General features: G+C 40.1%; 1 protein-coding gene across 2 annotated transcripts; it reads left to right on the top strand.

Annotated features, from left to right (window-relative positions):
• Positions 1-39,082: 39,082 nt before the first annotated feature.
• Positions 39,083-56,158, top strand: LOC121879226 (sodium-coupled monocarboxylate transporter 1-like). 2 transcript variants are annotated; one of them, XM_042385822.1, is made up of 12 exons: positions 39,083-39,130; positions 44,376-44,616; positions 47,076-47,209; positions 47,405-47,593; positions 47,956-48,110; positions 48,658-48,798; positions 50,296-50,514; positions 53,081-53,199; positions 53,696-53,850; positions 54,681-54,940; positions 55,358-55,458; positions 55,605-56,158. In XM_042385822.1, the coding sequence occupies exons 1-12, from the start codon at positions 39,098-39,100 to the stop codon at positions 55,784-55,786; spliced, it is 1,929 nt and encodes a 642-aa protein (XP_042241756.1). In that variant the 5' UTR covers positions 39,083-39,097; the 3' UTR covers positions 55,787-56,158. The 2 variants fall into 2 exon arrangements, with proteins under 2 accessions (XP_042241756.1, XP_042241757.1); XM_042385823.1 differs by lacking the exon at positions 39,083-39,130 and adding an exon at positions 41,176-41,236.
• Positions 56,159-72,089: the final 15,931 nt, after the last annotated feature.

The raw sequence follows: 72,089 nt of genomic DNA, 5'->3' as shown, positions 1-72,089 counted from the left end.
CACTTCCCTTTCATAAGGAAATAAACATTAATATAGTACTTCCCCGACATACTACCCGACCATGGGAAGCTAAACAGCGAATACAACACTTCCCAGCCGCCCACACTGTTCGGCAGTGATAAATAAACTAGAACTTGGCTCTCGTGGAAAAACACACATCCATCAACTCTGTAGTTTCTAGGAGTAAATAGTTTCGAGGTAAGAGAGTTTACATCAGTCCTGGTACTTATTGCTGACACTCCTCACTCGACACCACCTTGTTTATGCTGTTAGTTATGAGAGACAATGTATGAATTTAGACACATCTAGATCACTCTATGCCACATAAGGGTCATATTCTGCAGTCAGAGAGGATTAAGTGTATTTCCTGACACTATATATATGTAAGACTGTCCAATGTCCATGTGTACTGAGAATGTGAACTAATTTCATACCTGGGCACTTCCCTGCTCCAGTGTTTGAACGCCAGGAATTACACATATGCAGTGGCACGTTTCAGGTGCACTGTCCAACACTAAAGTACACATTAATACTGACACTTTCCAAGTACACAGCCCCACACTTAGGAAGTACACATTAACACTGACACTTCCAAGTATATTAACGTCAACACTTAAGGAGTACACTGTAGCACTGACATTTTCCACGTACACTGTCGAACATTCCGGCAGTGCACAATAACGCTGACACTTCCAAGGACACTGTCGAAGACTCAAGAGCAGCACATGAATATTGACACTTCCCAGCAACACTTTTCAAGAGTCAGGAAGAACACGTTAACAATGGCACTTCCCGACGACAGTCTAGCTGGGTGAGAGTTAAAGAGGAAGCCATGCAGCTTTAGTCATATATTCTGTATGCATGTGGAATACCTCGCATGCATGAGAGAGTTTCGGCGAGTATAATGCAGCTGGCAGGAAATATGCTGGTGGCAGGGCAGTTAATTTGGTCGTCCTGGCCAACAAGCGCTTCTTCCAATTCAGAAACAAGTTCAGAATTTTCTGTCCCGTTTTTTACACTCTGTGGGTCACCTTCATCCAGTTTTTATGTGGGGTTTCTTTAAAGATATTTTGTTGACGTTCAAAACGATTTAATAATTTAAATTGAGACAATAATTTGTAATCGCATTATACGTTCAGTATCACAGTCGAGCGGTGACTGAGTGGATATAGCGTTCGCCTTGTCCTAAGGGTAATTAGTTCGATCCAAGCTCACCCACCTGTGGCTGGATATGTAATTTTACAATTTGGGAAAGTGAGGGCGGTCAAGTGCAGTGCCAGCCACACTACTTCCTTTTATACTGAAGCTTATTAAAAAAAATAGGTTGTATCCGCACTGCCCTAACGGGCAGTCCTATCAAGAGGACCCACTTTCACTTTTTCATCATGGAACACTACTCGAAACAAATGATCACAAAAGGCAATTTTGTGGGTATATTGGTAGAGCATTCATCGTACTGGGAGGACAATATACTAGTACCGGGTTCGATTTCTCCATTGAGGAGGCGATGTGAGATTGAATTCCAGTGTACGTCAGTACTTGTACTACAACTATATCACCACCGACCTAATGTAAAAAATAGTTTTACATTACTAAACAATATTTACTATTTATAAGCTGTTGAATGTTAACGTTCTCTCGAGGTAAATGCAAAACTTTGATGTCAACAACACAACAAAGTTAATATAAGTATTTATTTACTATTGACTGTCGAGTCACCAGTCATCTGAGATCCTCATCCGCGTGTTGCTCTTCGACTCCACTTTAGTCCCAAGGCTGCAAAACCTCTTCATTATCTTTCCCACCACTATAAGCAATTATCAGTAACACAGTTAACTTGTATATTCACCCTGAGTTTTTTCTCTCTTACACTGAGAGTTTATGTAATTTATATTATCTCTGCACATTGCATATTTTCAGTCTTTGGCTTTTGCTATATTACAATAAACCGGCAATTATTATAATTATTATTATTATAACACACACACACACACACACACACACACACACACACACACACACACACACACACACACACACACACACACACACACACACACACACACACACACGAGGCAGGAAGCAGGCCACCAGCATGAGTGCACGCACAAAGCTGAAAATAGAACAACCAGAGGATAAACAAAGCCCACACATACAACACAAACACTCACAGACAGTGGAGAGGTGGACGAGGAAAAGTGAGAGCAAACAAGCTATATAGTCAAAAATAAAAGGCTTTTACGTTGTTTTTTAATTTTTTGGCTCATTGTGTATGGATGTGTTGTGGCGCGACTGAGCTTCTAACATGAAACAACTTGTACTTATAAATTGTGATATTAGTTGGTGATAGTCATGCCTTGGACGCTTTTTACACGCATAATATTGTACAGTGTAGAATACTAAACATCTACTAATTTTGTTAACGTCATGCTCAGTTAAGTGGTGAAATGTAAGAGTATTAAATTCCGCGGCAAAACAGTGTACACCGCCCCCTCACACACACACACCCTGCAGAAGAAAATCTGTTTAGTATTTTTATTTATAAAATAGTTTGACGATCAATGTAAAGGCACTTAAATGTTTGAAGATATTTATCGTATTTTAGAGGAAGATACTGTATTTATCGAGTCAAAGATCTTTTCAAATTAGTGAATCTTAACCTGTAAATTTTCTTCTTTAAGAAAATATTTTTAGTGAATAATTTCTTGAGGGTGTAAGCTCACTAGGTAGATCAATCATTTAGTTCACCAACATCAAGTTTCCGAGTAAATACGTCCCCAAAGTCCAGTGTCGTAGTGTTGGTGGCACATTTACTCCTAATTGTCTTGTAATACCGCTTTGTTTTTTGTTGTAAAGTTAATTAAAACACCATTAAACTTACTCCTTCATTTGAATATTTCGATGGATTAACTGTATGTTAGCTAGATCGTGATAGTGTTAAATTATTGTTCAGTATCATACATTCGAAACATTAAGTCTCCCATATTCCTCTTCTATTTCGTTATACCCATTTATTTCGTCTAACGTTACTTTAACTTGGTAATGCTCGAGTTTATCCTGTTGTCTTCTAACTATTGTTATATTGGGGGATATCCAATGACAGGCAAGAACAGGGTCTGGAGATTGATATCACCCTTTGTTCACCTTACCTTTGTGTTGCCCTGGAACATGACTTCCTCCGGGGGATGGAACTCTGTTTTTCGTAACTTCATAATTATTAGGTGCGGACACTGGTCTTGAGCGCATGTGCCAGTACTCTTTACTCTTTGGACCGAATTTTCGATTTATACAGTGTACCAAGAAACAAATTCACAACTGCTTTTATTTCCTCGGGTTCTTGAAGGAATTATTCCAGCAAAAGTCAAATCATGAGAACAAGGCAGATTTACCTAAGTTGGGTGAGAAGAGTTCACGAAACAGCATTAAGAAAGCACAAAGTTTTTTAGTTTACGAGAGTTACATTTTCTACTTTCCTTTTTATCTTGTATAGGCATAATGTATACTGTATAATGTACGGAGTAGTCTCATATATGTTGGGGAATTATTAAGAACGAGGCGAATTTTTTTTTAGGCTTTGTTTTTTTATTTTTTAGGTTAAGGTGAGGAAAGGATGGAAGGTGTGCTGGGGCTCAAGGCACAGCCAGACAAGAAGGATAGAGAAGTCACAACTTATAGTCGTGGGGGGAAAGGTTGGAAAAGAAGTTTAACGTTAAACAGAGGGGGACGACACCCCTCGTTTTACATGTTACAGAGTTGTTGGCAAACTAAGCTAACCTAGGATTTAGGACGAGGTTGCACAAAGGTTACTTTGGTTGACAATGACTAGATTGATTTTACATTTATATGTTTATTAAAATCTTATACTGTATTACGTTATGGACTCACTGGATTGTGACTTGTTAAATGTGAACTTATATCATCTAAGTTTTAATCTAAGGTGGATCACTGTGGCAGACATAGATGGGTCGCGGGTTGGGTTGTTGTAGTGTGGGCAGACTCCGGGGCCACCAGGCGTGGGGTCTCCCTCCGTTGATGTCTTCCCCGCGTTGGTGGTCTGGGCTGTGAGGGTCGTCCAGGAGCTTGTCCCAAACCTTCTTCCCTAGGCGATGGAACCTGACGTTGAGGGCCTCTGTTTTATTTCCCAGGTGGATGGTTTCCACTGTCCCCTGGTAGGGTGGCGCTTGACCACTGGCTGACCTCAAACACTTGTTTTGGAAGCTCTGTAGTTGTTGTAGTCTAGTCTTCCCGAGTGTGACGAGTGGTATATGTGGGTACTCCAACACAGGCCTCACCAGCGCCTTGTACAGGTGAACTTGTATCTTCTCAGGCATCAGTTTAAAATGTTTTAATTTGGCGGCGGCGATTTTGGCTTTCTTTAGTCTGTCCTTCACGTGGGGAATGATGCCCGTCCGAGAGATGATGAGGCCGAACAACCTGCCTTGTTTAGAGTACTCAATCTCTTCGTCGTCGATCATCAATGGCGCCGGCTTGAATTTGGCTATGGGTATGACCTCGAATTTCGTTTTGGTTGTTTTTATTTTCCATTTATTTTCATACTTCGAGATCTCCTCTATTGCCCGAGCAGTGAGTCGCGCCATCCTTGCTGTGGACCTTCCTGGGCAGGTGACGATCTGTGTTACATCGTCGGCATACATGACGTACTCGCTGCCGACGATTGACGGTGGCAGGTCAGCCGTGTAGAGTGTGTAAAGGGTTGGTGAGAGACAAGAGCCTTAAGGCACGCCGCTCTAGAGTGAGGATTCTTCTCCACAATGTTCTTGCATCTTGATTTTGGCTCTGCGGTTCGTAATGAAGTTGCACAGCAGGCACGTCAGGTTTTCGGGTAGTCCCAGTTGTATGACCTTATACTGCAGCCCCGCCTGCCAAACTTTGTCAAACGCCTTGCTGACGTCCCTTAGTACTACGTTGCACTGAAGGCGGCCAATCATGGCGTTGGCGATCTGCTCGTAGGCCTGGGCTATGGCGGTGGATGTGCCTCGGTACTGGCGGAAGCCAGTACGTTCTCTAGATACATCCGCAACCCCTTGTTTACTATTTTTTCGAGGATTTTGGCAGGTACCTCTAGCAGCGATATTAGTGGATAAACTTTGCACAATGTTGAAGTTTATTGAAGACTCTATGCTCAAGATAGTCTGCCACTCCACCTCCTGCCGCCGTCTTCCCTCACCTGCACCCAGTCCCTCGAATTCAGGTTTATGGATGAAACATTAAGATGTTGCCTGAGTAGTTGCCACCAAGAGGGTTATAATTATATTCCACGCGGTAACATTGGCGACTAAAATTATTTCTTCATTAGTTGTATGAGATATTACTGACATTTTAAAATCGGGTGTTATTATGTACTGATAGTGAGGGATCATTACCCTCTGGCAGCTCGTCCAACATGACACTGTTGGAATGGATTTATAAGGCCAGTGATTGACTAATTTACTTCGCTCAGCTGCAGGTAACAGGTAAATCCTTGACGCCGGATGTTATGACAAAAAAAAAGCAGAAACTAAAATTACAAATATATTGAATTCATGATGTAAAATACGTTTCAAAATCATATGAAAACAAATGTGGAACGTTAAAAAAGTCTTGAATAAACATTGTTAATGCAAGTGAGTCATTATCAAGTACGAATATTAAAGAACAAAATACAATTATGTAATGCATAATCCTCCAGTGTTTACAGCTAAAAGATCGGACAAATATTCAGCCGTTTCATTTAACAATATTACTTTACCATTTAATCAGCGAATTGGAATCACAAAAGTACTGAACGAAAGTACATAAAGAGTCTCATATAACTTGTTAATAATCATCGAATGTTTCTTAATATTCGATTGATCTATTTTATTGAATTAATATCTATCATAAGCCTCAAACATACCTGAATTTCTATCTATAGATTCTTTAATATTTGTTGTTTTATCAAAGTCAGTTTTGATTCATTACGTCATTTTCAGCCAGTCAGAGACATGTTTCCTTCGTAATTTTTAAAGGTCATTGATTAGTGTTACTATTAAACTAAAGTACGTGCTTACAAACCTGAAATGTTAAAGCACAGCAAAACATCATAACATCAAAACATCATAACATCAACATCAAAACATCATAACATCAACATCAAAACATCATAACATCAACATCAAAACATCATAACATCAACATCAAAACATCATAACATCAAAACATCATAACATCAACATTACAGAGAGAGATGAATAATTCTTTTGCATAGTCCAACAGTATGTGCTAAAGGTCCTTAATTATCTGAAGCGCAGTACTACATTGAGACATCAACATGAGTTTAGACCTTGAAATGTTCACTATGTCAAGGTCAACTAATGCCTGAGCTTATCCACGACTTCTGCTAAATAGTTGAGGGCTACAACTAATGGCCGGAATATGGATGTTGAAGGAGACCAACTCAACGACTCGAAGCATGTGTTTGTTAATTTACTGATACCCATTTATAAGCTCACATCAGAGCTGCTGGTCCTAGCAAGGTGCCAAGCGTTGGTGCAACTATTCAACGCATCTCTCAGGAAGATTGATCGACTTTCTGGAGTCAAAAGCTTTTCGTCGGTCACTTGGTCATTCACAAACAAGGTTAACGTCTCGGAACCCGGTCACTTGCCTATGGCGGTACAGCTCTTATAAATGTCCCAGGATTCACCAAACCTTTCATAATATTCTCCACACGTTAATTTCATAAATATAATGTAGTTTCCTCTAGTCTACTTATAACGTTAAAGTTTTACTGGTAAAGGCTAAGAGAGGCTGAGTGTACTGGGGATACGTCTACTGAGCGCTCACACACACACACACTCACACAGGCTGTATCACACAATCCTGGAGAGTGTGTCCAGAGGCAGTAAACCAGACCCAGGCGTTTATTACTCCCGTGTTGAGCATAACGCTACTATGTGTCTTGCTGCCATACTGATCATAATATATCACCTTTACTCAACATTCCTGTAAAAAAATAATTCTAATCTGACTCATTCTAAGAAAGGTTCGCATCCAGCTTATTTCACCTGAATATTAACTAACTTAACGCTATCCCCCCCGGTAGCATTAGGGCGATTCAAGTTAACGTACAATAAAGCTTAGGGATGAATCTTCAGGTTATTCCAAGAAATTTACTGGATAAGCTTGAGTGGTATAATAGTCCAGATATTTTGTAGATGAACTGCGCCGGACTTTTTCTCGACGTCGACATTCATTACAACTGTGTGTAGAAATACTGTATGATGGCATTATCACTATGACGCTGCTATCCCTAAAACGAACATCACGAGCACAAAGAAAAAACCTTAGAAAAGTGGTTAATGACAAGTTTTTTTAGGCAGAAAGACATAACCACCTGCAACACAGCATTGTTACCAACATTGTAGGTAATTCTGTGGTAATGTACAAAATTATGTCAGTAATTTACCACAGATTTCACAGTCAATGTGTGTAAGCATCGTAACCAAATGAATCCCCAATATGGTAAGCATCAGTACAAACAAACTTCTTCGCTTCACAGGCGTCATTTTTCTGGTTTGTGTTCCCTAACATGATACGGACTCAAGCAAACCCGTGACCACCGAAATGTGGGGTTGGTATCCCTGAGCGTTCTATTTTGGCTGCCCTGACTAGACAGAATGTACACAAAAACAAGAGGAAAAGGGAGAAACATGAACTCACCTCGCGAAAAATTTGCCCTGCTCTCATTTGAACAAAAGACTACATTAATAGCTATAATTACACTCTAATTGTTGCATATCTTAGGTACCGAATTCTTCCAGTATAAAATGAATACTGGTGAAAGAAGATCAGAAGAATAACTACATAAATGTCTGTAGTGGACGAGCATCTATCCCCCAGCCACGGAGCTCACCAAAGTTTCCTTACCAAACGTTCCAATACAGTAATATGAATTTGTATGGTTGCGATGCTTATTAACAGCGCCAAGAAAGGAGACTGTGAAATCGGAAAAAGAGAAGTGAAGGCGACTGTAAAATTAATCCTTAGTGTCTGTAATTGGGCTGTGTCTGTTTGATACCATCTATCTACATTACAATCTGAACGAAACTTTTAGAAGATCTGAATTAATAAAAGGAAGAAAAATTACAAATACTAAAATTTAATGAAAAGTTATTACTTACTATATCGATAAAATTGTAATGATGCTGTACGATATTTAGATTCATTTAGTGTTTACAGTATGAGAAAAAAAATGATACGTGATATATATAATAAGTTAGTTGTTAGTTGTGGTAAATTATTTCTTAAACCTCATACGTGGCTGATGTTTGCGACTATGAAGAGGCTTTTACTATCAGTTCTTTTAATTTGACGTCAATAAAGATTTGAGTAGAGAAACCAATTAGCCATTAGTGTGAGGCAGACCTGAGACGCCTGGCATGTTGTTTTGCTGTTAAAGCTCCCGTCTCCTCTGTCCACCTGTTGGCCTTTGTGCCGCTCATCTTAAAGTGGATGGCACTGCTTCTGCTCGCTTAGTTGATTTCCCTCACCTACCGTTCGCCCGCTCAGATTTCCTCTTAGAGTTTGGGATGATTCCCCTCCAAGTCGTAGAACAGGTGTAGCGCCAGACAAGATTGATGTAAGTCCTCACATGGTAAAAAAATAATGTTTCTTCCTTAAAGTAAAGATAATAAATTAGTAAATATGTTTAAGACACGGGAGGCAGCACGCACGGTGACAGCTGGAGGAGGGAACCTGTCATCACAATGTCTGGTACTTGGTTATACTGAAGCTTATTATAATCCTATTCACGACCAACAATGATGCTCAGAAGCTTTACGTCCTTTTAGTTTTCAGATTGCTAATAATATCGTAATGAAGGTCCTATATTTAGGTAAGCTTCCACTATCGTTAAATAATCTGCCAGGTTAAGTTCTGTCTGATTACGCTCAAGTTTAACTTATATCATAATACAAGTATTTTTAAATTAATCATCAGCGCTTTGAAATCAAATCACTCTAGTGTTTGTTTTATTTATTTTTGTTATTAAGGAAATACTGCATCACCTCTCTCTCTCTCTCTCTCTCTCTCTCTCTCTCTCTCTCTCTCTCTCTCTAGGGTTGGACCAATATCCTGGGACGACGATATATTTGTTCTCATTTGAATAAATAACTGTTTTAATCATAGTCATTGAGCAATTATCGAAGCGTACGTAAAAGCTTTTTTTTTATTCAAAGTTAATTATATTAGAATAGTAATTATAACATAAAGCTTTCATATCTCAGCTGTTTTTATATTATGTAACCAATCACTCACAGCTCCCTCATATATCAATACTTTTAATTAATCAATTAATTCTAAAAATATTTATCGTTCTCAATCATAATATATAATATACCCAATGTACTGAACATGGCATTATAAAGGGCCTTTATCGAAGGCTTCTTGAACTGCACAATATTAACATTAAGTTTCACTCATATAGAACCGACCTGGATTATTTCATATATTAGCTGGAGACAAAGAAGAGTATGCTAATCTACACCTCTTAGATGCCGAAAAAAAACCCGCTTTTTGAAGCGAATCCGATTGTAAAAGGAAGGAAACACAGAAGGCAAAGTATTCTACAGTTTGGCTGTGTGAGGAAAGAACTACTATAAAGGGTTATTCTAGTGTGACCGACATCCACTAAGAAATGGTGGGCACCGCGGGCAAGACGAATGTTATAGGCCCACTGTGGCGAAGAGAAAGGGAAGACATGATTAACTAAAGTAGGGGAGCTAATAAGATCCTATCTAACATTTAGATAGAAGAAAAAACACCCCAGATATGAGAGCAATACTCCAGGTTAGGACGAATGAAACCCCCAGGAAGTCAGGGAGTGAAGTAACTACGGCAGCTGTACAACGTCCCCAGATTTCGTGAGGCAGTTTTAGCTATGTAGTAGATGTGTGGCTTCCATGATATATTAGAGGAAATGGTGAGGCCTAGCGTATCTTTTTTTAGACTTCGGCAAACTAGTTACATCCTGAAATGTAATTGGTGGGAGATTTACTATTTTGTTATGTATAACTGGCAAATACTGTGTTTTTTTAGTATTTAATTTGAACAAAATTTTACCTCCCCATTCGGAGATGCTATATAGATACGCATTGATGGAAGAAACGATAACAGGTCTAGAAACATATCTAGTTTGAGAGTTACGGGGAAGAGAAAATGAGAAGAGTGAAGAGTATAGTCATCAGCATTAAAATGGGTAGAATTAGTAGTAGTGTGAAACAAATCATTGATAAAACTAAGGAAGAGTAGATGAAAGAGTAGAACCCTGTGGGACACCATTATTGGTAGAGAAAGACCGAGAGATCGATTCGTCGACTACAAATGCCATGGGTCGTTTCTCAAGGAAGCAAGAAATGATAGAGCAGGGTGGAAGAGAGAAACCATAAAAAGGAAGTTTTGAAGTAAAGACTTGTGCCACACCCTGTCAAATGCTTTGGAGATGTCAAAGGCCACGACAAAGGTTTCCCCGTAATCCCTAAGAGAGGATGACCAAAGATGGGTGCAGTAGGAGAACAGATCATCAGTAGATCTCGCCTGGCGAAAACCATACTAGTGATCCGACAAAAGAGAAACGCGTTAAAGGCGATGGAGAAAATGAGAGTTTAAGATTGTTTCGAAAATCTTAGAGAAGGATGAAGTTAGGGCAATGGGGCGATAGTTAGAGGGATTAGAATGGTCACCCTTCTTTGGGATGGGCTGAACCAAGGCATGCTTCCAAGAAGAAGAAAAAGTTTGGGTTTTGAGGCAAAGGCGAAAGAGGCGAGCAAGCACAGGGATCAGAACCTTAGCACAGTTCTTCAAAACACGAGGGGGTATTCCGTCTGGTCCACGCGCCCTACTCATATAGAGTTTTGATAGCACACCAGCAACCCTACGATTGCTGAAGAAGTATAATTATTAAATTTTTAATTATTAGAAACGAGAATTTATACGAAATTAAATTATGTATTATTGGAGACCGTCTCTGTGGTAGCGGGCCGAAAAGTGAGGTGATGAAGCAACAACAATTACAACAACAATTCACATAAGACACTTTCAGAACACCGCGATTAGTTCAGTAATAACGTTATCTTTGCAAACCTCTGATAGCTGGAATAATTGTACATACCCTTCACACACACACACACACACACACACTGTAAACATGTACACCCCAAAATTGAAGCATGTGTAAATTTCAGGATATAATACAGGAGTACGATCGTAAGATACCATACCGTCGTCTCATTTCTATTGTAAAACAAACACGAAACGGACGCAGGTAAACGAATACATAAAGTAATCTTACCTGAGGCAGTTGTTATCAAAAGACATCTCCTTTCCTATTTTAGTGTACTCACTTTACTCATCGACAACGAAGGCTCACAAGTTTCCGTCTTGCCATTACGCGACTCTTTGAAGTTGCTCACAGGAGAATATTGGCTCCTCTGACCGGTTATTGCCAATTAGTTTGCAAGTTAAAAGCTCGTGACTGCACTTCCCCATGGGCAACCTTAACAAGTTTTTACATTAGCTTATAGACCAAGTCTATCAGTTTCACCTCGTTAATAAACCGTAGTTAAGGTACTAGAGAGCGTGTAGTGGGGTGGGAAATGTATATAAAGTGTAATGGTTATTTCTGAATTATGTTTTGGAGTACAAGAAGCATTACATAGCTTGTAATTTAGGTACGAAAAGAATGTTGTGTACTTATAAAGGTGTACAAAGTATGATGGCTATTTTCTGGGTACCATAAAAAAGTCTCTTTAGGTTCCAGGAAAACCAATATAAGTTGTGAGTTTCCTTTCTGGTACTTGGTACAAAAACGCCTTTACTCCAACGCTCAAAACACAAAATAGATAGATTTACATTTTCGTCGTTTTGACCATTTTACAGAGGTCAAATGTGACTAACAGCCGACAAGGGACTTTGTTATTGAGACACATTTTATTTACCTGCAAATGTTGGCCTCTTGTGTTACATGTAACACCTCCCCATACAAGGATGGGTTCCTGGTAGGCTAGTGTAACGCCTTCCCATACAAGGAAGGCTTCCTGGTAGGCTAATGTAGCACCACCCATGCATGGAAGGCCTCCTGGTAGACTAGTGCAACACCTCCCCATACAAGGCAGGCCTCCTGGTAGACTAGTGCAACACCTCCCCATACAAGGCAGGCCTCCTGGTAGACTAGTGCAACACCTCCCCATACAAGGCAGGCCTCCTGGTAGACTAGTGCAACACCTCCCCATACAAGGCAGGCCTCCTGGTAGACTAGTGCAACACCTCCCCATACAAGGCAGGCCTCCTGGTAGACTAGTGCAACACCTCCCCATACAAGGCAGGCCTCCTGGTAGACTTGTTTTTATCAGTTCAACCAGTCAACGTGGTTGATGTACACAACCATACGCTCTCATTATCCACACCTGAATGCCGAACATATCTATATGTTTATGTTTCTCTATATACACTCTACTAGAACCTTGTTAGATGATAAATAATCCAGTTATATTTGCTCTAGTTACACAGCATGTATAAAAAGAGTAACTTTATTATCTTTTCCCCCCCAAAAAAATCTCAAGCGGTTATTATACTGCCATAGGCACTTTTCTTCACCTAACGCTTCAGAGGCAACACTGATTCCTGGAACGCCTCAGTAAATTAACTTTACCTGCCCTCACCCCCTCCTCGGTGTCGCCTGCCACCTGACTTGCACAATAATGAAGGCCCCAGCGGATCCGGTGTGGACACTTAGTGAAAGCTGCTCCTGGCAGACCTGTGTAGTGCCTTGATAGCTGACGTGTTCGTTGTAACTCTACTAAAAGTCTTTTAGTATTGTTGTATTGTGTTGGATAATTATATAGACTTGATAATTTGGTCCATTTTTTTCATGAGGAACTAAAAAATACTCCTCACAGACAAACAGACAGACAGACAGACAGACAGAACTGTTTAGTACTAAGTAGATTATGTAAACAAAAACATTGAATAACTCAGTGATGTTAAGACTATATATCGATCCAGCTTGACATAATCACATTTCCTCCACTAGACTGTACACCAGCTGTCACATACTTCCACCTCCTCGTACCAGAAACACGATTCCCTCCACAGAAGAGTCTTGGAGTCTCACCCAGTAAACAAAGACTAAGTCTGCCACTGAGACTCATAGTGAGAGTTCAGGGAGGCAAATGATAGCAGGGAGAGCTTGTGTGAGAGCGGTCCAGAGGGAGAACACCTGTGGGAGCGGTCCAGAGGGAGAACACCTGTGGGAGCGGTCCAGAGGGAGAACACCTGTGGGAGCGGTCCAGAGGGAGAACACCTATGGGAGCGGTCCAGAGGGACAACACCTATGGGAGAGGGAGGTCCACAGCGGTCCAGAGGAGAACACCTAGAGCGGTCCAGAGGGAGAACACCTGTGGGAGCGGTCCAGAGGAGACCAGTGTGAGCGGTCCAGAGGAGAACACCTGTGTCCAGAGGAGAACACCTGCGGTCCAGAGGAGAACACCTGTGGAGCGGTCCAGAGGGTGGGGCGGTCCAGAGGGAGAACACCTGGGAGCGGTCCAGAGGAGCACCTGTGGGAGCGGTCCAGAGGAGAGACACCTAGCAGAGGAGAACACACAGCGGTCCAGAGGAGAACACCTGTGGGAGCGGTCAGAGGAGAACACCTGTGGGAGCGGTCCAGAGGGAACACCTATGGTCCAGAGGAGAACACCTGTGTAAAATAGCTAATGGAAGAACACCTGTGTAAGGAGCCAGATGGAGAACACCTGTGTACGTAGATCAGAGGAAAGCGCCGAGGAATTGAAAGTTAAAGAGAAACACCTGATATATTTAAAGGGTAGAAAGAATCACCTGGAATATAAAGGTCAAAGGGAGACATTCAATAATTAACGAAGGGAAGGAAGCAACTGGTAAATGAAGGAGAGAGACTTAGTAAATGATGGTGAGGAAAATTGTAAAGGTTCTGACGTCTAGTTCCAAATGAATCTCTGAACCTCTTGTGAAGTGAACCCCTGACCAATTTTCAACTCCTCGAATGTTTTTTGTTTTTATTACCCGTTTACACCTTCCTCATCCCAGGGAAAGTTGAAATTACTTATCGCATCACAAGAACAGGATATCTTTTCTTTCTTCTAGCTCCAGTTCTATGACACTTACCTATGAAAACTATATACTTCATCCCTAAAATAAATGACATAAAATTAACACGATGTAAATCCCTAACGCAATTAAGAATAACTTGAATGTCTGCTTTGCCTGATAAGAGGTAAAATTATGCATTAGATTAAGAAAAGAAGTCAAGTGTTGATTAGGAAAATGACGTATTAAATTGTTTGATAATGATAATTGAAACACTACATCACTACACTACACAGAAGCAGTATTGAGAATATTCGTCACTGCTAGTATGTCCACGTATGAAATATACCACAATAGGAGATGTCAAGTGAATACCTGAATTGATTCCACATAGAAGATACTAATAGGGTAACTGAGAACGTGATTGAGGGATATCATAGGAATTATTTCGCCCAGGGATGGACTGGAGTTGAGTAATGAGGGAATAGTAAAGGTTAGTGTAGGTTTCTCTCAAGAGCTCTTAACCAACGAGCTGGCATAATATGATCAGTCATTTGGTGAGATGAGAAAAAGAGATGGAAGACGTGGTTTATTGGGAACAAATAGCAGAGGTGTGGTTTATAGGGAATAGAGAAGGTAAAAAGTGTTTTGTACCTGAACTAGAGTAAACGCCATGTCACACAAGGAGAAGAGAGAAGAAACTAACAGAGTATCCACAGAAATCGTTTGAGGAATATAGGGCCTCTCATAGTGTACTGTACTCTAAGTGATAACAAAAGCATCCCCAAGACTATAGGGCCCGAATTGAAAACAGTGATTTGAAACCGCATGCAGGTGTCATTAGTGTCACATATTGTCAGTTGTCAGTAATTTCACATATTGTCAGTTGTCAGTTGTGTTACATATAGTCAGTTGTCAGTAGTGTCACATATTGTCAGTTGTCAGTAGTGTCAATATTGAAGGTGTCAGGTCAATATCAATTCACTCTTCGTTTACATAGTCGTATATTTCAGTTGTCCAGTTGTTCAGTTGTCAGTAGTGTCACATATTGGAAGTTGTCAGTAATTTCACATATTGTCAGTTGTCAGTTGTGTTACATATAGTCAGGTGTCAGTAGCGTCGCATATTGTCAGGTGTCAGTTGTGTCACATATTGTCAGTTGTGTCACATATTGTCAGGTGTCAGTAGCGTCACATAGAGGCAAGCTGTATGGTGCTGCCCGTCTGCTACACCACACCGGGCTTCACCCTTTACCACTGCTGTAGGCAATATCACTTAAAGTTGTACTGGACGGTGCCACATCCAGCCGTCGTGTTCAAACGTTCCATTTACAGCTGTACTCTGTATGTCTGCTATTGACGTGTTGGACACAGTTGCTTCTTTTTACCACATCATGTTTTCCCAGTTTGTAGTTATGGGCGGTATGTCATAGAGTGTTCATTGCTGCAGTATTTTCCTGTACCTTCATTTACTTTAGTTAAACTACTATGGGGATCCACTCCTGGTTCAGTACACCAATTACATATTTTATGTGTATTGTTTAACATGAATATGAATAATGATATAGACCCATTGACAATTTAAAAGAAAACCTTATAAATGGAATTAACATAATGGGAGAGTTATGTTACCTAATATATCTTGTGCTGTGAATTCAGATTATTTAACATAAATCTAATATATTAAAATATAACTCAGGCTTAACGTAAAAGACTTTCCGAAGATGTAAAGAAACAACTTGAAATGTTAGCATACACCAGAACACTGAGGATAACTACAGGTATTTTCCCCATATCCTTATTGAAGATTGATCCATTTTCTTGCTACATGCTGTAAACATTATAGTGTAAGGGTCTTGTTTGATATAAATATATATATATGTATGTGTGTGTGCGTGGTGAGCAGTGGCTGAGTACAGCGCTCGCCATCTGTCCTTAAGTTAGGGAAGTGAAGGCTGTCGAGTGCAGTCCCAACCACATTGTGTCTCATTATGTACTGAGGTTTAGTATATAATGTGCTGTATCCATGCTGCCTCTAACTCGCCATCAGTCTTGCGGGACCCACTTTCTTTCAGTTGCGGAAATGTGTTCCTATCTCCCCTGTGGTAACCCATGTCTCCAAATGGCCAATCTATATGACCTATAGCAAACCTATCCACCAATTACGTCCGTCATTACACGACCAATACCTATTCATGCATAAACGTTGCCGTTTGGAGACATGGGTTACCACAGGGGGCGTAGAAACATATTTCCACAACTGAACTAACACCAATCCGGCAAAACTACTCATTCAACTGCTGAGACAAGACACTTCTGGTTTATTATCTATCGTCTGGTAACGTGAAGCATTACTGTGTTGATGAATACACGAAGAGCGAGGATGGGCTCTGGCACGTATCAGTATTGGTTAACATGTGTCCCAGCCTAACTTTCCTTGTATCTGTTGTGTACGTCGTAGTGACGGATATATTCCATCTATTTGCCTTGTTGTTACTTATATATCCTCCAGCTCCTTGTTTGTGGGATTTCCAGACACCACCTGCCCTCCCTCGCCTGGCCCTGCTTCCCTCGTACACGGTCCAAGTTAAACTCTACTTGAATATCGAGCACAGCATAGACTAAGACAGTCATTTCGTGACCGGCTGCTGTCAGAATATCAAGTGGTTGGAATCTGTAAGGGGGTTTCCTGCCTAATGAAATCGTTTACCTCTTTACCAGGTGTTGCTCTGTACCTACACACTACATGAGGCAGTACACACAAAACGTGTATTGTCCACAACTCGATATTTATGGCAGGCAGTTTAAGTGGATAATACACTTTGGGGAGAGCAATAAAATTCAAATTTCTAATACATTATCTATATATAAAATGCCACCACCTGATGTTTTTAAAGCTATATCCATAATAAATGTGAGTGAACCAGCATGGAGCTAAACCGAGTAGGTTATTACCGTAAATAATACCGAAGAAGTTGTCCATTTCATTGCCAATACGGTACGATATGTTGGGCTGCTTATAGCAGTGGCATATTCTTAATGAATGCAAGGCATGCATTGTATGCCTAGTAGAAAGCAAAATATATTTTTGAATAGTATCGTCAATAATACAGATTTAATTTTAGTCTTCACAGTTTTCACTCAGGAAAGTCGAGGAGACTCAAGCCCGTATTATTAAATAACATCTTCCCTTGAAGAGGATCCTCGTGTCGAAAACAGTATTTTTAAATGCGAAGGACCTTTAACTGCAGCGCCCGAAGGAGTGTGGTGGCGGGAAAACTAACTAATATTACTGAACTTTGAAGAGGCAGCGACTGACTGCTTTTCGCCACCCTCTTCATAATTATTTTGTTAGTTTTATTGAATATTTATGGTCAATGCGATTAATGTGCAAAGAAACACGTGTTGGTAATTTCATAAATCTATTTTTTACAGTATTGGTTTTACGGCCAATATTATGACATTTGCAAAGGCTGTGATTCCTGTCATTGCCAAAGGCAAGCTGCTGGAGTCATCTCATCTTACTAACATCCATTACTAGGTAGGAGAGATAGGAATGTAAATAACTTCAGTGTGAGGATTCTTCATCTTGCATGTATGTTCAACGTTAACCGAGACTGGCTAGAATATAAGCCGGACGGAACAACGGTTCACTAGTGGAGTATTAAGTGCCACTGGGCAGATGTGTAGGTTGTATACATCTTATAACCCGACCTTATGCATCTCCTTTCACACTGAATATGTTTAGAAAAACCTTATGTTTTATCTGGATAAAATCAAATAATTACTAATTCAACAAAACAATAAGATAAAGTTGTTACAATGAACTTTAAGTTTGTAGTGTTGTCCCTGGCTCTTATGAGTGTGGTAGCGGCGGTGTTGGGGCAGGAGTCCACACACAGGTGCACGCTTACTTCCCCCGGCATGGAGGGGAAGATCAGGATGAAAGAGGTCCACGTAAGGGAAATGATCGCCGCAAAGATGATGAAGAGGGTGGATGACAAGCTGCCCGGGTCCACGAAGGTCACCTGCCCCGACAAGACCTTCTGGGTCTTGACGACCAACATTAAGTGAGCCCAACCACCTCCCTGCTGAGTTACTTCCTCATTATCTTATTTTACTTCACTACATTACTGTTTTTAACTATATTTTTGTCATATTTATATTGCATTTATTTTATCTTTTTGCTCATTACCATTAACACTGTTCTGTAAGTTACGACATATAGTTCCTGAACGATACTGGTAATGACCACTTCTTAACTTAGTTACAAAACCCCTCCAGTAAAAACACGACAGTTTAGTCACCTTTTATCCTCAAAGTAAATGTTCTATATGTGAGCAGTTATGCTAAATTTAGTGTAATTTCTGGAGCTTTAGAATAAAATAGTTGCCCTTCGTGTACGACGGTGGCTGGCCTAAGGGCAACCTAGGTGTGAATTTGTTTAAGGTGTAAAAGCTGTCGCCAACACAACAACCACTATTCCTATGCTAAGAAAAAGTCATAGAAGACCGAACAACTCGCCAAATGCACTCGCTAACCATTACCCCGGAACACGATCCGCAAATCGCTTAATATCCAGGTTCCCAATTACCTGTGGGTAGACAGAAGCAAATGGCGCAAAGAAACTGGACCTTAGTTTCACCGTGCCCGGGAACCGAACCCGGGTTTGTTCGCTTGCGAGACGAGCATGCTAACCATCACACCACAGGCCGCCATATGTACGTACATACATACATACATACAATGAAATATTAATCAATACAACCATCAAACAAGTTCACATTGATGCAGTATGAACATAGCTCAGGTATACAATGTACTGTACATAGTGCAAGTGTACAGTTTGAATAGTGTGCATACAACATTCGCGTATACTGTATAGATAGTGAAAGTATACAGACAATGTACCTAGTAGAGGTATTCATACAATGGTCAATAATAAAACGAATAACATCTCAGGCTTTGTGTTCCCACATTTTGCTTTCTTTTAGAGAAATTTCAACTAATTTTATGTCTGCAATTTCATCTACCACCTTACCTTTCCTGCTTTGCTTGCCCAACAGTGGTGTTGGTGTACTGTAGTGTGTACATGGTATGCAGAGACATGTCCCGCCAACACCACTCTCTCTTGTGGTATACGACACCACCGCCTGCTTTCATGATACGCTGTGTTTACAGGTTGGCTTATGACAGCTCACGTCTCTAACTCTATGTTCAGCGAAAGTAACTGCCATTTAGTTCTTTATAAGTTGCTTGTATAGAACGTGGTAAAGATTTATTGATACGGTATATGCCAGCTGTCATCATTATCACCTGTTGACGTTTTCTGAAATGCTGGGATCGCCATATATCCCTACAGGATTCTGGGACGCGATGCATCATATACTTGAGGATATCAGGTGCACCATTGTCTTCTGAGTAGTGACGTGTTGTAGCATTTTCGTGGCTAATGAAAATATAATCCAGAATTTAAAAATTGTTCATTTTTGGACAAACTTGAAATGTAATGACTCGGCACAACCTACACAAAAACACGCAACCTATTAGCAAGTGTGAAAATACAAATCATATTTTAACTTAAATATTAATTTCAAATAGTTAAACCTAGTCCCCCAGAATGTAGTGCCCTAGCAAGGCAGGATGGTGGTGGTGATGGTGAAGAAGGGTGGCGATGGTGCAGGAGGGTTGTGGTGGTGGTGTTGTAGGAGAATGGTGGTGGTGGTGTATGAGGGTGGTGGTGGTGTAGGAGGGTGGTGGTGGTGTAGGAGGGTGGTGGTGGTGTAGGAGGGTGGTGGTGGTGTAGGAGGGTGGTGGTGGTGTAGGAGGGTGGTGGTGGTGGTGTAGGAGGAGGAAGTTGGTGTAGGGGGGTGATGGTGGTGTAGGAGGAGGAAGTTGGTGTAGGGGGGTGATGGTGGTGTAGGAGGAGTGGTTGTGGTGTAGGGGTGGTGTGTGGTGGTGGTGTAAGAGGGTGGTAGTGGTGGTGTAGGGAGTGGTTGTGGTGTAGGGTGGTGGTGGTGGTGGTGGTGTAAGAGGGTGGTAGTGGTGGTGTAGGGGAGTGGTGGTGGTGTAGGAGGGTGATGGTGGTTTAGGGTGGTAGTGAGGGTGTAGGAGGGTGGTGGTGGTGGTGTAGGAGGGTGGTAGTGATGGTGTAAGTGTAGGTGGTTGATGACCTCTTGTGTGTTGATGAGTCTTTGATGGCTCACCTCTAATTGCTTCACCACCTGTTGCGGCCCCCGTTATAACTTTTATATAAATCTTGTTACCAACTGAGTCTTTATATTACCTGAGTCTTTAAACCACCTAACTCTTTTATACCACCTGAGTCTTCATACTAACTGAGTTCTTATGACATCCGAGCCTTAATATCACACAAAATATATTCTGAATATGTATTTTACTGCATTACTTGTGGGCATCATTTGGAGGCCTTGTAAAACACTGTGTCATACTCATGCTTTTCAGAAACACACTCCAACAACATTGACCAAACACAATTAATTTCATGGGTTGTTGGTGCGACTAAAATAAAAGAAAATAAGAAAAACAAACACAAAAAAGAGAACAAAATAACAACACGGGCCAGAGTGACTACTAAGCCTTTGGGAGAGGAAGTGAAGAAAATAAGAGACTGACATTTAACTATTACAAGACCATCACTGTACAAGATGAAAGGCTCTCAGGGGATCGCAAGTTACTCAAACTCCTGCATACGTTTGATATAGTTTCACCCGAAGCAGAAAAACTTACATTGAAGTGATCAAACTTCGAGCACAGGTTGTGATAGAGTAAACAATAATAATAATAATAATAATAATAATAATAATGAAAATAAGTACCAATCGTTAATGTAATACAACTCTCAAATGCCATATAAACAAGATATAATTCGGCCTACCACCAGCTTACTCCTTGTGGTATCTTTTCGAAGCTTGTAGTTTGTTGACCTTTTGGCCTAAAACACCTAGCTGGTATAGGAGTCATTATGGGTAATGTATATACTAATTCTAAACTCATTAGGTCTTTGTACTGCGGACGTTGAAGACAGGTCACCAACTCACACCACATCGTCAGCGTGAGAAATTCATATACATATAATAATAACATTTAATATAATAACTAATGACCTATAACGTAATTAAATAATCAAGCATCATTAGTTTACTTTTCGGTGAAGTCATTATGATGTAATTTTTACGGTTATCCAATTTATTAAATGTAAGGGTAAACTTTAATGCATTAGATCTCACATTATTGTATTTGCACTTGCTGCGTTATGCACTTCAGGAAATCGACACATATGAGCGGTGTTACAGCCGACCACCAGCATCTTCCTGACCCTCACAGGTGAAGGCGTGGTACCATGGTGGTGGTGCACGGAGGCAAGTTCCTGCTCTGACGAATAATCATTTAATTACATCCGGCAGGGAGGACCATAATAGGCGGATCAATATGCGGGTCGCGAGGGCAGGTCACGAGGCACTGAGTAATCTCGGCAACATAAGCTCATTACAATTTATCTGAAGGATGTTGTATTAAGTTACGAAACAGATAGTAAAGAGTGACTTGATAACAGGCAAAAATAACGACTAATAAAAAAGGGAATCATGAATGTCAGCAAAGACTCATTAACTTACAAAGTCAGAAGAGACGGGAGCACGTACTTTATCATAGTAAGGCAACAGGTGGAGGTGAAGTAGGTAGATGCGAGTCATCAGAAACTCATCATAGCTAAGGTACAGAGAACACACACAACCTGGGTATAAAGGGGCTAATGGGAGAGAATTAAGTGAAAATCAATTCCCACACAGCAGCGGAGGTAATGTTCACCGAGTCAGCACACAATATGGACAAGAACTCAGTACATCATAAATGCCTGACACCACGACCCATAAGAAGTAATAACAGGTGAAACATCTGAAGGCTATAGTTATTGAAGGTACTGGTGTTATTCTTTTATATTTATAACCGGTCTATAGATTCTGCCTACAATTTTAACACTTTTCATGGTCTCTACTTATAGAGATTCATTATTAATTTTTCATGGTATCGTAACATCTGAAACCTTCTGCATGTTATCTTCAACACACACAAGAAAACATATGAATCAAGTTTCGGTAAAGAAGAATTTTTTCTGGCCAAAGGAAGGCTATAGGTAGAAGGATAAATCGTGGCGAAATTTACCTCCGGGACTATTATAGGGTATTGGCGAGTAGGGTTAAAACCGAGATAAGGAAAGCAAAGAGGAATAATGAGGTAAGGATAGCAAGGGAGGCGAAGACAAACCCCGAAGGATTCTACCAAATGTATCAAACTAAAACACGAGAAAAGATTGGACCAATACGGTCAGACTCCGGCGAGCTCAATGATAACGACAGAGAAATGAGCGATAATTTGATTACATACTTGTTTGTTATATGGGCTGTGGGAACCATTTTTACTCACTACTGCTTACAAATTTTTCATCATGTTTTTATGTAATAATAATAATAATAATAATAATAATAATAATAATAATAATAATAATAATAATAATAATAATAATGATAAATTTACACACACACACACACACACACACACACAGACCTCCTCCAGGGCATCATTATGACGTACCATAACTGTAGACTGTTGGAATACACTGCCATTTATAACTACTCTGTGAATGTGTATCAAGACAACATGTTCACCAGCACGGGCAACCACTGTTATCTTTGATTGTCATTGAATTATCAGACCGCATCTCGTGGAGGAAAGTATTCCTCGGAGGAGCCCTCTACGAATTCAAGACTTCATTCCCATTCCAAAATTCCAGAAGCACATGTCTCCACCAGGTGACACCATTCCCCACTTTTTAGGATGACGTTCCCGGCTCGTGATTTCCAGCTCCGCGCCCCAGCTGTCCCAGAGGGATGGCACTCTCACACCCCATCCTCACCACCACACCCCATCTTCACCACCACACCCCATCCTCACCACCACACCCCCATCCTCACCACCACACCCCATCCTCACCACCACACCCCCTCATCCTCACCACCACACCCCATCCTCACCACCACACCCATCCTCACCACCACACCCCATCCCATCCTCCACCACACCCCATCCTCACCACCACACCCCATCCTCACCACCACCCCACCCACCCCATCCCTCACCACCCCCCACCACCACACACCCCCATCCTCATCCTCACCACCCCCACACCCCACACCCCACACCACCACACCCTATCCTCACCACCACACCCCATCCCTCACCACCACACCCCATCCACACACCCACCCCATCCCACCCCACCCTCACCACCACACCCCATCCTCACCACCACACCCCATCCTCACCACCACACCCCATCCCACCACCACACCCCATCCTCACCACCACACCCCATCCCACCACCACACCCCCATCCCCACCACACCACCCCATCCCCTCCCACCACCACACCCCATCCTCACCACCACACCCCATCCTCACCACACACCCCATCCTCACCACCACACCCCATCCCACCACCACACCCCATCCTCACCACCACACCCCACCACCCCACCACCCCATCCTCACCACCACACCCCCATCCCACCACCACACCCCATCCTCACCACCCACACCCCATCCCCACCACCACACCCCATCCTCACCACCACACCCCATCCCACCACCCCCATCCCACCACACCACCTCTCACCACACCCCATCCTCACCACCACACCCCATCCTCACCCCACCACACCCCATCCTCACCACCACACCCCATCCTCACACCCCATCCTCACCACCACACCCCACACCCACCCCATCCCTCACCACCACACCCCATCCTCCACCACCACCACCCCATCCTCACCACCCACCCCATCCTCCCACCACACCCCATCCTCCCACCCACCACACCCCATCCTCACCACCACACCCCATCCTCACCCCACACACCCCATCCTCACCACCACACCCCATCCTCACCACCACACCCCATCCTCACCACCACACCCCATCCTCACCACCACACCCCATCCTCACCACCACACCCCATACATATCAACTTTGGTGGTGGTCAGATGAGACCCGTATCGTCTGTCTTCACGGACGTGGAGAGTTGTGGTGGTGTAGTGCTTCAAGGCCAAGGAGAGTATTATAACATACTTCATTCTGCATGAATCTGATCTACTTTTTCCTAATATGATATATCCGATGTTTGGAGAGTGACCAGGCAGCTGTTGGTCTCTTGAGGCATAACAGTCATTAATTAGTGAGTTATATTACCTTGCGGGGTGACAGCTCATCCAAGGGTGTCACCACCAACTGATAGTGTACTGCTGAGTGTGCAGGGTCTAATGTACATGGAGGGACACGACGAATCCCACTCCTCCAGTCCATCACATGTTTTACGGTCATTAGCCCACCCGGGCACAGGTCATTTTATGACCCACATCAAAACCTGGTGGACGAAAATATAATATAATAATAATCATAAAAATAATAATTGAGACCCACAAATAAAAAAATCAAGAGTGAGAAACAATATATGTATGTTGTCTTGTCAATAGTAAGAGAAACAATTGAGACCCTGCAATTGTGTGTAAATGAGGCAGAAAGTCAGATCATCAACCTGGGACTTGGTCACATATGGCAGCAGGATCTACCATTAGACAACACATTATGCTTCCAATATCTTCCCAGGCGGTAGTACCTCCCTGTTTGATAGCTGCCTACTACCTGACACCCTAAGTTATTAGGCTATATAAGGGATTAAGTATTAAATAACCCAGAATTAAGTTCATGAAAGCTTAATGGATGGATTCGATGCACAGGAAATTCTCAGTATTTTTTTTAACATTAAAATCGAAAATGAAATTATGATAAGAAATTAATCTATAAACGCCTTGAACTTACCAATTCATTTTCTTATTCCATTTTGACTGATCTAAAATAACTTATAGACCAGAAACTTTTTGATCTCTAGAAATACTCCGCTGTACTCATACGCAAACAAATTCATTTCGTTGATTAATTTGGCCTCAGGTAGAATGATTAATTAGGAAAGGTGGCTCGCCAGGTGAGAGAGTGAGACTTAACATTTAAGCTGAGCCTACTTCTGGCAGAGCAATTTCCACTAATCTTATTTTGTTTGATTATGTTGTGAATGTGAGAGATAATGTATTACGTGTAACTTCTATCTGTCTCCACACCACACCCACAACCACACCCACACCCACACCACACCCACACCCACACCCACACGGTTATATATGTAACAATATTAATAAATCCCATTAAACATTATAAAATGCGTTTAAAAAATGACACCTAGGTCGTCCCTATCCCCATGTTTAATTCATTAACCTGCACGGCGGCAGGAACGATTCGACTTTTGACCAACTATGGATTTCTTTCATTCAGTCGCCACAAAACTCCCATTACAGATCTGCATTTACTCTCGTCACGCCACATATGGAATAAATATTTAGCGTGACCTCACCACCTACTTGTCTGTTTGTCCGTCTCTCTGCCAGTGACATATCTCAGTAATGCATGATGTCAACACGAGAATAAATTGATAAAGTTGGTGCTAAAAATATCAGGTCACCGGGACAAATAAATTCTACATCACTACGACTCGCCAGGTTTCTGTTGTATACCCGTAGTCACCAGGTACCAGTTGAGTACCATGAGTCACTAGGTCCCTGTGTGAACCCCGAGTCAACAGGGCTTTACGGGACTGTTTTGGCTAGTATCCTCGTAATTTTTCTAAATAAGGAAAATTAACAAAATAAATTCTACTCATCACATACGGTAATATCACTCATAATGTCAGGGGTCAGTCGTGAGGCAGGAACGAGTGAACCCGAGGAATTGGACAACATGTTACACAGAAAAAATATACCTTAATATATTTGATTTAATGGCCACTTGTTGCTGGACTCGTCAGTGACACACAACACGAGCTATGCAACGTTCCCCTCAGATGTGCTGGTCGGTATCAATTATAGTCATAGTGATAAGAGCTATTTTATGCGGTTTTGTCCACCAATACTTCTTGCGCTGATGAACAATGTCACTCACCACAGGACTAGTCAGTGTTAATTACTGTAATGTGTGACTCTTTCTTGTGGAACATCATTAAGTGTTGTTAAGCCATACGCATTATCACAATTCACAACGAGTTTAATTAGGCGATTATCCCTATAATGCATGACAGATTTTTAAACACAATAATATTAAATGGTGTTAGAATATATACTGGTTGAACTCGGCAGATGTGTGAAGACATTATCTGGAGTCTATAAGAGGCAAGATGCTTATAATGAGAATCTACAACCAGAAAGTAGCAACTACTCTCACAGTACAAAATAAACCTGAAAACTTTCAAGGTAGTGAAGGAGTGTAGAAGTTTATTACTCCAGTTCTAGACAGGCAATGGGTCGTTTATTAAACTTACTAGAGGTTCCACGCAAAGCCATCTCGAGGAGAGTCGGCCAAATCCGATTTTTCAAATATATTTCCGCTGCTTTTGGTGTTGGTTGGCCTCGCTATAATATTATTGGAATTCGGACCCCGAAAGTTGGAGAACTTGCCCCTGCAAACACTTTAAGATCCGCAACACTGCCCCCCAAAATAGATTGCAGAGTTAGGGTAAATACAGGCTGTGATAACATAAATGCAATTAGCTAAAAATTACTTACGTGTGTGTGTGTGTATATGTGTGTGTGTGTGTGTGTGTGGGTGCTTGCACAGGTTGGTGTGATGCATCTAGTGTGGCAGCATGATGTTAGTGTTAAGGTGCAGCCACTGCTTGCTTCCCCTCGATTTCAGCTACCACCGCTGGCCAGCCCTTGTACACTTCCTCTTCGCCATCTAGACTCCTGCTATGCCTCATTGAAGCAACACGCGTTAACTGGGTGCCTTGCAGCCACAGGTTAAACCAGCAGGGTATCTTGGAGCAGCAGTGGGCCCCAGAGGGACGTCGCATAGGCCCACCGTCATGTGGACATGTCCTGGCACCTACTAACCACTGCCCCACTGCTTTGCAGATTAACCTTGGTAGGTATAAGGCTACAGAAGTAAACACCGAATGAAAAATCTGAGGTGGAGCCCCGCATAAGGCAAACATGTCTACAGAGCTCCAGTAAGACCCCAACGGCAGAATAGGCAGAAGAGATGACTGTCATGCCATGACTATGGACCAGCTGGCTAAGGACTCGTTGGCTGGTTCAAGCAGCAATTATTGACGTCAATCAACGCCACAGTGCGTCATAACGGGACTGGTCAATGAGTCGGGACTACGAGGTGTTGCGACTGAGGTGAGCTAGCAGCCGCGAACCATCACCCCAGCAGTCGGACTCCTGGCTGGCCGTGAGCTATGTGTGCTGTGGGAGTCCTGCCGTGAGCTGTGTGCTGTGGGAGTACTGCCGTGAGCCGTGTGCTATGGGAGTCCTGCCGTGAGCTGTGTGCTGTGGGAATCCTGCCGTGAGCTGTGGGAGTCCTGCCGTGAGCTGTGTGCTGTGGGAGTCCTGCCGTGAGCTGTGTGCTGTGGGCACATGGACAATATCTGCCGGATAGGGGGTGGGTGGATGGGTGTGTGTGTGTGTGTTAACTTTCTCGGCATGTGTAAGACGCTTAAACCTGGCCTAATGGGGGCGAGACTGACGGCCGGTTTGTAGTGAATGAAAAAATAAATATAATTATTATATTCAGTGATTATGGCATTTATCCATCGTTCTAACAAGACCTTTAGAGGAGGACGCAGTTTCGAGACCTCGAATATTCCGCCAAGTAAATAAACACGCATATGTGGATTACCTTTGAGAATGGTTTATGTTTTTCTTGAAAAGATAAGTTTTATTTAGAAAAATAGTCAGTAAATATCAGTTGGTTTTACTTTCCAAGGTAAACAATGAAGGAAATTGGTTGACCTTTATCGACATTAAACACAGAGTTTAAAAAATGTATTATGGAAGATATTTCGTAATCTTAGATCGTCTGAAGATTTCCCTCCCCCCCCCCCGCGGCTTATTTCAACTGATGATTAAACAATCTAACGCTGCTTAGGGTTGGGTTAGGTTAGGTTAGAGATAGGGTGATTAATCTGAAGGTGAAATACTGTAGGCTGGAGGAGAGTTTTCAGATCACACGTTCTACTTCTCTTTCATTTGCTGTGACTCTACCTTGGGAGCAGTGGTGCCTCCTCCCTGTCTCAATAGTCAATGAACAGATGGGTCCGTCTTAATTTTTACTTTTTGAGAAGCGTATTTACTGACCTGGAATATCAAATGTTACATAAATTTGAAGAAAGATAAGTTTCTTTTAATACGACATATTATAACATGTACCGAGAGAGATAATTAAATACTGTATATATCTGGATGCAGTAGGTAGCGAGCGAATATTTCATTTGAAGCTTTCACATAAGATTGTGACGTGTTTTAATGGCAGTGTCAGAGTTTGTACATTCCTCGATATAGTCAAACACGTTATGAGAAACACCACCACGAAAGCTCACCATCACTTCTTCTCCGAGAAGTTCGTCAGATCACACCCAGCTGACGTGCCGTAGATCACACCTCGGATCAAAAGACTTGTGCAACAGCGAGACAGCGCGTTTTAACTTAATGACCACAACACCTACAGGTCCCTTCGCAACCTACTACTACTACTTTGCTGTCACTCGTAATTGAGTATGACGATCACTCAGCTATGATAGTGATATGATTTATTAAGTTTGTCACCTAGGTTGGTGAGTTTTGAGGTGACAAACTCCCAGCCTATACCAGCACAGAAGGTGACATAATGACAGTCCATGTTTTCAATCAAATTTCGCCATGATATTCAGGGAAGTTACTGTCTTTATTAAGTACCGCTTCACTGATAGTCTTACTACACTCTCTTAACGACCACTTTCACTTTTATCATTTTCCTGCAGCTGTAAGCTTTCCTATCAATTAAAACTTTCTCCGGGGCTCCTGGGCTATGTGAAACATTGAACAAAAAAATGGGATTTGAGTTTTGTTGATAGACTTTGAAATCTGTAAGAGGTGCAGAAGGTCGGTAAAAGGGTTAGGGAGAGCCTGTGTTGACGGAAGAGTTTACTGGGACTTTTTCAGTGCGTGAAGAATGTGTGGTGGCTGAGAGGCTACAGCGCTCGCTCTCTGTCCCAAGGATCATTAGCTCGATATCAGGGAGCCCACAGTCCACCCAGCTGTAAATGGCTACCTAATTTTACAAGGTTTGGGAGATGCGAAGGTGAATGAGTGAAGTGCTGACCACGCTACTTAGTTGTGCACCGAGGGCTTAGTATACAGTGTGCTGTATCCACATCACCCCTAACGGGCAGTCATGCTTATGGGACTTGACGTCCACTTTTAGTGTGTTGAGTGAAAACAGAAGACCGGTACTTGGCCTCCAAAGTTCTTGTTTTCCTATGATTACGAGTCCTATTGATTCTCTGTCACCAGTGTATTTGTCTGTTACTAAACTTGACGTCGTTATGTATGTATGTATGTATGTATGTATGTATGTATGTATGTATGTATGTATGTATGTATGTATGGATGGATGTATGTATGTATGGATGGATGTTATCTGTTGCTTCAGAGACTCAGAAGAAAATGGTCATAGATTACCACATTTGATCAGAAAATATTCCTCACGAAAAAGGGAAGACATATACCCCGTATATATATATATATATATATATATATATATATATATATATATATATATATATATATATATATATATATATATATATATATATATATACATATATATATTCTCGTTAAAATGATGGAGAGACATTTCTATTTACTTGTACAGTAAACGTCAATACTGGAACTTTCACTCCAATTAACTATATACCATCAGTGAAAAGTCCAAAATGCAAGACAAATTTTTGTGCCATCACAGCCAAATGGATTTCCATGAAATATCCCGCGATACACATTTTTTATCATCCTATTCATTTATGTATTTATTTAATTGAGTTTCCAGCACACTGGGGAAACATCAGAACTAGTGCAGCATGTTTGTGTGTGTCAGTAGGGGATACCTTGCTGAAGGCCAAACGATACTTAAATCCCGTCTTGGGTCTTGAATCGCCTGTTGATATTCCCAAGACTTCATATTCATCGTTTTGTTTAAGATTCTGTAAGAATTAGCAAATGTTTTGAATATAAATTTCAGAGAGAAGAAGACGCTTGGCAGCCAAAAGATATAAGAGTTGATCCTCCTGCAAATGAACGAGACAATATGGAAAAAAAATACTGTTTGCAAAAATCTACAACAATTCCACAAATGTATGATAAAACTTATTGTTGTATGAATGTATGGGAAGAACACATCTATTGAGTAACCACAAGGATATATCACTTTTGTTTCTTAATTATTGATGAGTGTATTTCCTAACCTGAAATAATGCTTACAGACTTAAGTTGTTGAAGGACAGTAATATAACGTAACATCAACGTATAATGACCACAAGGTGTAAGGTAAAGACGATCCTCCTGATGAGTAAAAAAAACTTATGTAAGAATGAAACTTGAAAATTCTAAAGAATAATCGTAAATAAAATAATTTTGCAATTTTCATACAGTTGATGCAGGATTTTTGCAGTGTTGCGAATTCCTATTTTGGGCAATCCGAAAACTGTGGCACAATATATAAATCAGACTATAGTAGTTCAGACAAATTATTTAATTATGTGTTGAATTAGAAGGAATTGAATTGAATTGAAAGTTTATATAGCCAGAAAAATACAGATACAGAATCAACAGTAATAACAATATTGACATGGCTGAGCCAATCGAGAGCCTAATCTCTCTTAGTGTACAGTATGTTATGTTTATGTTATAGCGCCACACTAGTATGTTTAGCCTATTGTTGAAGGTAAAGTTGATGTTTAATATTCCTCTTAATTTATAGACCCTACAGAGATAAGTCTGAAGCAGTCATTTTCTCACTTAATATATTACGATGTTTTGTAAGATGGTGACCGCTACACAAGTACTTCAGAGAGTCAATTACCACATTGTATTATCACTTGGTGGTTGGTTTCGGTTAACTTTCCTTATAAATATATTTATATATATGATTCTGTCCTCTGCCAGTGATATTATTTGTGCATCATGTGAAATGTTTTGCAACACATGACGTTAATCTGAGTTAATCTCCAGGCTAAAGCAATGGCTGATCGCTGTAAAATCGTCGGTAACTAATTCAAAGGTTTTGGAACCAGTGAGAGTGGATTAATTAACCATTTTATAATCTACGAAATCTATTTAATCCTTATATATATACATATATATATATATATATATATATATATATATATATATATATATATATATATATATATATATATATATATATATATATATATATATATATATATATATATATATATAACGAAGAGGAGAACCAGGGAAAACACAAACATCTTGACTAAGTTAGGCCTCTTTTAATCGCTAACGTTTCGGAAATAATCATTTTCCATCATCAAAGTAGAAAACGAAAGTTTTGAAAAAGTTTTAAAAATACAGGTGATATACAATAAAAACATAACATTATACGAAAATTTACCTTCGATAAATTTAAAAAAAGAGCAATCCAATTTAAAACCGATAAAAATGACGAGAGACCTTCATACAAAGCTAAAATGAGGAATAAAAAAATGTGAAATAAAATATACAGGGGGTATTACCTTAATTCAGACGAGCCTTAGTGCGAGAAACACTACAATTCACTAGAGGCCATATCACAAAGCGATGGGTTTTCTTTACACCGGTGTAATGCCTCCATAATGAGAAGGTCTGTATCACAGTCGCTCTTGCCGAGAACTGAGAAATCAGACGGCGAAAACGGGTGGTCATGTTGGTGGGCGTGGTTACTAATAGCTGAATGTGGTGGTTGTGTTATTAACTGGCCTGTTCGAACGGAACGGCCCAAGTAGAATAGACAACCTTAATACTTAGTAAGACTTACAATAACGTAAAATACAAACTTAGGAAACAGAACACGCTCTTATGACAGAAACTTAGGTTGAACACCAAGCTTGTGTGACGACCACTGACCTCCTCAGTCAGCCAGAGGAACGTATCTCTCTTGACTATTAATTATTTATGGCTTGTGTTTGTATTGACCTAGACTACTGAACTCGCTTAATTAAATAACTTTACAGTAGGTTTTGAAGCACAAAAAGACATAGAACCAACACTCCCAACATACTATAAAACCTGCAGTCTAAGAAGAACAACCGACCAGGAGCGAGTTAATGTCAACAGCAGAATTACATGACGTAGAAAGGTATATTTAACGCTTACTTTGATATTATAAAGATGAGAGGAAGGCACAACTTAACAGATCCAACCTTTTCACCTGACTGATACCATTCAACAAATCAGTCAAGGTGCCATCCTTATGTCTGAGGGTTGGCGACCCTGGTCCTTTTCTCCAAACTTGCTCGGGTTATCTTTACCAATCACCCCAGATTTTATGTCTCCAGAGATCACAACTTTTAATTTTATTCAAATATCATATTCTCTGTCTCTCCCTGCACCGAATAATGATACTGTTCATCACTGCTTCAGTATGCTTCAGTATCTCTCCATTCCTAATCATATTGGCAAAGTAATAAATTTTACTTATTAGATAAATTTCCAAATTTTCTCTTGCTGCTCTAGTAAATCTTTATACATAGAATATCATCTTTATCTGACCTAAATATCTGGAATTCTCATATGTGGATTTCTCTTATCACTAACCTCGATCCTCCAAGAAATTTGTATTTCACCTCTCGTACTCATATCGCTAAATAAAAACTTCAACTAATAATATCATATTCTTGAGGTCAGGATGTTGATGTTATAATGTATTGTTGAGCCTCAACAACTAAGGTCTTTAAGCGTGTATTCTAGGTAAGTAAATAAATTAATTATTATCAACAATTAAAAATCAAGAGACATACATAGAAGTTTGTTGAGACACAAAAGATAAATAAACTTGAGAGAGAACTCAAGAGGTGGAATTAATATGTGTCTTAGAACAAGGATTTATATGGATGTGAAATATGGCAGAACGAGTGTGTGTACCGGAGAACTTCCGAGTCTTACGAAAGAGCAGAAAAACAGTGAACACAAAGTTGACGAAATGGCTGATGAAGTTGTTGACGAAATGGACGAAAAAGTGGCTGACGGAATGACTGACAAAGTGGCTGACGAAGTAGCTGATGAAGTGGTTAACTCTCGAAGTAACTGATAAAGTGGATAAGGAAATGAATGACAAAGTAGCTGATGAAGTGGCTGACGATTTGCGTGGTAAAGTTTTCTGCATGCGGGTGAAACAAGAACGCGAAATATTGGGACCATCGTCAAATAGCAGGCGGTGGATATTAAATTCCTACCAAAAAAAAAATTGTAGGTTAAGGATGAGTGACTGAGGGAGGTGTGATGAGGGTCTTGTGAGGATATGAAATAATGTTCTTAGGAATATGAGGTGAAAATGACGCGTGAGGCAGAATGAGTGCGATCATGCCACCTGATGACAGAATTAGGTACAAAATTACAAACAAAATCAATTATAAAAGAACACAAAATTAATAACATTCTGGAATAACAATAACAAAGGGAAATAACAGCAAACAGTAATAACAAACAGGAATAAAAGATGATAGTGATAAATGAAAAGGGCAAGAACAGCAAATAGCTATAAGAGAAAAGGGCAATGATAACATGAAAGGGCAATAATCTATAATAATAACACGAAGGGATAATAACAGTAGACATGGTAAATCACAAGGTGTAATTAGCTGGGGGAAGGAAGCTAATCTTTCGGTGATCCAAAGAGAATATCTGAGTTAATTATACTAAAGCTTGAGGTATAATGCTTAAAAGTTGAACTTATGTCTCGGAGAGTATTATTAGAATACAGGTGAGATGAGATCGCGTTTGTAGGCTGTGTATAGAAAACTTTAACATAGAGATTAACACAATATATAGAAGATGATTTTTCTTGAGAATATAACGTGGAAATGGAAAACTGAACACAAGATGGCAAGAGTATATGTGAGTTGGCAAAATGTTGTTGGAAAAGATGACTCAAACACAGGTTGTAGGTACCAATACATATGTGCGTGCGTGCGTGCGTGTGTGCCTTTCTGACATATGGCTCAACTATCTGAATATTTAATTACATTATGTAACTGAACGATTTTATGAAGACATATCGCGTATAATTACCATCATCGTCGCACACTACCTTCCGTGTCATCGTTGAGGGGGAGACGCTGGTGATGCATAGCCGAGTCGCCTGTCACAGTGCGGGAGGTGGGGAGGAGAAGAGGAATAAGAGGGACGGTGAGAATGTTGGAGGAAATGAGGGAAAGAGAGAGAGAGAGGGAGGAAGGAGGGAAGGAGAGAGAATGAAGGACCACAGCAGCTGCTCCACCTGCCAACATTAATTATTAAACTTGTGACACAACTGTGAAATTTGGCAACTCTGCTGGTCCTGTCGTTAGTAAGTCTAGTGACGCTCATCCGCAATATTACTCATAGTTTGTTGTAAATTACTGTTCTCGAAGGCTAATATTACCCTTAGTTTTATACAAATTACTGTCCTCGATAACTAATATTAATCTTAGTTTGTTGTAAATTATTGTTCTCGAAGGCTAATATTACCCTTAGTTTTATGCAAATTACTGTCCTCGATAACTAATACTCTTTGGTGGCTAATATTTTACCTGCCAGACCCACAGTACAAGAACAACTAATAAGTCTATGTTAGTGTCACCACCGTAGTTATTGTAGCGACTATCAATTATGGTTTTACTTTCAACACGCGGTGACGAAGACCCTTTGAGTTAAGGTGAAGACGTCAATACTACCCCCACGCTCTCACCATTACCTGGACAACCTGGTAATTGACACATGTTTACCGGTAGTCAAGTTCTTGAAGATCCCCCAACATCCTGGTTATGAACTTAGTAAAGGCTATCTCTTAAAAGTTATATTTTTCTATAAACATATATAACACACTTGACGTTTATGCCAATGAGAAATAAGTTATTTCTTTATTGCTATTAAATAATGGATATTAGTTCATGTACGGGGAAAATGTTTTATATTTAAGACGTCGTTTAGCATCATAATATGCTAAACTATATCAGAATTGGTTTAGGTAAAAGTAGGTTAGTCTAGATCATGACCACCTTCATAAACAACATATCCACCTTCGCTATATACTGTGGAAAGTTTCAGTCATGTTGTCTGGGAGTGCTAGGGAGGAGATGACAGACGTTCAGTGTGTAGGTGGCCACATCACATCAATAATAAGCAACTGTAACCTGATAACGTGTTTTGATGGCGGTGTCTTATCACGTCATCATACGAATAGTTATCTCCATCGACAAGTTACGACACTTCTGCCATTAAGTAACACATAATTGTACAATATCATCAGAGACGTGTTGATAGTGAAGGTGTGTTACGCGAGCCTATTGGAGTGCTCGGTCAAGAATGGCGGACTGAGTTTTGTCTCCTGTGTCTCTTCTGTATGTTTATGATGAATGGTTTACCTCGGCCTGACTTAAGCTGGTCTTGAAGCTGGTCTTGAAGCTGGTCATGAAACTGGTCACCCTTAGGCTAGCGGCACTCCACTGTTATTAATTTTTTATTTAATTTTTATTCACGGCGTTTATGTTATCATCCATCCATTTCCCTCTTGTTGTCTTTTGATAAATACAACTAAACTTAATAAGAGTACATTAATTCCAAAATCGTCTGACAACAGTTTTAATGGCGAAATCTTTTCTTTTTTGCTCAAATAAAAGAATGAAAGGCGTAACAAACGGACGATACTGATCGCATTTTATAAACTCTTCTTCAAAGACTAACCCCAGAATATCTGGTACCATTATCAAAACGCTGTCACTCCTGCTCTCTGATACAGCTGGGAAAGGTCGCGGTGATGCCATTGCGACCACTGGCTGCTTTCCTCCTTGTTTGTCTTGAGGATAAGTAGGTTAAACCAGCAGGATCCTGGCAGGTTTGTTGACTTCCAAGGGGAGTGGTAGACCTCAGCCACACTGCTTGCTGCTTTGAAGCACCGCCCACCTAGCCAGAGAGGTCCTGTGTAGATCTCCCATTCCGAAACTTCATAAAGGCGTTTCCAATTCCACAGAATAACATAATATTTACGATTCTTATTCCCTACCAACGTTTACGACTCGTCACGCCTAGTTTGCCGAGGTGGGACGGTGAAAGCAGGTGGGTAGAAGTGATGCAAGTATATAAACAGTATGCTGGTCGATGATTTCTTTCACCTCTTGAGAATTAATATAAGTAAACACATCCTTGTTCCCTCTTCAGCCATGACCTCCTCCCTCGCTACCAGATCACGGAAAGTCACAAAATGGTGATCAAACTTGGAACGTAACACGATCCCGTTCAACCCTCCATCAGTAACACCACCTATACCCTTTTCCCCCCAGCACCAACACACCACTGTCACGCCACCAACACCACCAACACCAACACACCACTGTCACGCCAACACCACCAACATACTATCGTCACACCACCATCACACCAATGTCACACCACCAACACAAGGACATCACCGTCACATCACCAACACACTACCGTCACGCTACCATCACTCCACCGTCACACCACCAACACACCATCGTCACACCACCAACACACCATCGTCACACCACCATCACACCATCGTCACACCACCAACACGAACACACTATCCAGTATTCTTTATCTCTCCTGACTGGCAAGAAGACAGGGAGGGAATTATGTGGGATAATTTATCTCAGCAGTCAGCCAAGACGTCGAGGTCGAGCGTGAGGTGATGGTGGTGGTGTGTGGTAGTGGTGTGTGGTAGTGGTAGTGGTGTGTGGTAGTGGTAGTGGTGTGTGGTAGTGATAGTGGTGGTGTGTGGTAGTGGTGTGTGGTAGTGGTAGTGGTGTGTGGTAGTGGAAGTGGTGGTGTGTGGTAGTGGTGTGTGGTAGTGGTGGTGGTGTGTGGTAGTGATAGTGGTGGTGTGTGGTAGTGGTGTGTGGTAGTGGTGTGTGGTAGTGGTGGTGGTGTGTGGTAGTGATAGTGGTGGTGTGTGGTAGTGATAGTGGTGGTGTGTGGTAGTGATAGTGGTGGTGTGTGGTAGTGGTGTGTGGTAGTGGTGTGTCGTAGTGATAGTGGTGGTGATATAACCTGCGTTCATCCTTTTTCTAACTAGATATTGTGGGGTAAATTGGAGCTCACTATTCACCCGCAAAACTAAAGAGCAAACATTAGGTACACGTTACCGATCCTTCAGTATCGCCAGGCCACACACAGGAACCTCACCCCCACACTTCAACAGCCAAACTGTCTGTCTTTTTCTTACACTCCTATCCTGTTGTTGAGGCCTTTACATGTTATTCTTTGAGGCTGTAACTAATTGTGTCCATGTGGTCTGACAAGTGCCATAAACACTGTTAGGGTCTTTTTCTCTTAAATTTCTTCTAGGAATGAAAATGGAAGTATTTTCGTTACATCTGACAGCTCAGGAAAACACCAGGTTATCAGGAAAGTAATTAAAAGATATATAAATAAGATTTATGTCGAAGATTATATATTTAACATTTGATATAACTAAGTCCAGTGGTTGTGATGAGGTGAAGAGCAAAATGAAGCCGATAGGATGAACACTGAAGCTCACTGTGGCTTTGAGTCAATTGTCTTCGTCTATATAATTTTGTAGACTCCGTAGAAAAGACATGCCAATGCAAATATGTCACAGCAAGAATGAATGTAGTCACTAGCCGCTTTATCGTCAACGAGTATTATTGTGGTAAACAGTGATAGTCCAGCCATGTTGTGCATGTTGGCCAGCTCAGAAGCTGCGCTCACAACTCGCAAAAATCCATACATATCTCCAGATAAGCTGCTTATCAACCAGCTTACTGGTTAAAAAAGGAATGCTTCTGATTTTGCTTTCACAGAATATGAAGCAAATACATATATATGTTGCATGTTTATTCATATATGATGAAGAATTTTATAATGACGAAAACTCATATTTTACGTCAACACAGTTTCAGCTGTAGTACAGTACAGTACATTGAACATACCACTCATGTTTAGTCTATGGTTTAAAATGTCTGTTGCCTTGTATCTCTCTTTTATAAAGCTGTAAGGTGTTCAGAAAACATCGCCACCGTAGTATTTGAATGGCCATATGTTTTTTTTTTTAAGTAAATAATTGTATATGTTCACCTATAAACACCATTCATACTTTTCGCTGTCCTGAAGTAAAAAATGAGTCAACATTTCAAGTTTACTGACATCAACAAATATATCATTAGTTTTATCTATAGGTTAGTTTACCTACTGAGCATTAAATGACATTTTATTAACTGCATTTTCTTATGTTTTTTTTTTCTGTTTGGGTAAACAATGACGACGATTTTCAAAAAGTTGGCTAAGATCTTAGTGCAAGCAGGATACGGACCCACCGGCTGAAGCTCGGTCATTCACTCCTCTCCTCACAGCCCAGATCACTTGAAGACCTGGAGTGCCTTTTGCTGTATGTATCTGTTGCTGAGGTCACGTCGCCGCCTCCACTCTCTGCTGTCATGATGCAACTTTAAAGGCTTTTTTTTTTTAATATTTGAAAGTATTTTAGATTGGTACAATTTGTTTGTTAATTTTTCTCATGTTACCAACTAAAATGTCACATTGTGAGATTCGAACCACTAAGTTACAAGGTTTCTCTTTCATAGTTTCTTAACACCAGAAACATGTCGCTCTCTTTAGTCCTGGTGGGTGTTAACGTACGCTGCGGTCTAAGACGATGACTATCCAGACTGAACTGTGAAATTTGTTGCGCCTGATGCCCTTCCGAATATTGGTTCTCCATCTCTTTCAGGTAGTATCCTCCAGGGATCCGCGCCAGGGTAACACTGGAACGCCAATCTAACGTTCAGTGAGATGAGAGAGACTTGCGGCTGCGTTATGTTGCTGGAGGTCCAGTTCTTTGTCCACACAGTGAGTGAGGGACTGACTGCCTTTACCTGTATTTTAATGGATGATGGACCGCAACCCTTGTGTGTGTGTGGACTGTATTGTTCCCTTGTCTATGAGTCTCTTGTCTGTCTAGTGCCTGAGGACCGACATATGATAGTGCTGCCTCGATGGACTCATGCATGGAGGGGCGCTTGTACTATCTCCTCAGTGTTCTGTGGCAGACCTCGTTTTGAAATTTATTATCGTGCTATATTATTCTATTTGTTACATTAACTCTTTTTTTTAGATATACTTCACATCATGGTTTATTTAAAATTAATTTAAATATATCTGGTGCCACGACCGGGAATAAATTTCAATGTTTCGTGTAATCACAGATTTTCTTGAGTCGCTCATCTCTTCACTAGCATATTACTTTAACGTTCTTCTTCACTAAACACGAGTACCTTGGTCATATCCCCGTGTAAAGTGGAACTATGGCTACCTTCCTTTGTTGTATTTGATTTCATTATCCCAGTATTTATAAGAGATAGATATAAATATTTTTGTGGGGGTTTACTGAAGTATACTGTGCGGCTGGTGAGCTGTCCGATCTTCCTGGGATACTCCTTGAGATCCTTGATAGTGGGTCGTACGGGTTGTTGTTACTGACAGCTTTTACTGCTGCTTCACAAGTTCTCATCACCCGTCACAGTCTTCCGTGATCCGGCTTATCGGGAGTTTTATCTCCAGGTTAAAAAATGCGCTCTAAAAAAAATCCTGTTTTTTTATGCATTGTAATTTTATTTTAATATTTTCATTTTCCTCGTTAAGTTGCCCTTTGTATAAGACAACTATTATTGCTTTTCACCAATAATCTGTAGCTTTTTTTTATTTCCACTACCGTGTGACATGCTCTTTGCAAGATATTTACTAAGTGTTCCCCTATGTGTTTGTAGCAAGGGAGGAGTTTCGTTATTGATGTCCCAATGTATTTTGCTTATCTACTGGTTTAAGTATCATAGTTTAATGTTGTGTATAAATATTCCTGATGTCAGTGAGGTAGTTGTACTTTATATCAACCTGCCCCTCCTTGTTCTGCCATGCTAAGTTTGGGGTGGGCCGATAGGGTGTAAACTCTCCCAAAAATTATCGGTCCCTTTTCTCATCGATTCAATGTGTCACAATGGACGAATATTTCCGATCACTAATTGTGATTCCTGCATTATGTTGTCAGGCCTGCTTTCCTAGCATCTGTGAAGTTGTCAGTGATTATTTCTGGCATTTGTTGTAACTATGGTGAATCACCGTGCTTCATCTATAGTAGAATAATATAATGATATTAATATAGTGAATAGATATCAACGGCAGTCAAATAGTGGGTGTTTTTTGCTGGAAATTCATGACCAACACTAGTACCCGAGATTCATTGGAAAACACAGCTTGCACCGACAGACATGGAGAAATGTCTTTCCGAATTACAGTACAGTATAGCTATAAATCAAAGTTTGTTAGCCAATGGAAATGAGTATTGACACTGTTTCTTGATTAACATTTTTGTCTGTTAACTTCATTCACTTCTTTCCTTCCTTCATTCACATTTTCTTTGCCTGAAAAAAGTGTTAAATCAGAGCATTTTTAACTTCTTCACTACGAGAGGTCATTCCTAAACTGAATAAACTCATCTGTCAGTTATATATACAAGAAATGCATTTTTAGGCAATCTCCGAACATAGATCGCAAATATTTAGCCTTTTAAATCATATCTGTCAACTCCTCCCCAGACAGTGTTACCAGATCACCTGCCTCATGTCATACACGTACAGTAGGGTTGGAGCAAGCTGTTGATTCTGAGACACAGTTGCTGATGAATGATAAATACCAACCTATGGTATAATATCTTGTAAACACTCACAGTAACAGAAGCTTTGTTACCGGACAGGAAGACTAATACCAAAATTTAGTAATTAATGTGATTTAAATTCCATAAGCAAAATCGTATCTTACAGTATATGGTAGATATTTTGTTGGTGTTGTCTGTGACGGGTGTGAGAGCGTGATAGTGGGAGGTTGGGGAGTATCCCTGTTAGTGTGGCTGGTGACTGTGTGTTGCAGGGTCAAACTCTAACACTTCTAAACGCTTCTCAGGTAATGTGTCTGTCAGATCAAACAACTATAGTATATCCACGGATGAAATAAAAATATTAAAAGTAAAATATTCCACATTGGGTAATCATCCGAGGTCTTTTTCAAACTAGTGCAAGTTAATAGTTACTGATATACAAAGTGTGTGTCGTATTTCGGTCTGTATCTGCTGATATTCTACAGTGAGGTTATTTGAAGTGCGAAGAAATGTATTAAACTTTTCTCCAATGCTAAACCACCTCGGAGATTTCAGTTTTCTTGGCCGTCAGAGAGCTGCTGTATGAAGACAATTTGTGACAATTCCCGGAATGCTGAAGCTATTCTTTACTGTTAATATTCAACATTAATTGAGGATATCTACTGGACATTTCTCCACATGAGAGATCCTTTAGAACATAAGAACATAAGAAAATAAGGAGTCTGCAATAGGCCGGTTGGCCTGTACAGAGGCTTCAACTGCTTGCATATATTCTGTAAAGCAGAGTAGCCATCCCATTGTAGATTCTGACCGTGTGAATCCCTGGACAATTCGTGTTAGTTGATTAGTTTCGTCAACAACAGCATTCATATGAGAGGTCAGAGTTTGTACTGCCTCGTAGGACTGTTCAATACCCCTATTTTGTTTCTTAACTGCTTCTGAAACTGCATTCGTTTCATTCCCTAGTTTAGCTACATCTTCGGCGGTTGCCTTACCAACAGGGTGTTATATATTAAACCAACAAAATTGGTCACGTTTTTGACGTCGCTGAGAATGTGCATTCTTCCCGAAGCTTTATCCGCCATCCACACGAACTAAATAGTTATGGTGACGCTCAAGAAACTGTGTTCAGAGGTAGCAATAAATTGAAAGGCATTACAATATAAGTGTAGCCTTGTAAATGTAATGTTAATCTATTAAGATAAAATTTGAATTTCCAAGGTGTAAAGTCAGCTTATCTCCAGCTATGTGTAGGTGCCTGCTGATTCTAATTCTTTGGAATACAATTTACATTATTCAAGTTAGTTATGTTAAATATGCTTCAGCGTCATAATTCTTTGTTTGTATACAATTGTCACTCAACGTATGAATATAAACAATCGAATGACGGATAAAAATAAATGCTCCTCACTGGCCTGACGTCCACGCTTTCCTTGCCCCTCTATGATTGTTCTTGACTGTACCCTGACGTGTCTTTCAAATGTCAATTTATTGACGTCATCCATTACTTTAAAAGCTGTTAGAGTAAGAATGAAATACACACACTGTTTCGCCGTCTCTTAATTTACTTTAATATCCAGGTTCTAGGCGTAACCAAACAAAAAAAGTGAAGTAAATTAAAAGGGAATAAAAATAAATATAGTAAACCTTTAAAAATTTAAATAAAGAGCCTCGTAGGCTGTCACAACAAATTGATTCACTATCGAAACTTTTAAGACACAAATGATACTAAACATCGAAACATCAAAAGAATAAAAATAAAGCATTGGATTACGTTAACACTGCATAAACATATAAAAAACTAAAACTGAAATTAATTATCGTGAAGCAACACTGAATTACTTAAATGTAACGAAGCAAATACTGATGGACACATAAGAGACATGAATAGGTACTCACATAGATATACCACATTGGTGGCGACAGGAACAACACAAATAAAATAAGTATAAGTAACAGGTGGCGGGTGTCACTCAAAGGAACGTTAACTGAATGACAAAGTGAACTGGACTGAACTCTGTCTACAGGTGGAGTACTATATATAGGGTCGTTTCCCGCCAATGCGACCAGCAGGTGAAACATGGGTCGTTTAACGATGCAGATGATCGTTAGAGGACAAAGAATGCTTGTTACAATACTAAATGAAGAAATAAGATGGGCTTGAACAAATAATAACAGTTAAAACCTTAACAGCACAGGGTAAGGCGACTAGATTATATAATAGTAAATATAACACATCATTACAGGAATAATATGGAACAACATGGAAGCATGTTATATAAAAAAATAGAAAAATACGACACGGTCGTAACAACACACACACACACACACACTCTCTCTCTCTCTGCCATGCAGGACTGACGTAATTCCGACTGTGTTTTACCGAACGCTCTGATTGGTTATCTTCCTCGCGTTGTGACGTCATAAAACGTTTTCCTTGCTAAATGTGATTCATATATTGTGTATCAGTAACAATTCAAATCCTTTTTACTATTATTATGCATATATATTGTATGAAATATTGCACATTAGATTGTTTAAACAACTTTAAGTCAGGTGGGGCAGTATAATATTGAAGAAAAGAGATAAAAGAGTTCAAGAAGTAGAAAATGGGGTGATATTATGGGTGAATATCATAGAGAATTACCTGTTGAAAAGGATAACTATTATGAAATATATAATTTTAAAATGTCTAATAAATTAACAATAAATAAAGAACAAACAGTAAAGGATTCAACGAAAGTCGGTGTATAACGGCGTGTACAGTAGATGCTTTTGACAAAGGCTCTACAGTGAAAGTCGTATGATAGGCACTGAACTCATAGCGGATCCAGCGGGGGGACTCCCCCTTTTCATCAGAAAACTCCAATACTTTTCCTTATTGCAGTATTGTAATCAGGCATTCTTGTATAGTGAAAATTAATTCCTATTGACCTCAGAATATCTCCTAATATCAAGTGCACAAGGCTTTAAAATGGCGTCAATATGCCCATGATATTGGTCAGATTTAACACAAATTTCAGGACGAAATGATTGTCTTTGTGTTCTTAGTAGACGTCATCCTCTCGTGCCAACTCATCATAAAACAGTATTGCTAAACTATCAATTATGAAATGAAGGAAATCAAATAAAATACCTTCATAATTATTCTACATCATTTTTATTCTTCATTTGACCCCCAAAAGGCATCATTAACAATTTAGGTATTTTCCCGACGGGCCGCCGGGGTCGGTGCAGTGACGTCACGGTCTACCGGTTACGTCATCGAATTTCATTTTTTTTTACCGTCTAGCAGACGAATTTACGTCAAACGGCAGCACTGCTGCCATGGTAATTGTTGGAGTGGATGCACACCCTTACACTTAGTTGTCAGGAAGTATTGATTTATAATTTCAATAGCTTTTAATTCAGATAGGCCTCAACACCTTATTTTCCTACACACAGGGCACGTCACAACACGAATCAATGGCTGACTCTAACAACACCTCGGGTCCAAATTTCACACCTATTGACATCGCGGTGTTCAGCATCATGTTGACGGCATCCGTGTTGATCGGAGTGTACAGCGGGCTCAAGGGCCGGGTGACGACCACACAGGAGTACCTACTGGGGAGCAGGAACTTGTCTCCAATACCTGTGTTGTTCTCTCTCCTCGGCGGCGTCATCTCTGCCATATCTGTGTTAGGTTAGTGAGGCCTCTTCTCCCTTTTCAGAGGAAGGAGATTAATTATATTATTCAGTTGTTCACTTTCATATCTCCAGTAGTGAAAGTGGTCTTGTGAGTTCATGACGAGAGCTGACCATAAAGTGTTTCAAAATGTTTATTTCCTAACAAAAGGTTTTCTTTGTTTTATTCTATAGAACTGTGAGCATATGTTGCTTGGGTTAGTAACAGTTGCCTCTTTAATGTCAATCAATCTATTATGTTGATAAAAATATAGAATTTTTTCCTTACACGAAAGTTGTGGGAGAAATTTTTTTTTATCAACACTCATAAATTATTTTTACGTAAGTTATATGTTAATGGCGCCATTATTTATTTTTTCCGTCATCTATTGATTTTCATGACTCACATTTAGTGTAAAACAAAACCAGGTAAAGTGATTGGGGGTAATGGGATAACTCAGCCATTATTGACTTACGAGAAACATAAACTATAGAGTCATTTAACCACTCGAACCCATTAACAGAGTTCTATTCACCAATGAGAATAAATAAAGCAAAGTAACGCTAGTCAATGAATTACTACCATCCCTGAGAACAACCAATAACAATGGATTCCTTCACTTAATGTAGTTTGATGTTATTCTTGCTACGTGTTAGGTGGAATATAATGATACACGTTTGGCTGCTCTGGTCTGCTTCTTGAAACACCTCGCTCACAACTCTTATTTAAACTCACATTGTTTTTGCTCCTCTGGTTATGTTTACAATTTATGTGCATTTTTTAGTAGAAATTTCTTTTTTGTATTAAGTATATGCTGACATATACCTGTAGTTGTACTGAACCAAGGATATAATTTGTTTTTACAGTTTCATAGTTGCCAGATAAGTGTCACATCTGTCATGGCAAGACACTGGGATAGTTTCAGAGTTGCCATACTAGTGTCAAATGTCATGCCAAGACACTGACACAGTTTCAGAGTCTTGACAAAACTGGGTAAGTTTTAGCGTTGCCATAAGAGGTGTATCATCATCTGCCGCGGCAAGATGTTGCAGGAAAAGTTGCTCCAAGAAGTTTTGTCCATAAAGTTGGTAGACAGTGTTTTGATGAAGAAAGTTGTGCAGTTGGGAACAGTGTGAGACCAAGAGGGCGACAGAAGGACGATAACCACCTCACTGCTGTATATAAACTACATACTTTACGCCTCCCCTGTCACCTACTGCTATACAAGGAGCCTCCTGCCCCTGACACCTATTACTACACGAGGAGCCTCCTGCCCCTGTCACCTACTGCTATACAAGGAGCCTCCTGCCTCTATCACCTCCTGCTATACATGGAGCCTCCTGCCCCTGACACCTACTACTACACGAGGAGCCTCCTGCCTCTGTCACCTACTGCTATACAAGGAGCCTCCCGCCCCTATCACCTACTACTACTATACAAGGAGCCTCCTGCCCCTATCACCTCCTGCTATACATGGAGCCTCCTGCCCCTGACACCTACTACTACACGAGGAGCCTCCTGCCCCTATCACCTACTACTACTATACAAGGAGCCTCCTGCCCCTATCACCTCCTGCTATACATGGAGCCTCCTGCCCCTGACACCTACTACTACACGAGGAGCCTCCTGCCCCTATCACCTACTACGACTATACAAGGAGCCTCCTGCCCCTATCACCTCCTGCTATACATGGAGCCTCCTGCCCCTGACACCTACTACTACACGAGGAGCCTCCTGCCCTTATCACTTACTGCTACATGAGGGAGCCGCCTCTTTTTGTTACTTACTGCTACATGAGGGAGCCGCCTCTTTTTGTTACTTACTGCTACATGAGGGAGCCGCCTCTTTTTGTTACTTACTGCAACATGGGGGAACCTCATCTTTTTGTTACTTACTGCTACATGATCCCAGCACACACAGTTCAAGTCATTACTTATCGCAGCTTTTAACATTGATAAATCATCAATATCTAAATTTGGCACGTCCCTAGACCTAAGAGAAAAATATGCTTGAAGGTGACTCAGCAAGTTAGCTGGACAGTGAACTGAGAGGAAGAGGCAGAATGAATCTGTGTCCCTTAGCTGAGCATAACTTTATATCAACTCGAATTAGGGAGACGCTGTGGTGTGGTCACTTTTCGATTCCCAAAAATGATTGGTTTCTGCGATGGCGTCAGGTGGTGTTCTGAAAGTACTTCGAAGTAGAAGGAGACGGTGGGAGGAGCTGACTGGCCCCTCCCTATCGCGCCGGAACGTCTAGAGATTTTCATACTAGCAGACAGGTAGCGAGGGATGGGCTACAATGAACACTGTATAAGTAATTCTCATCCAGCTCTTTCAGATGTGTGTGTGTGTGTGTGTGTGTGTGTGTGTGTGTGTGTGTGTGTGTGTGTGTGTGTGTGTGTAGAGGGGTGGTGGGGTTAGTTGGGGGTTGTGATTCAATACGATTAATCAACTTTATAATTTGGTGTTAAACAGGACAGCCCTCCGAGATATACATGTACGGAACTCAACTTATCGTCCTCTTTGTCGGATTGTTTCCTGTCTGTATATTTATCCACCAAGTGACGCTGCCAATCCTATATAACCTGAAGCTGGTTTCCATCAATGAGGTTAGTTGAGTCTACAATACCGATTATTGGGTGATAGTGACTTACGTTACATATATACCCTTTGTGATACAGATCTTATTTGGCGACTAGTGTATGAATAAACCTTGATTATATGTTTATAAAACCTTAGTTGTTAAAGTGCAGTAATAATAGTATAACATTAACAAGCCATCTTCCTTTCCTCCCTCACTACAGTATCTTGAGATTCGGTTTAAATCTCGACTACTACGGAAGATGGCATCATCCTTGCAGCTACTTTACAATCTCATCTTAATGGGTATATGCCTGTACGCCCCGTCACTGGCCCTGTCCACAGTCACAAACCTGTCCACCACTACGTCAATTGTCATCCTGGGCGTCATCTGCACCTTCTACACTTCTATTGTGAGTTGTAATATTGTTAGGATCACTTGAAGATTATTTCGACTTAACCTAACCTAACCTAACCTTACCTTACCTTACCTTACCTTACCTTACCTTACCTTCACATGTCATATGGGTAATATTTCATTATTAACTTAGCCAAGTGTCAGTAGCGACTAGTGATCCTCTGTTGTTCCTTTCCGCCCTCTAGACAATTATCTTCCACCAGCAAATCCCTGAACCCTCCAATCATCATAAAATCAGTTTCCTTGACATTTACCTCAGCCACCTCAGCGTGTAGTGAAGCTGTTGTACCTCTATTACCAGACATTTACCTCAGCCACCTCAGTGTGTAGTGAAGCTGTTGTATCACTAATTTCCAGGGAGGAGTGAAGGCCGTAGTGTACACTGATGTGCTTCAAACATCACTCATGTTCCTGGGTTTGCTGGCGGTGGTAGTTATCTGCTGCCTGGACTTGGGTGGTGTTGGCAATGTGTGGACCATAGCTGACCGTGGCTCCCGCCTCCAGTTCTTCAAGTGAGTTTTTTGAAGGATTTATTTTTTACCTGTACTGCTGATTTCTCTCTTCTATAAGTATTTTGGATTTTATATGACCCTACCAGATGATTCAGTTGTTCTCACTCAGTCAAGAACTGTCATTGGATCTTATTACTACAAACGATAATGTATTTTACGCTAACGATACTTTTATTCTTTATATTATTGCCAAGTCATTCTTTTCTTGTATTACTATTATTTTTTTTGTTACTAAGGGTTTGCATGGTGAATATAAATCCTGCATTAGCACAAGTGTAGGGCAGACATCACTTGAGTTAACTAGTTTTAAGCAGACATTTACTGGGTCATTGATTGTGTGATTAACGGTGCCGCCTCCACAGTCTGACGATGAGGTAAACACGGGATTCAACCTCCATCTGAATTGTGATGAACTTAGCAAATTGATGGATATGAACTAGTCAAAGCTCACTCCTCTACGACCTGATAGCCTAATATTGTGTTGTAACATGGTGAAATCTGCTCACAATTAAGTATACTCTTCTTTCTTACTCTCTCACCCACACAGCTTCGACCCCAACCCATTCGTGCGCCACACCTTCTGGTCGACAATGTTGTTGGGTGTCCACATCTTTTTATATCTCGCTGCTTTCAACCAGATCACATTCCAGAGACTCGCCAGTGTTAACACCCTTCAAACATCACAAAGGTACGGTAAGAAGTTTATGGTGCGTGATCTACAACATCTCAGATATTTTTTGCACCTAAAAGTAAATAGGTAGACTTTTTATATCATTTACAACGGGGTAAACTTATTCCATTGCTTAAAATTAGAGGTTTGTTCTATTGCTTACACCAGACAGATTTGCTCTATTAATTAAAATCAGATACATTTCTTCTATTGCTTAAAATCAGATGAGGTAAAAATATCAACAAATTACTTACAATTATATACAATTTTAATGATTTGAAAGATTTGCATATAATAGGCTGAGCAACTACTTCACAATATTCCTTTTCTGACAGGATATAAGACATCAAATTCTTTACGCTAAATGATTAAAATATTACAGGTTGTTAATGAATCAAGCAATTAAAAAAGATTAAAAATTAACCTAACCAGGATAAAAAATATTTATGAAGACTAATTAATATTACTTTCAGAGAGGAAAATAACTCAGCAGAATAAATCATGGGCTATTAAATATACGTATATTGTCAGTATCAAGAAATTAGAACAAGTGAAAGTAAATAAAAATAATAATAGTGAATGACGTTCCTCCAGAAAATGTAATCACTTAAGCGAGAATAAAATGTAAATATCTTTTGGCTGGCTACACGTGCTTATTATAGTAATCGATGATATTAATTGCATTACTAGAACATCTCCTGCAAATGATTTATAGTTATTACTTTTATCTTTCACCACATTTATTTTTCACTCGAGGGAAATTGGGTCATGTTTGAAGTCTCTTGATAACTAAATTCATAAAAAAGTATATGAGTGCATGTAACTGTTAAAAACCTAATTGCACAAAGCTTTTTTTTTTTAATTTTTATCATATTGTCTTGTTTAAACAAAATAATGACAATAGTAATTTTCAAAAAACAAATATTTATAATTTAATTTTCATAATATTTCGTGTGCTAAAATAAGTTAATATTTGGTTCCCGTTACGATGTAAATTATGTTTTCTTATAATTCTTTTAAAGAGATCAACTGAAGATTGACCCTTAAACTTACTTCATGTGAATATTAAACACTTTGACGCTAACTGGGGCGTTAGTTTAGGTTAGGTTGAGTGAAGTTAGCTTAGTTTAGCTTCGCTTGGCTGAGTTTAAGTTAGGTTAGGTTAGGTTTAGGGTGGTTACTCTCTGAAAATGTTATCACCACGTAAGTCTTCGTCTTTTCCCCACAGAAAAATAGTAAAAGAATGAATTAGTTATTATGAGAGAGACATTTACCCAAAAAGGTTAATGCTCCGTTTTACTGTAGAGTTGTCAGCTCGTTATTGAGATATTCATTCATTTCAGATTATTTTGAGAAGCCGATGAAGTATGTCGTCAGAATTGTAACTAAAATATAGAAGGTGATTATATATGTTCAGTACTTAGATTCTAGATTACATATTGGCTCCTAAAAAAGGGATCAAATTCTGGCTAGCTGAGTATTATCACCACACCAACACTAACTCTCTCGCTTTAGGTTGTGTCTTGCTTTCGTTTTTGGTATCATCATCCTGTGGGTGTTATTCTTCTTCTCTGGGTTGGTCGCCTACGCCGTCTATGAAGACTGTGATCCTCTAACTTCCGGAAAGATTGAAAAACCTGACCAAATCATCCCGTTCCTGGTAACAGACAAGTTGAGGAACTTGCCTGGCATGTGTGGGGTGTTCGTGGCGGCTATCTATGGTGCTGTGCTCAGGTGAGGGAGAGGTTGTTTTGATGCCTTACTTAAGTTAGGAAGAGGAGCCCGAACCCCAGTGTTGCGTGTGACTGAGGTCTATGACAGACACCTCCCTGTTGGTCTCTCCATGTTAACCATTACACGATCATCTTGAAGTTAGGTGCTTTGAAAGTAAACAATTCAGCTGACAAAATTTTCAGGGGAGTTGGTGATATTTACCTAACCTAACCAAATCTAACCTAACCCTTTTCTAATAATTTTTATTTGCTGTATTTTCAAAAGTCATACATAAAAACACAACCAATACGAACAACACACCGATGTATACCTGTATGTATGATGCATTTAAGGGATTTTTTTAATTATTGTTGTTATGACTACAAATTAGTGTATATGTCGTCAAAATAACTCTACTTCATTTAAGGAATTCTTTTCTGCCTCAACCAAACTTTTCTTATATTACTGTAGATTGTTGAAATCATATTGATCTTCGTGAATGTCTCCATGAACAAAGAAAGTTAAGAAATGTGTGGCAGAGATTATTGCCAAAATTTTCCTGGAAACAAACATCATATATACATCCATGCACACACTAACACGCACATAGTACTTACAAGTGCACACACATAACCTACATATTTACATACACGCACATACACAACAGCAAATGTTATATATGTAGGTAAACAGAGACAACGAGAAATACGTAATATTTTTGCCCTGTTGGTGAGGGTTTGATATTAAGCAATAAAGGTGTTGTCAGTCAGTGTCAGGGATGAAGACTGACCTTGTCACCACTACACTAATAAATAAATTCTGTCTAAACCAAACATTTCATGCAATGGCTAACACACTTGGATTTATGAAGCTCTTGTCATGAGTTTAGGTCAGGTTAGGTTGTAACCACACTGTTTAGTACTCAATGTGTTGTATCCTCACTACTTGGTACTCAATGTGTTGTATCCTCACTACTTGGTACTCAGTGTGTTGTATCCTCACTGCTTGGTACTCACTACCTCTGTTGGACTCTCTTTTTACCTTTCTCTCCCAAGCAATTTCAGTACAGTTCTTGATGCATAATTTCTGGGTTCATTGTTTACTAAAATTTAGGAACTAATTACAAGGAAGAAGAGGCTGAGGAGGCCAGAAATTAAAGAGAAGAGAGAGGCGTCTTAGTGGTGGAGGCAGTGAGAGAGAGAGAGAGAGAGAGAGAGAGAGAGAGAGAGAGAGAGAGAGAGAGAGAGAGAGAGAGAGAGAGCCACCACACTCCCTCCTCCTCTGCTGTAATATCACCACCCCCTCCCGCTACCACCTCTGTCACCTCCAGTCATAAAATAACATAATTATGAACAACAAATAATTATCATAGTGTCATTACTGCCTCAATCACTGATGCAAACTACGTGACAGTTTAATCAAGTTTTGTGAATTAATGTTCTTAATGTTTTGTAAGAAAATTAGGACAAAATTGTTCATTTATGTTAATTATTTTTGGTGAGATCCACGGTGGGGTGTACTGTAAAAGGGTTAGGTTACGTTACTTTACGTTACGTTACGTTAGATTAGCTTAGGTTAAGTTAGGTTAAGTGAGGTTAGGTTAGGGAAAATTAGTTTAGCTTAGGTTGGGTTACATAAGATTGAATTAGATTAAATTAGCTTAAATTAGTTTAAATTAGCTTAAGATAGGTTACAGAGCATATATCCGTCTAATTACCCGAACAAATGTTTTGACGAATTTTCCTTGTTAGGGAGAGTTTCCCCGTTCAAGTTCACCTATGACTATACTGGCAGCCAGAACAGAATTTCCCATGTTTAGGTCTTTTTCACTCAAGTGTGTTGTAGAGTTTTTGTGAAATGGCGTCTTTTAGTTGTGCCTGTGTCTCTACTGTAGTGCCTGCCTGTCTACTGTAATGCCTGTCTGTCTACTATAGTGCCTCTACTATAGTGTCTGGCTGTCTACTGTAATGCCTGACTGTCTACTGTAATGCCTGTCTGTCTACTATAGTGCCTGTCTGTACTACTGTAATGCCTGCCTGTCTACTGTAATGCCTGACTGTCTACTGTAGTGTCTGTCTGTCTACTATAGTGTCTGCCTGTCTACTATAGTGCCTGCCTGTCTACTATAGTGCCGGGCTGTCTACTATAGTGCCTGCCTGTCTACTGTAATGCCTGTCTGTCTACTGTAATGCCTGCCTGTCTACTGTAATGCCTGCCTGTCTACTGTAATGCCTGACTGTCTACTGTAGTGTCTGTCTGTCTACTATAGTGTCTGCCTGTCTACTATAGTGCCTGCCTGTCTACTATAGTGCCGGGCTGTCTACTATAGTGTCTGGCTGTCTACTGTAATGCCTGTCTGTCTACTGTAATGCCTGCCTGTCTACTGTAATGCCTGCCTGTCTACTGTAATGCCTGCTGTCTACTGTAGTGTCTGTCTGTCTACTATAGTGTCTGCCTGTCTACTATAGTGCCTGCCTGTCTACTGTAGTGCCGGGCTGTCTACTGTAGAACTTAAATACAAAATAAGATCTGTGGGAGTAAAGAGTTAATGTTTATAATGCAGTATATTACTCTGGTCCTTTTACAGTTCTATATCAAGTACGGGCAACTCGATGACCTGCTTTATCTGGCAAGACTTTCTCAAGGGCGCACCTTTCTTCAGGAACCTTGGCGAGGCAGGAGCAACTAACACTCTCAAAGTTATCTGTAAATATTAACTAGTGGTGCCCTTTGTCTTACCAACGAGAGATATTATGTGTATGTTTTATTTTGTAGTTAGTGTAGCAGTCATCAATAATGATCGTTGCTTCTACACGGGAGGGAAGTAATATCTCTACACATATCTATTATTATTATTATTATTATTATTATTATTATTATTATTATTATTATTATTTGTTGTTGTTTTTGTTGTTGTTCCGTATAAAAAACAGACAGGGATAGAATATTTATTTATTGTTGATGTTGTCTGTTTCAAGTCACAAATTGTGGTGCATCACTTGTTTTATATATACTGTATATAATTAATTATTTAAACTACTTATCAGATAAAAACAAAAACTACAAGGTTTGTTTGAGTCTCTGATAGCTTGAAATATATCATTCTAGTTTAATGGTGGCACTAAGATTAATAAGGACCAATCTTATTGCCACCATTAACTAGTGCCATTAAAAAATTATTATTTGTTATCGTGTGTAACAGCCCTGGCAATCGGCGCTATCAGCATCGGCCTGGGTATGTTAGCGGGTAAATTCGGCAGCGTCTTCGTTCTGATCTCCAAACTTTCCAGCGTCATCGGGGGGCCTCTGAACGGGGTGTTTATTGCTGGCATCTGTACACCGTGGGTCAACGCCAAGGTACAAATATATATGACGCTATAACATACTAATTTCTGAATTGTACCCTGTAGCTATCATAGGCTCAAAGTAATGAAATGTGAAACTCAAACTACATAAGTGAGACATACGGGTTAGTGACATCAGTCCATCTAGAGTTGCTAATTTAAGAGGATGTGAGAGATGGTAAGATGCAAGGTATAGTCTCGGGGGTGGTGCCAGAAAGTTCTCTGAAATGGACCCAACATATAGCAGATGTGATGGTGAATGCTGAAGTAAAGTAACAGGTGTGATAGTGAGGGGTGAGGTAATGTAGCAGATGTGATGGTGAGGAGTGAGGTAATGTAGCAGGAGTGATGGTGAGGAGTGAGGTAATGTAGCAGGAGTGATGGTGAGGGAGTGAGGTAATGTAGTAGCAGGAGTGATGGTGAGGGTGAGGTAATGTAGCAGGAGTGATGGTGAGGAGTGAGGTAATGTAGCAGGAGTGATGGTGAGGAGTGAGGTAATGTAGCAGGAGTGATGGTGAGGGGGTGACGTGGGGTGTGATAGGGCTCTGAGGTTCTTCTGTGACCACGCCGCCAGAGAGGTTCTCGGGTAGTGTGAGGAGTCATAGGTAAGACAAATTATTGCCAATATTTTAGTAAAGTACAAAGTCTCTGTTAATTGTTGTTGGTTTTTTTGTGCACGGATATAATCAATAATACTTTGAGGTTAGTTTTTGGTGATGAATCATTGTGTCCTGAGATGTCTGAAGCTTAAAGTGAAGAATTATCATTTAGATAACTTGTGATTATAGTGAAAACTTAGACTGTATATGTATATAAACTTAACACATACAGTACACGTTGCAGGGCGTTATGGTGGGTTGTGTGACCTCATTCGTCTTCAACATCTGGATATTGATTGGTACTTTCATCAGTGGTAAAGGAGGGGCTGTTCCTCTGTCCTTGTCCACTGAAGGCTGCTCCACTGCCGTTACCAATGCTTCCACTGTGGTCTTTCTCAACACCTCGCTGACAGAGACTCAATTCAACAACACATACCTGGTTCACTCTCTGCTGGACAACACATCGACTCGGGCTCCCAGCGTCAATATCATCTCTGACAATGAGTTTGTGTCATGCATATAATTTGTTTTACTTCCAAATCAGTAACTTAGATACAGTTATCTAAGGTGTGTCTTGTATTAACAGTAAAATAAGTAGTACTTTTCTGGCCAGTGTTCTGATCAGATCTTGCAGTGAGCTGGAGAGCGAGAGCTTGGTCTCACCTGAGTTAAATTGACCCATGCTAGGACCTTTGTCACCAGTAACCTATTATTTTTTTTTAATAACCAAATCGCGGAGGGAGATCTGACGCTTCTCGTTGTCAAATGATGTACTCATCGAGGCTTCAAACTGGTCAACCTCTTGGCGTAACACACACACACATGCACGGTGATTCAGGTGTTTAATGTACTTCATAGTGCCAAGTATCTACATGGTCAAGGGAAGGAGAGTCATAATAAAGATGTTAACATATCCCTCAGGTCAAGAGGCGACACCATCTACGACATCTCTTACTGTTACTCCGGGGTGATGAGCATCGTCATGACGCTGATCCTCGCCAACTTTGTCTCCTTACTAACTGGTAAGGCCAATATTACTTGATCTCTTATTCCTGTATACTTCTTCATATTAGCAGGTCTATATATCACGTATTTTATGACTCCATTGTAACTGTCTTATGTTTTTATTTATTTGTGTGTTTAGTATATATTAAAACTTCCCATGCAGGTCCTCTTAGTCCCAGCAGTCACTCGGAGGGAGTCGTGAGCCCTTCCTGTGGGCGGTTCCACCAGTGGGTGTGGCAGCTCTGGTATAGCTCAACACCACACAGCCAACACAATGCTCAGCGACCACAAAAGGGACAAACCTCAGCTGACGTGATCTTAGAGACGACTGGAGTTGTACCTTAACAGTGACCACATCCGCCGTGTGGCATCAAGTGCGACTATGAAATATATTCGTTTTTGTTTTTTCATCAGTAACGGTAACTTCATATTTGACACTTTTCTATTGTCTTTAGATCTCAGAGAAAATTTTTGCTAAAGTGCTGCTAGGTTGAAATAATAATAATAACGCGATATGATACGAATGTGCTAAATTGGATGTTGTCATTGTTAAGAAACGTTAAGCGAAACATGCCTTCTAGAACTAATATACCTATATATGCTTCTCCTATGATGTCGGACTTTTAAATCTCTGTACCATGTTAATATTAGCTGTTTGTAAATATATGGTATGGATTTTGTAAGTTCCTAAGTGTACACATACAGAGGTAAGCAGTCTTTGAAGGTTTTCACTACCTCCTTACAGAGAATCATAACTGACACTTATTAAGGCTAACTGGAAAATAAAGTATTGTATAATCTAGTGTCATTATCGACAATGGCCATTCATTGCCTCTTCATAGTCCATAAACGATCAATGAACAAGGAGGGAAGACCATCATCATACAGTTTTACGACTATATGGAAGGAGGGTCATGCTGATGTGAGTAATAGGGAAGACTGTGTTCACGATGTTGATCCTTGACTTGTTGAACATTACTGGTAGTCACGAGAGCAGCAGCATTATTTCAGTAGATTTAGAAGGTTAACTTGAAGGGCAATGGTGGTGATTCTCAGAGATTACTTGACATGAGCATTATACGACTTGTTAGATAGCAGTGTTAATGCTAGGGGCGCAGGTAGATGGTACGGTAGGTATCCTTGGTGAGTAGTAATGATGGTTGTGAGAGACGGATAGAATTAGGTTTAATTTGTTGTTGTGGAGGTAATGGGACGCAAGACGATAGTGGTTGTGAGGACTGTGACAAGTATGAGATATACAGTACAGTATAAGTACTGCTTATTTTTTTTACATTTGTGTTTTTGGTAAAGTTTGTTCTGTGGAAGAAATGGGATTTAAGGGACTTGTGATGTCGGTAGGTTGTCAAAGAAATAGTTGAAAAACATTGATATGGTAAAAATATAAATTATGAGGAATGATCATGTCAGAGTATATTGACGCGTTGTGACGTAGTGACATGAGAATTACCATGTGATCTTACTGACACGTATCATTGGTAGTTGTAGGGAAGAAGTAGCTGCTTGGCTTGGTAGACAATAATGACAGTATGTTTTATATATACACCAAGTTCTTGATTGCAATGTGAAGTTATTCAAAGTTATCTAAAATACCCATCGCCTTGTTGTAAAAGTTTGTTGTGATTGTGAGGCAGTACTCCTGGTTGACGCTTCCAACACATTCAGCTTAATCAACCGCAGGGCCACACTGCACAACATCAAGATCAAGTGTCCAAGCTTTGCAATGTATGTTGAAAACACCTATAGGAACCCATCAGACCTCTATATAACAAGCTTCAGGACCCTAAGAGGAGATACCATCATACAGTCAACTGAGGGAACATCGCAGGGGGACCCTATCGCGATGGTAATGTACGCACTAAGACAATTCGTGCTCCAACATGCAATAAAATATGAAACAACCGAGGTCAAGCAAGTGGCCTGCGCTGATGATCTAACAGGAGCAGGAAAAGTGAACATAAAAAAGTGGTGGGACCTGGTAACATTACGAGGTCCACAAATAGAGTACCACCCAAATGCTACAAAGTCCTTCCTCATTGTGAAGGCTATCAATGGGCAACGGAGATGTTTGGCGGAAGTGAGGTAAAAATAAAAAACGGCCAAAGGCATCTAGGTGCGGTAATTGGCACGGAGGACTTCAAGACCGAGTACGTAACGGGAAAGGTTAATGAGTGGGTGAAGGAAATCCAAGCTCTGTCTGATATTGCTAAAGCAGAGCCGCATGCGGCTTTTGTGGCATTCACCCATGGAGTTAAGCATCGCTGAAATTACCTGATGCGCACTATCCCTGATATCGGACCCCTCCTCCATCCGCTGGAAGAAGCCACCAAGGTCGCTTTTATCAAAACGCTAGTGAAAAACCCTTATTTAATCTCAGCAGAAAAGTCACCCATTGCACTACCACCGAGACTGGGAGGAATAGGATTAATTAATCCAGAGGATCTTGCCGCCACAGAACATCAGAACCTTGTCAAGCTCACGGCTGCTCTCACTGAGCATATAATAGCTCACAATGCAACAAGTAGTATCCAACGAATAAAACAAGTATTGGCGGTCCATTAAGACGAAACGGCAGCACTGAACGCGACCTACAGGAGATCCTGAACACCTATGCAGATGCGTATGCACACTTCGCCCTTGAGGTGAATGTGAGTAAGACTCAGATTCTCTTTCAGCCTGCCCCTGGTTCAACCACACCTCCACCATCCATCAAGCTTATTGATAGTACCCTCTCTAGTGTTACCCACTTTAAGTATCTCAGCTCCCACCTGTCCACCACCGCGGATAGCGATGAAGAGATTCAACATCGGATCAGATGTGCATACTCTGTACCTGTTTCTTCAACTGTAGGGAGCTGAAATTATCTACAAAGTTGCACGTATATCGAGCAGTGGTCCTCCCCACCCTGCTATATGGCAGCGAGACATAGGTTACATACAGGAGGCACATGAAGGGACTTGATAACTTTCACCAACGTAGTCTACGTTCCATCCTCCGAGTTCGCTGGGAAAACAAGAGAACATACGCCAGTATTCTCGTTGACACCAACTGTTGGAGCATCGAGGCTACCATTATTCATGAACTACTACGTTGGCCTGGCCATGTTACCCTCATGGACAACAGTAGACTTCCAAAGCAGCTACTTTACAGTTTTCTAACGAATAGTAAACGTAACGCTGCCGGGCATCTGAAAAGGTATAAGGATATTGTTAAGACAAACCCGAAAAAGTGCCAAATCTGCCCTGGGAGACGATCACTCCACACCGTAACGCTTGGAGGATCACCACAAGAGAAGGCGTCAATACTTTCGAATTAGCCCGACTACAAACAGAGGCAGACAAGCGCCAACGCCGGAAAGACGCTCCCGCCGCCCTTCCAGCACTAGGTGGAGCCATCCACATGTGCAACATCTATGATCGCCTCTGCCGGTCCCGTATCGGCCTCTTTATTCACCTTAAACCTCACCAACCTAGGTGACATCCTTAACAACTCATATCATTGTATCATAGCTGGATGATCGTCATAATCGATTCCGAGTGACAGCAAAGTAGTAGTAGTAGCAGCAGTAGTAGTAGTAGTAGTAGTAGTAGTGATCACATGGAACACATGATTCATAAAATATTTATAGTTGAATTTTTTTCACATCGTGGAAGAGTAGAGTCGAGTGAGACGCCAAGTTAAGGGAGCAGATGTGTACAATAACACCAAAAAATAATTTGGGGTTTTTAAACTTCCGGTGATCCAAATTATATAAGGGGAATACACAACATCTTTAGTCAAGTTTCCATAGTATGAGGAGAGGCTGAAGCATGATGAAGACTGATTTATTATTGAAGAAGGTCATAAATACTAACTTATCGGCAATAACTCATTAGTAACTCTAGGTTTGATATAAAGTCTGATCTGGCTTGGTATTTTTTCATCTGAGTCACCTGTATAACCTGAGTTGGTAAGTGAAGTTTGTCTTATGATGAACTAAATAACTTAGTCGTTAGTGGAAGGGATTGAAGCTTAACTGTAATTGAATTTAAGTAAAGTTAGTGAAGGCAGAAAGCGAGTCTAAACAGGACTCCTTCAGCGACTTGGACATAAAGTTTCTACGCTTGGAGTTATTACAGTTCTTAACTCATTCTTGATTTCATTGCCTTAAAGTTTGAGCCACATTTCTGACGGAAGCACAATCGTGCAATCAAGTGAGAATTTCATGTCAAAGGAAACTTACCAGAGTTAAAATTTTCATCTTACAAACAAAAGTTGGTCACTGTGAGAGAGATGAGGAGAGAGAGAGAGAGAGAGATGGAATGTTGCAAACTGTGCATGATTGCGACTTAATGACGCACCTCCAAGAAGGAACAGGATAAACAACCATTGACATATAACATAGACCAGCCATGATGTTGTAGCTGTAAGTCAATGATAGATATTATAAGTAATGACAGACAAATACATATTAAACTGTAAGTAGTAGCAGACAATTTGGTAACATTTCTCTGATGCGGTACTCTGTCAAACGCTTTGCTAAAGTCTAAGTAAATAACATCGTAATTTTCGTCATTATCTTCTACCTCGAAGACTTTCCTAAAAAACGTCAGCAGATTTGTTAGACAAGATTTTACCTTTATAAACCCATGTTGAGAGTTGTAGATTAATTTGCTTTTCTCTAAATGCGATCGGATGCTATTTACTGTAATTAATTCAAGAAATTTCCCCACTACTGACGTCAAACTATCTGCCGGTAATTCGACGCTGATGCTCTGTCTCCCTTTTTGAATATGGGTACTACATTTGCCTGTTTCCACAAGTCTGGCACAACTCCCGTGTTTAATGATTTTGTAAATAAATTTACTAGGGGTCCGCTAATCTGTTCCTTACATTCTTTCAAAACTCGAGGGAAAATTTCATCCGGCCCTGGGGATTTTGTCTACTTTAGTTTATTTATCTTCTTAAGAACATCCTCTTTTCTGATAGTGATATTCTTTAATTCTTCTTCTTCATTTCCTCTAAATATCAGTTCCACCTCTGGCATTTCCTCGTGAATTTCTTCTGTGAAAACTGATAAGAAGTAGCTGTTTAATGCTTTGCTTATTTTCTCACTATCATCGATCACTTCCCGTCTCTCTGACTTTAAAGGTCCCACTTTGTTCTTGACCTTTGTCCTATATACCTGGAAAAATCCCTTGGGATTCGCCTTGGATTCTCTTGCTATCCTCATTTCGTAATCTATCAATAGAAAGTCTACGGACTTGGCGCACCCGCATTCAACTACTAGTCCCTCTTTGCCTTCCTTACATTTTTCTTAACATTCCTAGATAATTCATTATACCTATTTCTGAGCTGCTCCTCCCCTCCCTTTAATTTCTTATAGAATTCCTTTCTTTATTCCTATGTCATGTTTAAGTCTGGTCATCCACCTTGGCTCATTCTTATTTGACCTAATTTTTCTGAATGGTATATTTTGTTCTTGTGCTTTACGTAGTATACTAGTGAATATATTATAGTCATGATCAATTGTTGTGTTGCTAGTGACCTCACCCGTTCCTACCGAGGACTGACCTGACTGTTCCCAGGCGACCTCACCTAGGTACCTTCTTTACCCCTCATAATCAGCCGATCGAACGTCTGAGACTCTAACCATATTGTTATTGTTTTTCGGTTCTCAATTTTGGGTGAACCTGATTTATCTGCGGTCACTGTTCCCTAGTTCTTCTCTTACTGTGATATCTCTGATAATATTTTCTTTATTTGTTAATACTAGGTCTAATATATTGTCACCTCTAGTAGGTTCTGTAATTAGTTGTTTTAAAAAATATCCTCTATTGCGCCTAAGAAGTCTTCAGATTATATTTACCTACAATGTTGTCCAAGCCAATATTTCTGAAGTTGAAATCCCCCATAATGCACAGGTTGTTATATTTTGCTGCCCTTCTCATTTCCTGCCATATGGGCTGAGCTGTTTCTTTCCCAAGACTTGGGGGCCTGTAAATCACTCCCATAATTAGTTTTTTCTCTTTCTTCCGCAATTTCTACCCACACAGACTCGGTTCCTATTTCACCCTTTATTTTATTATTAATACAACATTTTAATGTATCCCTGACAAAGAGTGCGACCCCTCTCCCCTTCCTACCTTCCCTGTCCTTGTGAAAAAGGTTGTACCCTTGTATGTGGTACTCTGATAAAAAGTTCTTGCTCGCCAGATTCATCCAAGTTTCGGTGATTGCTATGACGTCTACATTCTCGGTACATACAACCGCTCTCAGAAAGTCTATTTTATTTCTAACGCTCCTATTGTTTGTATAGTACACATTTAAACCTACCCTTCCCTGGTCCTGTTTTACCCCTTGTCCTGATTAACCAATTTTACTCCCCAGGACCTGCTTGTTTTTTGACTCCCACTTACCCTGAAATCTCTCTACTGGCGAAACCCTCCCTTTGGAGTGACAATTTCACGCTCCAGGGATGCAGACAACGTCTTTACCCTCGCGCGAGAGAAGTGTACTCCGTCACGACTGTACAGGTAGTCGTTGCCACATAATGGTTGCCAGTTATCAATGAACGTCCAACTATTGCTTACAGAATATTTTTCCAGTCAGCAATTTATAGCAATTGCCTTGGACAGCCATTCACCGCCAACTCCTCTTCTAGGCAAGACACCACATACTATCGGGATCCCTCCCCTATCTCTAACCTTCCCTAGCGCCTCCCTATACCTCTTGAAAAGTTCCTCACTCCTAACCTTTCCTATGCCGTTACCTCCCAACTACCCTGACCTTACTGCTGGGCAGGGTTTGAACAACTGCCCCTTTCTCTCCTGGCACCACACCGTCCTGCCTCTTATCTTCCTCGTCCTGCCTTTCACTTGGTAGGGGTTACTGCACTTCATACCACTCTCCACCCCTGCTCCCCCTGACCCTCCTTTAAAACTTCTATCTCTCTCCTCAACTGCTCCAGCTGACTTAACAGAGTGGCCAGGGGGTCGTCTTTCCTTACACACCGTCCCTCTTCCCCCACAACACAACGATCCACGGCGGCCATTTCCTATGGTCACTAACACGAGCACTTAGAGGCACCTCCTTCTCCAAGCTAGGTCAGGTAGCGTCTGAGCTAGGTCAGATTTTCTTTTTGAAAGCTTTTGTCAATCAAGTGAACCACTCCCTGCTTCCACCATATGTAACCCATCACCTCGTTTAATTATATATTTTCACCCGTCAAGCTGCCATGTTATTTTAATAAACCGTTAATTATTACTGTATTATTATTATTACACACACACACACACACACACACACACACACACACACACACACACACACACACACACACCTTCAACTGTGTCCTGTAGGCTTCTGTTTGCGTTTCACATAACCTTCCTTGAAAACTAAAAACAAAATTATACAACCCATAATTGAGTTGTATACAATTAAAGGCTGATCTAATTGAGTATTATCATCATAAAAATCAAAATATTAATCTTATATAAATATTTCTGAGGAATTTTTTATAGAATATTCAAGAGAACGTTTGCCACGAATGAAAATTGATCAGGCTGAGTGGTGGGAGTTGAACCGCTCTTGCCATTACTAACTGACGTCACATCTATCACCCTCCCTCCCTCCCTCCCTCTCTTGTATGAGGTCACAACACAGTCGGTCTCCTCATCTTGTTACTAGCTTTCTCTTTTCAGCTAATCATTACTTATTATGTTTGTAAATATTGGTTCATGCCTATTACTTACAGTATGTTAGGTTAGCTTACTTTAGATTGTGTTAGGTTAGCTTACTTTAGATTGTGTTAGGTTAGCTTACTTTAGATTGTGTTAGGTTAGCTTACTTTAGATTGTGTTAGGTTAGCTTACTTTAGATTGTGTTAGGTTAGCTTACTTTAGATTGTGTTAGGTTAGCTTACTTTAGATTGTGTTACGTTAGCTTACTTTAGATTGTGTTACGTTAGCTTACTTAAGATTGTGTTAGGTTAGCTTACTTTAGATTGTGTTAGGTTAGCTTACTTTAGATTGTGTTAGATTAGTTTACTTTAGATTGTGTTGATGCAGCCGTAGACTTCGTGTAGTGTTATGAATGCAGCTTTACACAGTGTGATACAGATGTGTACAAAATTATACAAGTATATACAGTTGTTTCACTCTAATCTCACTGTCATTATTAGCTGAACAAGTGCTGTAGGTTGCAAACTATACAGGGTGCTAGTATAGTATGCGGTCTACCGAGCTGGAGTTGTGTCTACCTGGATATTTACACTGTAGCATCCATTAACCTATCCTAGGGTAGGTTGGGTTAGGTTAGGCTAGATTAGATTAGGTTAGGTTAATAGACGCTACAGTGTAAATATACCGGTAGACCAACTCCAGCCTAGTACACCGCATCCAGCTCGGTAGACTGCTTACTATAGTAGCACCCTATGCAGATTCCGATATTTCGTCATATTGAAGTTGTGACTTAGAATTGTCCAGGAATACACCCTGCAATTTAATGTATATACAGGGTATTTGTGAATCATCCTGTATATAGTGATCAAAAGATTCTTCAGTCATTAAATTTAATAGTTTTGCAAGCAGAAATTCATCAACATAAATTCAGTTAACAGAAAGTAAAAATATGAAGATAAGTAGAGGTTTTCACACATTTGAAAGTATTTTAATGAAAATATTTCAAGGTGACCTTAGGTAAGAAAATTATAAACCTCACCTGAATGATGTGACCTGAGGATTAGGTTGACCAGACTTTACCTAGCTACCTCTCTTTTGGATCATGGGTGAGTCAGTTGCCTCCAGGGTGTGCCAGAGACAACAGGTAGCCCTCTCTGACTCTCTATCTCTGTGTATTTTGCTTCTGGAGATGAGCAAAATACACGAAAGCGCTGCAGTAATTGTGTAATTGTCTTTTCCCACGTGGCTTACATGACTGTCATTAGCTATAGGCGTGTGATTATTTTCACACACACACATATATATATATATATATATATATATATATATATATATATATATATATATATATATATATATATATATATATATATATATATATATATATATATATATATATATATATATAGTGATCTAGGTATATGCTGATAACCACAAGGAAAGAAGAAAACACGAAGTTCCCAAGCGCTTTCGTGTAATTCACATCTTCAGGGGTGAGTACAGTCTGTACTCACCCCTGAAGATGTGAATTACACGAAAGCGCTTGGGAACTTCGTGTTTTCTTCTTTCCTTGTGGTTATAAGCATATATATATATATACACACGTGTCTACGCGCCCAGCTCTGAGGCTTATAAAAAAAATATAATCAGTGTAAGAGCCAAGGCGGCCGTCATGGTGGCGAGGTGAGGTCAACACACACTTACACATCAATCTTCGAAGCTACTCCAACACAATATTTCATCGAGATATAACAGCAATTAGTCGAAGTTATAATGCAGTAGTTGAGTTACCTTGCCAGACAGGAGATATGTACACGACCATCCTTTGCCATCGTCACAACTGTGGACCGACCCGCGGGTGGGTGTTCGCGGTTACTTCACGTTGGCGGTACCTTCTGGTGCGCTATAAAGAGAAGAACCATAAAAAGGTCTCAGCACATACATAAAAGTTAATAACTCAGGTTAATGTGACTTAGAGGTGAATAATGCTGACCTTTAAGCGGAAACACTTCCTTTCATATAACAGGTCACAAGACATATAAATTACGCTTCATAGAACTGAAAGTAACGTAAAATGACTATATATTAAATGAAAGAAAATTGGGATAGTTTATCTGAACTCGGGTAGTTGTCTTTCTCACTCCCTTCCCTTTATAGATTGTTTTACAAAGGGTTTTATAAGTATATTTATTTACATATACGCTTACATATCACTCACCATATCTTGCTGAACTGTTAACTTCTAATGACACATATTTTCACATATGTCATCAACTCTTTTGTATGGAAATTAAGTAGTTCCATGACATATACAAATTATTTTTCTTTCCTTTTACGCGATTGAACTCGAACTGTTTTCATGTCCTATCAGTCACTCTATGCGGCGGTATATAACGTACACCTTTCTTGTTTTCTTAATAAGATAAAAGTGAAACTCTATTAAAGTAACAAAACCAGAAGACCAAAACTTATCTTAATCATTACACTTTTATCAGCTACTCCTGACGCCATTTGCTATTCTTTAATATTCCATCACTGCATTTATTCTAGTCAGTGATTCATTATTGGCGAACAATGATACTCGTATTAATGCTTCCCTGGAATGTTTGTGTTAATCAACTCTATAATGACAGTGTTGCGTGAGTGGCCAAAGTGATTCCGCTGACTCAGAATGCAACAAATAGCTCATGAAATGAACCTCGGCCGTATCAACGTTCCTGGCAAAGTTGGTTATATGAGCACACCAAATACAGGCTTGCTACCAGACAGTCTCCCTCACACACTACCAGACAGTCTCCCTCACACACTACCACACAGTCTCCCTCACACACTACCAGACAGTCTCCCTCACACACTACCAGACAGTCTCCCTCACACATTACCAAATGGTCTCCTCATAACACCTTTTGCCACACACCCCGAGAGGGCGGAAAGTATATAACGCTTTATTCACTTTGTTAACTATTCAGAAATCTGGTAAAAATGGCTCAAACATTCCATTAATCTTGCAACGTCTAGCTTGTGTGAGGAGGGAGGAGTCGCTCTCGGGTTACACAAGAATTAGTGCCTCTCTGAAGGTCATTTTACACGTAAACATTGCATAATTTGTGTGAGTTTACATACTCTCCCTCTCTCTCTCTCGAACAGACGAACTTTAACGCGACTAAAAGGTTAAAGAAGTCCATACTACACATGATAACATAAACACCTGCTTTGCTTACCTTAATAGATACCATTTACCTCTCGGTGTTTTATCAAGGTTGTTCGTATGAATATATTAAAATTTATGACCAACGCTTCTGTTTTATTAAATGTAGTAAATAAATCACATTCACTTACAGTTTGTCCAATTCTTTTTAAATTCAGTAATTTGTTTGATTCACGGTAACCCTCGCACGATCTCACTATACTGGGATTTATAAGTGTCAAGGGTATAGTAGGGCGCTAAAGTGGATCCAGTGAACGTTAAAACACACCAAAATGAATTTGTGGTCACCAGAGTGCACCCAACTGAACCACAGGCAAAACGGTATATGAAACATGTAAATTTGTGTGTTATTTAATCTAAAGCGAATGTCGGATTAGATTCGATAAATATAAATTCCAAAAGAGTGACACAGCAATGTAATAAGATCATTCTCGTACCATAAGATATAACTAATGAAACTTTCAACTTCAACCTCAAAGTTACTTGATATGCTCAGTCAAAGTAATGTAAATATTATCATTGTAATAGACTTCCCTCTTAAACAATATTAGGATCACGTCCCCTGTGTGCCGGTAGACGAGTCTCAGTATCAAGACCATAACTAATGGGTGAGAGTCAGTGAGTGTGGCAGGCACCATCTCCTCCCCCGGGTTGAGCTGTGTCACATTAAGTGTGTCGGGCTACAAGTATTCCCAAAATTAATAAAAGTAATGATTTCCCAAGTGGTTAATTGTCCCGTCAGATAACGTCAGAAGTTGTGCCAGGGCGTTGTAGATGAGGTGAGGCTCTTTTACTGATAAGCCGCATGTGTCACTGATAACATGGCTATTAGGGATGTTGCGTTAATTCTCTGTAACCCTTAACCAGTGACGACATGCATACAGCGACTGAACACAACACACAAACAATGACTCGACATCCTCACTCGCTGGATTAAGTGGGTTTTTTTTTTCATACGTAGGATAAAAACACGTAGTTTCGAGACAGTTGAACCTTTCCGTAATATCATAAAACAGTGACATACCTAAAACATTCGGGGTTCAGGGGTGAGCGTGGTGCTCCTGTCTCACCCCAAAATAGATGCCTAACTTGTGGTTTAAAAAGAAGAAATTAATTATTATCAGTATACAAAGGATAAATAATTAGTGTGATATTAGGGGTCAAGTCTCTTTGATATTTTGTTTTTCATGGTGACAAATAAAAATGTTTGTGTTCCCATGATTATAATATTAATCACCGTAGATGTTAGAAGATTATTTTCATTCATGCTGAAATTGTTAAGAAGATTGAAGGCTGAGAGACTGATAATGACACAAAAAACATTCGAAATAAAGCGCCTCTTCCCGTCTTAGCGAATGATTACATTTACAAAGAAAATATGAAAGATACAAAATAATGTGGTTCTGGATATTTAACATAATACTTGCCTTGAGAATTCCATAATAAAAAATCCAATTACTCAGATAAGTTTATATATCTTAAATGGCAGTAAGTTCTCCTCAGCCAAGCAGGACAAAAGACGAAAAAATTTGCACATTCAGAGTACAAGACGAGACTCAAGTTAAAGAAAATGAAACTAAAGAGAAATTTATATCTGATGCTTTTAACATTTCTATAAATATTTCCTTATAACGTTAACGAGGAAGACTGGCAAAATATGTAAAGCCTTTTAACGAGCAAAACTTCACGAAAAATCTTTCACAAATTTCACCTCGTTAATTTTCTCCCATGAGCAGGAATTTGTTTGTATTTACGGAAAAGAGAGAGAGAGAGAATGATAAACGTATACATATAGTGTAGTGAGGATTATGTACAGAACAACAGCACGAAACAAGAGTGAGAAGTTGAAGGTAAGGTAAACTATATCAGGCGCCATCTTCCCCCAGTTCTGTTAATAGCAGTGATGGATGTCAAAGAAGGTGTTTGAAGGTGACCTGGTGAAGAGATGGGCAGGAATAAGTGTGAGTCTATTGTCCCATTCCCTCAATACAGCATCTTTCTCACTCTCACAACATCGCTCTTACTCTACTGACATCGTTCTCACTCTTACAACATCGTTCTCACTTTCACAATATCGTTCTATCTATCTCTTAACAACGTTCTCACTCCCACAACATCGTTCTCACTCTCATAACATCGTTCTCACTTTCATAACATCGTTCTCACTTTCATAACATTGTTCTCACTCCCACAACATCGTGTTATATCGTAGTCAGGTGTAGAGTCGACCCATGGTTGTTCCCAGAGTGGACTGATTAACTTCACCTAGTCAGAGGATGGTGGTCGAATCCCAGGGGTGCGTATCTCTGGGTGTGAACCTTACTGGTGGGTCACGGCTCTCGCTGGTACTGTCTAGTGCTGAATTCACTGGCTTTAACACTGCTCATCACTGTTCAACACTGATGCCACTTCTTTCCGAAACTAAATTGTCACTTTTGGTGGGATTCTGTTGGTATCTGGTGGGGAAGAGGGGTCGAGAAGAGGTCAACATTGGTCGGCAGAGCTCCGCAGCAGGGGCGGACGCTCGATAGGTCACTTACATCGAACAGTTATTATGTGTGTATAATATTATTCAGAATGTAATATTTATTTTCTTTTAACGGATATTTTCTTTCTCGCTATTTGTTTAGTAAAGTGAGCAGGCCATAATTGTAACTCGATCTTAACGAAAATATCACAGCTGGACGTTTTAGACGGCTCATATCACTTATGGAATTTTAATAAGCTGATTAATTTTCAAAGAGCAATAAATGAAAAACTAGTCAATTACACAAGTGACTGCGTCAATGGCTTGACTGATTCTTTTGGAGTTCATGAGAATGTGGGAATTTTCGAAAGGTCAAAGCTCATGAAACTGTCAAGGAATTTCCTGATAAAGGTTATTTGGCATAGAAAATATGTACACGATGCCACTAGTGATGCTGTTTGGATTGTTCATATCGTTTTAAACTGTTGTAGCTGAAGAACCATTACATAACCTTTCTTTACTAGATAGAAAGAAAAGTCACAGCCGCTCACATTATCTGCATTAATCCATTAGTAACCACAACCACTTTTGAAATTATCGCAGTTTTCTTTATTATTTTCATATAGTAAGTTATTCAGTTTAGTTACCTGACATGACTGTTAATTATATGATGTTTACAGTAATTACACAGCAGGTCAGCAGCCAAGGTCAAGGAATGCTCTTTACCAGTACATTCTTCCTTTACTATTTAGTTGTTAGGATGTAACCCAACACAACTAAAAAGGCGCCAGCAAACTGTTCAGACAGACAGACAGACAGTCGCCACACACACAGACACAATATACTACTAATAATAATTGTTGCCTCCCGTGTAACGAGAATGGCCGGCCCAAGGGCCTCCTAGGAGTGAATTTGTTTAAGGTGTATGCATACGATCCGCAAATCGATTAACTTCCAGGTTCCCGATTACTGCTAAGTGGACTGAGGCAAATGGCGTAAAGAAACTTGCAAATAGTGTCACCCTACCAGTGGATCGAACACGGGTCCGCTCGTTTGCGAGGCGGGCATGCTGACCATTACACCACAATTTTTTCGTCTAATCTCTTATTAACTTATTACTTAACTCATAAATGAAAATATTTTTGTCTATTGACCCTTATGGGTCTCTCTAATGAATGAAAATAGTTAAAATATATGTAATCATAATGAAACATTTTATAAAATATTGTTATCACAGAGAAATGAAGGTCATGCATATATACAAACATAATGACTTTTCCCCAGAATTATCATCCCACTGAGCTATCAGTTTTTGGGAGCCAGTGTTCCTGTTCTCAGTCATCCTGTGTCCCAGCTGTTTGGTAGAACTTGATAGCAAAAACTTTTAATTCAATCTTCATCCTCAGCTGTGAGTTCCTCCACGGTAGATGAGACTTCCATTTTACTCCAATTTTAACCAATCTTCCTCCCCTTTATTCCATCTTTTTATACGAGCGTACAGTCCAGCCAAAAAAGTATCGTTAACCTTGTGGTCGATGTGATTCGAGGCTTCCCGAGCAATGTTACTCGAATTGTTTCTCAACGGTTGGTAGTTCTACAACGGCGACCTCTGAGCATGAATGAGTATATACGTTTTAGAATGATATGAATCCTCCGAGGCTTCTCATCATATATTACCTGACTCGGAATGGATGTCGTAAATGGAAACCAACGCCATGCCAGTTATCAAAGGCATCTTACATCGAATGGAGCAACGAATTATCAGGGAGACATTGCGAGATGTGAGAGGTGCTGTTAATGCCCTTCACAACGAGGGTATACGTAACACTGAGATAGCATGGTGAACTGAGATGAGCGAACCCATAGTATCACGATGGGTTAGGCTCCATGAAACAACTGGTGCCACGCTGAAACTTACAACCAAAATTGTCTTACTATAGGTGTTGCCTGTAAGTCCTCTTGATTTGAAACTTTATTTCGGTGTTAAGCCAATGCATTACGTGTATAAATAACCGGCTGATAAATGATCCTGTTGACCTATGAATCACTCTTGACTGGTGAGGCCATTATCTATATATTACTTCACTAACTATCTAACATACTTGACGCATTGCAAGTGTGAAGCAAAGTATCCAATTACCACATATGAGTAATCTATTCAGTGTTTAAAGAAATACCTACTACTGAGAGAGAGAGTTGCATCATACTGCGACACTCGGACTACACAAAACCTCCGCTGGATGTTTAGTACAGCGATGACCTATGAACAACCTCTACCCTCTACAGGTCACTGAATAATGAATGTTCATAATTATACATCCATGGTTGTAAATTATTAATTACTTACTCTAAATTATACAGTATGTAAATTATACTGGTTGCATGTGTGTGTGTGTGTATGTAAATCATTTACAAACATAATTTAATTCACAAATGAAAAAGCTATAATATAAAGTATTCAGTCAGGTTAGAACATCTGTAATCATGTGAAGAGTAATTTTAAAGCAGGAATATATTAATGAGGTTTTCCGGTATCAGCTCCCAGTTGCAACTTCATCACTCGTTTCTTTCATTTAATATCAAGTGGTGGTAAGAGAGTGCCAGCTCTGGATAGTGTTCATAGAAAGTCAGAATTAAAAGTTATAATTAAGCGTTTCACTCACGCGAAAAAACTTTTTATGCCGCTGGAGTTGAAAATTTACTGCTACCAATAATGCATACATAGATGGAATAATTTAAAAGTAATTAGAATCATAATGACATACCTATATATATATATATATATATATATATATATATATATATATATATATATATATATATATATATATATATATATATATATATATATATATATATATATATATATATATATATTATATATGTGCATTTGATGTTGCGTCTGAGCGGCTCAAAATAGTGCTCTCTGTATGGAAAGAAGAATCAGGAGAATATCGATTAAGTCTTAGTGTCCATGCCAGGGTGGACACTGGACAGTCTACCATACAATTGTGACGTCCAGCGTCAGTGTTGTGAAGATCAACAATGAGGATCTGTCCAGTGATACCCGCTCCAGCAACCGGGTATAACACTGTGTACACTATGATGAAGTAACTGGAGTCTACGTTTCACTCACTAGGCCAGAGTCGGACCTGTACTGTTAAACAATGAAGTAATGTAAGGCGCAGATGATTAAATGGAGAAATACAATTGAATTTACCAGTGACTTATTAAAATGGGAGGCATGAACTGTATGATAACTCCTATTGCCGTTATAGTACTGTTCGTAACTGT

The sequence above is a fragment of the Homarus americanus genome, unplaced genomic scaffold (assembly GCF_018991925.1).
Source record: "Homarus americanus isolate GMGI-L3 unplaced genomic scaffold, GMGI_Hamer_2.0 scaffold19824, whole genome shotgun sequence".
NCBI lineage: Eukaryota > Metazoa > Arthropoda > Malacostraca > Decapoda > Nephropidae > Homarus > Homarus americanus.
Note: the sequence above shows the minus strand (reverse complement) of the source record. Positions and strands in the feature narration are given on the sequence as shown.

Bases quoted from the DNA above. Each gene is read 5' to 3' on its own strand.
- LOC121879226 (XM_042385822.1), top strand. From the start codon at position 39,098: ATGTTGCTGGAGGTCCAGTTCTTTGTCCACACA. The intron at 48,799-50,295 runs GTACGGTAAGAA...CTCTCGCTTTAG, and splicing joins ACCCTTCAAACATCACAAAG to GTTGTGTCTTGCTTTCGTTT. The intron at 50,515-53,080 runs GTGAGGGAGAGG...GTCCTTTTACAG, and splicing joins ATCTATGGTGCTGTGCTCAG to TTCTATATCAAGTACGGGCA.